The sequence below is a fragment of the Vidua chalybeata genome, chromosome Z (assembly GCF_026979565.1).
Source record: "Vidua chalybeata isolate OUT-0048 chromosome Z, bVidCha1 merged haplotype, whole genome shotgun sequence".
NCBI lineage: Eukaryota > Metazoa > Chordata > Aves > Passeriformes > Viduidae > Vidua > Vidua chalybeata.
In genome coordinates, this window is record NC_071570.1 from 15,351,693 (window position 1) to 15,423,781 (window position 72,089).

Sequence of the window (72,089 nt, forward strand, 5' to 3'; positions counted from 1 at the left end):
TTGCCCTTTAAAGCAGCACCTCTCCAAGAGCATTGTACTTGAGAGGACCTGGCTGAACAATCAGCTGCAGGAATGGCATTTGCTAACACTGGACCCAAGCCATGAATTCTCACCTGCTCCACTCATTCCATCTCTTTTGCACTTCTTCAGTCTCCGTGTTCCCACAGTGCAGCCACCTAGCCTTGTATCTCCGACACCATTTTGATCTATCTCCCTGCAAAGGGCAGACCCTCTGGGGACCTAAGCCACCAATGCGATTTCTGAAAAATTCATAGCATGCCCAAGTTTAGGGAAGGAGCTTGAGCACTTCATTGTAAGGACTTTTAAAACTCCTGCACCGGTATATGGGAACTTGCCAGTTAAGTAAATACTGGGCATCTCTTCTTCCTTACTGCCAACAGATCTACTGTCTTTCTGGAATTCAGAAACAGCTGAACAATTTCTCTCATCTTTGCTACTATTTCCAACTCAGTTTCTGAGTCCCTTATCTTCTCTTGCTCAAAATGTTGTCTCAAGTGTCTTAAGTGAAACCTAAGTACCTCTGTCTTAAATATCTGTTATTGAATAATGTTTTTGTAATAGGATAATAAAATTCTGCACCATATTTTGTCATAGGTTGCACAAATGTAATTTATAGTGTGTTTTATGCTTATTGTCCCTCAACCAATGGAAATTGCTTTTCCTTCTCCTTTACCCTAGCATGTATTCCACTCAGTAGAACCAAAAGTAGCAGCAGCAGTGTTGAGAGCAGTTGCAAGGTTTCTGGGATCATTGTTATTGCTGCGATGAACTGCAAAGTATCCTGCAATATACTGTAATTAGTTGCACATCACCTTCAGCCAGCTAACCTGCCTGACTGAAGGTGTGAATGGGGAGATGCAAGAAGTGCCATGACTCAGAATATGCCTGCAGCCTGATACCAAGGCTCACTGCTAGTGAGGTTTCTGCCTTCTCCTCTAGAACTTCACATCTTCTTTCTAAAATTAATAATCTGGTATCAGTTCTCTTTAATAGCATTGTAAAACAGAAGTAATCCAAATTATTTAAATGAGCATAAGTAATGGAATGAGGGTCATAAAATTCTCTTTTATCCTACATTTTAACAGTAATTATATTCTTTTCAGAGAACATTCACCACTTTCTAGACCTGAGCTTTTAATTGTATTGCAGTAACTTAATATAGGGACTGGAATTTTTGAGACTTCATTTTAGAAAATATAATACCCCTTTCAGATTTTAAAAAAAAATGGAAGGTAAGCATCACTCTAAGAATAAACTCAAAGCAACCCCCACACTCAGCAGCTGTGTTTTTTCAGCTCCTAAGCTTCCTTATATCACAGGTTTTTGAGATGGGTTGCTAGATGAATATATTCTGTAAAACAGCCTAAAGATGATGCAAACATAATCAGTCAGACATGTAACAACCAATTCACTGCCCTTTAAATACTTAAATGAAATTAATTTCTCTTTCACAGTTCCACACTGCATTACCAGGAGCTCATGATTTCTCAGGGATGTACAGCAACTTGTCTGCTAATTGCCCGTGGCAATTGGAATCTTTCCCATTTGTGAGCCACACTGGTGAGCTGAGGCAAGAGATTTAGGCCTTGCAAGTCACATCAGAGCTGTGGCCATCTCTGGTGATGCCCTGATTCAAGTAAAGCACTGCTTATCTGGACCTTCACTCGTGTGCAACTTATGAACTCTCGTCTGTATTCTTGGACCTCTGCTCCACACAGAGCTGAGTTGGGCTAAGCTATTAATTGTCCGCAAAAGAAGATTTCTTCCCAAACTGAACTACAATTTGCTCTGCAGTGTGTAAGTTTGTTAAGCCTTGAAACATGCATTTTCTGACCTTTTATGACCTTGCTTAGAATTGAACTTTCCAAATTCACTCACACTTAAACACTGATCATCTGTTTTACACTGAGTAGGGCTCCATCCCAATGTCTTTTGCACACTCAGGTACACAAAGCGTTTGCAAGCACTTCAGCAGAGAGCAAGGAGAAGCATGACACTGTAAATCACTGACTGCCGTCCACTCTTGTGGATCTTTCCCATCAGTATCCCCTGAGACAGAGAACTTCCCAGCCTTTCACAAATTTCTTTCACAATTTTCTAAATGGTTAGCCTGTAATCTGACTGAGATCAGATTGATACACAAGGTTATTCTTTGTGTGTAAAAGACATTACAAGGAGCCTTTCACATTCTCTGGGGGTTGACACAGAGGATAATGGGTATCAACACTCCAGATTGTTTATGCCATCTTTCTAGCATCTTCCTCTGTGAATACAGTTTTATTATTCTACAGACATATACTTCCTATCTACTTCTGTCTCAGTCTTATTCCAGAGCAAAACTGCTTTAAAAGATGACTTTTTGCAAAATATCCTTCCTTTCACAGACATGGTGAGAGTCACACAAAGTGTGTGCTGCTTCATATTGCATCCACAGACATCTAATTCTTTAAGTAAATTCCTCAATGCTTTTTATTCTGTATGACCATTCTTGATATAATAAGTTCTGAATTTTCTACAATCAGGAATGAGAATCTAAAGTCTAAACAAAGTTTTTAGGGAAGTGATAACTGGAAGCAACTATACTGAGCACAACAGTCTTCCATTGCTGTTCGTTTTCTTTCAGTAAGGATTTAGCAATGCTCAACAGCATTTTTTCTCAATATTTAAAGGTATTTAAAGTATTTTCAGTAGTGCAAAGCTGTGGCAATTCTGTGCTGAGAACTTTCTGTATTATTAATTTCTCCCATTCTGAACATCAATTGTCACACAAATATCTAGCATTTTGCCAGGTGTCACACTGATTGTGGTACAAATCTTGAACTAAGATTTATACTAACATTTCTCCAAAGTAAAATGTTTGCTTCATCACAGAGTGGTTTGTGTTGTAAAGATAATCTTTGAAGATAATCCCTACCCCCTGCTGTGGGTAGGGACTCCTTCCACTAGAACAGGTTGTTCAGAGCTCCATCCAACCTTGAAAACTTGAACACTTCCAGGGATGGGACATCCACAGCTTCTCTGAGCAGCCTAGTGCCTCACCACCCTCACCATAAAAAAATTCTTCTTTATGTCCCATCTAAACCTGACATTTTCAGTTTAAAGTTTAAAACAGTTATCCCTTTGTCCTCTAAGTACAGGTCCTTATAAAAAAGTCTTACTCTGTATTTCTTATAAGCTCCCTTTGCATACTGAAAGACCACAGTAAGGTCTCCCCAAAGCAGTGTCAATGGAATGAATAACTGTGGAACTATTTCCATATTGGATAAACAAGTCATGTTTAAGGGTATATATAAAATCAGCACAATCAGAACACAAACTAAAACTTCATAAAACAAGGGTATCTAATATTCACCTATACATGGTATCTTTAAAAATATAAAGGATCTGTAGTTGATTTTTGGAATGCATTCCCTTACATGTGTATCACTGAATGGGTATGACTGGAAGGCATTATGGTAGATCATCTGCTTCAACCTTCCTGCTCAAACAGGGTCATCCTAGAGTACAAAGCACAGAATTGTGTCCAGATAATTCTTGAATTTTCCCAGTGGAGGAGACCCCACACACCCACCTCTGTGCACAACCTGTTCCAGGGTTCAGTCCAGTTCTTTATAATCAAAGGAAAGATCCTGTGCATCCATTGTGCCCATTGCATCTTGTCCTATTGCTCAGCACCACCAAGCAGAGCCTGGATCCATCCTCTTGATGCCCTCCCTTCAGGTATATATTGACATTGATCAGGTCCCTTCCCAGTCATCTCCTCTCTGGGCTGAACAGGCCTCCCTCCCTCAGCCTTTCCTTGGAAGAGAGATGCTCCAGTCCCTTTGTCAGCTTTGTTGCCATCCACTGAACTTGACCCAGCAGCTCCATGTCCTTGTTGTGCTGAGAAGCTCAGAAGTGGACATAGCACACCAAACATGTTTCACCAGGGCTAATCAGAAGAGCAGGATTATCTCCCTTGACCTGCTGGCACTGCTCTTCCTTGTGCAAGCCGGGACACCACTGGCCTTCTTGGCCACAAGGGCAAAATGTTGGGGTTTTTTTTCCATTCAGATGCAGTTCAGAGCATCTACTAACCAGCAGTGAGATGTCAAACCAATCAAAACTTGGCAGAGAGCTACCATCAGAATTCTGGATATGGTTGTCTTCTCTGTGTCAAGTGTAGTAGGGACAGAAGTAATATTCTGGCTTTACACATACAAATGTGTGAACTTTGCATGAAAAAGCTAAAGGTTTGATGTTAATACAGTGGATTATTTTTCACTTACTGAAATGTACACTCTATTGCCAGTTAAAGATTCTGACTAATGCTGTCAAACAAGCAATTTGGTTTCAAAGTAATGCTGTAATTAAAACTACTGATGGTGGCCATCTGGAACACAATGGGACTGCTTCTCTGATCATAACAGAGATGTAAAGAAGGAATTTAATAGAAAATTTTGTTCATCTGCAGCTATCGCTACAATACGGATCAAGTAAATGATACATTGGGGTACATTGTGTGGTTGTGCAGGGAAAGTGAGAGTGTAGTTCAACCCTGTCATTTAACTGACATACAGAAGTGTGTTCTGCCGTGCTTCCCAATCTAGCCAGGTTTTTGCTACAGCCCTTATGGCCAAAGAGCCACAAAATCAACAGTATTTCTCCTGAGTGAAGAGGGTAGGGAAGCAAGGCAGAGGGCCACCTCTTCAAAGTGGTACACCAATAGGTGACAAAATAACAACTTAATGTTGTACTATATTCTTAATGTTTTTCTTCTGTTTCTATTCCTCTCCTTTAAATTTACACAAACTAACTCTAAAGCTTGCAATATATCCTCCTATTCACCAGCTGTCACCCAGATATAACCTGCTCACTAACTTGGTCCAATACTTCCTTCAGAAGTCACAGCACATAGCTCTAGTGTCAGTGTCTATCACCCTTTTTCTTGCCACACCTGAGGACCCTTCACAGCACCAGAGCAATGTCCTGTCTTGCACCAAATGACTTCACATCACCAGATAGGTTTAGGAAACTGAAGGCAAGCTTCCATGATGTATCAAACAGGAAGAGGTACAGTTTAGGTGGCTTAGTGAAATACCTCCACAGACAAAACCTTCTATTTCAGTACTGAGAGACTAGAGCTGACAATATAACTCATTATTGTGACATCAAGCAAAGCACAATCACAACTGAGTCAAGCATGAACATGTCTAACGCTAAGGACAAAGGTGTCTCTTCACAATAAAAATGTGCCCAAAAGCAGCATGATTGGGGCTGCCCTGGAAAGAAAGAAAAGCTTATGGCAGGGCCCTACCAGCTCAGAAGTTTTCCAACTTTTATAATTCTTTAGGTCTGGTTTGCCAAGCTTCAAAAGTACCAGAGTTTGAAATTCCCACACAGTTGTTTCAATTCCAAAGATTACTGCCTGCCTGGGACAGAATATTTACTAAGTTTTACAGTAGAGAGTTTATTACTACCATCCCTAGTTTTAGCAATACATATCTCAAATCTCTTCAGATTACATCATGGAACTACAATATAGAATCATACCCAGATTGCTTTGTTACATTAAAAATTCTAAGCCATTTAATGGCAATTTCTCTTATAATAATTTAGCAAATTTCTACTTTCTCACATGATTTCTTTACATCTCTTTTGTAATTAATCCATTTACCAAAATATACTATTTTTTCTTTTTATGCATAGTGTAAAGGTAGGAGATATAATTCCAATTTTCTCAGATTTCAGAAAATGCACAGCTTTTGGTTTCTTTACATCAAATACACATTTAATCTTCAGCTACTTAGGAAAAAGTATCTAAATCTAAATCTATCCTTGCATCTCTTTGATCACTGTCCTCCAACCATTCAGTAATCCATCAGTAATTATAACTTCTTAGTTTCTTTTGCCTAAAAGGGTGTTATTTATCACAGATAGTCATGAATGATGGTTATAAATTATCAAGAGTCCAATGGCTGACTGGAATGGGGAATCTTCTTTCTAATTAAATGGACTGATTTAATGTAAAAACTTTCAACATTTCACTTTTTAATTAGGTATATCATTATTAAGTACAAAAAGGATCATCCTCATTTTATTTTCTACCCAGAGAATGAAATACAGTGAAAATTAAACATATACCAATATAGTACCAGACCTAGTAACACTTTCAGCATACCTTTGCAACTACTAATACATCAGTATATGATGTCTTTTATTCCTGTTTCATTCCAAACACTTACTTGAATGTCAGGAATGGACTTAAGCTTTTTACATCCAAACATCCCTGGGTGTATTGAAAAAATTAAGTTACAAGTTGAAAAGAAAAAAAATGGGATTAATTTAAACAGAAACAGGAAAACAGGAAAATATAGAGCATCAGCTTACAGAAGAGCAGGACTCCTCACACTGTTGCCTCTATGAATCATTTCTCTCCACTAGAATTACTAGTTAAATAAGGATGTGGCAGTCCAGACTTCCAATTCTTATTTAATTCTTGCTTGGCTTACAGATATTAACTACCATAGGAAGTTTTTATCATAGACAACTGACAGGAATCTCTGAGACATGGTACCTTTCTGAAGGACAGTTGACACCTGGGCTAAAGCATCCCTCACTGAACACAGCAGATACAGAGGGAGCCTGCAGCTTTCTCTTTTTAGGCCAGGTCAGGGAAAGACAGTGATCAGAGACTTTTTTACTACAAAGGAGAATGCTAGAACGTGCTTTTGTAATATCAAACACAAGAGCTAGGAGATAGAGATGATTTGCTAGAAAAGGAATTCAAATAATTGTTCATTGAAAAGAGCTTGTCTTATGATTACCTCTCCATATGGGCTAACTCAGGTGAGATCAGTATTTTCTTTATTTTTAACACCTTTTAATATCACCAGAGTATTCATGTTACACGAAAAAAGGCCTACTTCTTAGCACTGAAATTACTAACCCTGTTTGTAAGTGCTGATGAGAAAAAAAGACCAGGAATCTCAGCAACAGGTTGCTGAAATTCCTCCTACCAATCTGATGTGGGAGAATCAGGATTTAGCTGTCCATAAGGGCTCAAAACCCCAAATACAGACAAACAGCTTGGAAGGCTAAAATTGCTTTATGGATTAGTCTGAAACAAACCTCAAGTAAATTATTCATTCAGGACATGCTTCTGTATTCCCAGTACTCCTGTATACTCCTCACTTGATATTCAGTCTACCATTGTCTGCTTAATGCAGCCTTCACTCTGTATTTTATTTCTACATTATTTTTGCTTTAATTTGCCTTGATCTTTGGGTTTAAAAAATTAACAAGATGCTAGGCACAATTCAGAAGCAGCAAGAGGTTCCTCGTCAGACTCGTGAATCAGTTGCACAAATCAGCACAAGCGTTTTTGTAAACACATATAAAAGCATGCTTGCTAAGAGGAATGCAAGGCTATTATTGTTTTTTGGAAAGAGATAAACCAGAGCTACAGTTGAAAGCAAGTACAAAAAACTCAGAAAAAGAAATTTATGAAGTTAAAAAGCTTAATATGGAATTGAAATTAAATATTCGTAATTGGCAGGGCAAAAAGGGTTCTTTAATCATTCATAATAATACTTTTGTTTCCATGGCTCTTATAGGAAAGACTCTTCTTGCAAAGAAATAAAACATATGTGAGAGAAACTTGCTTTTTAGGGAAAAGGAGTATACCAGAATTTAAAATTCTAACACATATTAGTCTTGATTTTCATCCTGAAAATGACAAAAATCAAAAAGTTTCAAACACAATGGTACTTCACATCATGACATGATTCGATTTTATTTTTTTCACATAATTTACTTGAATAACACTAAGTTGACAGAAATCTCCAAATAATAGTCTTAAAATTACAACTTTTCAGATAGGAATGTAACTCAACCCCAGCACATTCCACTGACTTGCTCTGAGGTTCCATCAACAAAAGGATAGTGCATCATTATCATTAATAAATTGTTACCACTGTACTGACGTTACACAAAAATTAAAAAAAAAAAAAAAGAAATCCCCATTGTGTGTCAAAGAGTTTAGTCTGAAGCCAGCTGTAGTAATGCTAAACACTTTGACAGTAGCAGATAGCTTCTACACAAGTTAAAATAGGAGATTAAGGTCAATATATGGGCATTGGCAGTAAAGTCACAAGCTGAGAAAAAAAGTAACTCAAGGGTTCCACAACAAGAGAGCCTCTGAAGATCTTTGCATAACCACAGTGACCTCTCTAGCCCAGAGTATCAAAGTGTGCAATAAGCTAGAAGGACCAAGTGAAAAAGTGGAACCAAAAGTACACTGCAGTGTCAGGAAAAGGCAGAGAAGACTATTATTTACTCCAGCTGGACAAAGTTCCACATATAAAAGGCTACACAACTGAAAGAATGAAAAGGTAGAACAAATAATGGAGCAAGTAGAGAGGGAAAACACTTAAGTAACAACCAGACAAAGAAGTCTGCTGCACTTTGGGCTCAAAGTCAGCACAGACAAAGTCACAGGCTCATTGAGTGGAATACAGCAATTCAGTCTGGCACCAGGTTAACAAATGAAAAGCAAATTTTTTGCAGCAGCAAATATGCATGCTCCAAAATAAGAATGTAACATTAATAACCTAGGATTTTAATATACAAAATGCATAGAGAAATAAAATACATCTTAGAAATTTATTTAATCAGACTCATGAATCTTAGCTTTAAACTAATAAATGTTAATAGGGAGAAAGGCCCAGTCCTGCAGACTTGCAATGGTTATGACAGTACTTTTAGCACTGGAGCAGTAGCCCGAAGGCCATATTCTCAAGTTAGGAACGCTGGTGTTAACTTCTAAATACTACTGGTGGTACACTGTTGGAATATACCCCATAAATCAACTAGATTTCCCCAGAGACCACGTCAGTTTACCTTCATTATGTGCTCAGAGAGTATTTGTAAAGCATTACAGAGAGCTTATGTCAAATTTTGCTTCCTGAATTTTACTAAAAAGAAGGCATTGCTGAAGTCACTTGTAACTAGAAATGAGAAACAGACTCAGATCCACAGCATCTTACAATGTTATTCATGTTTTAACCACACATTTTCAAATTTACCAATCGATCACAATCAGTCTGGGGATCGTCACCTTCAGCAAAGCCAAAGTTGCCACATCACTGCAAGACTGGGCCTCTATTCCATTCAGTTAATTAAAATTGCTACAGGAACTAAAAGAAAATAAAACTTGTGCACTACAGCTGTGTAGTACCACAGTAATGTTAAAACCCTCTAGCTTTTATTTCGTAGATGTGCAGGATGGCTCTAACCCGTAGGCATTTATGACTGATGCATCTGCATGAAGCTTCTCATGAATGTTGCAAGCTTCTGAACATCTTCTACAGTCACTGCATTATATAAAGAGGCACGGATTCCTCCCACAGACCTGAATTGAAAATAGGAGAAAAAAAAAGAACCAGAAAAGTTTTGTATATTCTAAATAAAGACACTAGTAGTAGTCACAGACATCTAAATCTATTCCTACCCTAAAATTATAAAATTCACATTTATGTGCATGGGAAGCAATATTTAATTCTTCAAGGCAGGCTTGCAATCTGCAGAAGCTTAGTATTTATTAGTTGTTACAGCTCCAAAGCTGTAGCCCAATGACATCAAAAAACTAATCCCACAAACACTACTGAACATGGGAAAGAACTCTTGCAACCAGGTAGACAAGTCATCTGAGAGATTTTATACACTGATACAATCTGACCTCAAAAGATATCTGGCATATGCACAGAGACAGATTTGCAGAAGAAAGCAGAATTAAGGATAAAGCTCTCTGAAGCCCACCTCTTCACCTAAGCAGTAGCTGAGCCACCAGCAATCTCTGATTACAATCTCTAGACCACTATCCTCAAGTGTTGCCAAACCAGTATGAGAAACAGCTTATGCGCGAGAAAGGCTGGTAAGTCAATGTGCAATGCCTGATGCTGTACCACTGTAGTAATAGTTTATTCTGCACAGGACAGAGATTCACTTGACTAATACTTACCGATGTCCTTTCAGAGATATCATGTTAAGTTCCACAGCCTTCTCAAGAAATTTCTTTTCCAGGGCTTCATCGCCCTTGACACTGCCAATGCGGAAAGGTACATTCATTCTGCTTCGGTTCTTTCTCTCCACTGGACATCTAGAGAGGTTGCAGAATGTAATGCTTAACCCACTTTGTGCTAAATTTGTATTTCAGCTAGATGCAGTTTGAGAAATTAATAATCACACCTGTTTGGAACCAAAATCAATCCTTCATAATCAAAACTGTCATTATTTTCTGTGAAAGAAAGCAACCTTCCTTTTTTAACCAATAATGGAAGTGGTAAAGTAGATGGCTTATTAACCCTTCCTGACATACTCAGAATTGTGCCAGAGAAACGGACACGAGGCTTGTATACAGACCAAATTAAATTAAAAAAAAAAAAAAAGAAAGAAAGAAAAATAAATAAAGTTACTTTGGATAGGTAAGGTAATTACAGGGAATTTTGACTAAGTCTAAAGCAGTTTCTTCTCTTCCTCTTCAAAGATTGACACTTCTCAACTAGTCAAAAGTGCTACCAGAATCACACTCAGCTAAACAGAACTAAAGGAAGTATAAGAACACAGCATAAGTAAATTTTCATAGACATTAGAAACATCTGTTAGTGATTTCAGTCCATCTTCTAAATTAGCATTTCTCAGAATCATGAAGTAGAGAAGAGGTATCTCTAGAACAAATCTTGCACTGCATACATGGCCACAACATTACATAAATTGCATCACAACTCCTTAATTTCTTAAAATCCCATTTAATCTAAGTGGATATGTGTAATTTCTCTTCAAATATTTTGTGAAGCTAAGAAATTACGGGGGAAGAAGAGAATATTTAAATATGTTTTTTAGTGTTTCTACTTATAAAGGAGATCTGAAGCCTTCATATTTATTTTTTTCTAAGGCTGTGATGTAGATTCTTGCAGGCATTCAATATAAATGAGTTTTCATAAACTGCATGTGGATTTCATACCTATTATTATGCTATTTGGAAAAGAATAAGCGTTTCATTCTTTTTATTTCCTCTCTTGTTCCTTTGTCCAGATGTCTTCATGATGAAAAGAAAAAAGATCCATCATAACACCTGCCTGTGCAAATCTTCTACTGCAGGTTCAACTAGGAAAATAATGTTCAAAAAGGCCTATGCTTCTAAGCACTCCCAAATCTGAATTACTGCAGCCATGCTTTAGTTTTTAGAATATCCTGTTGCTACTAGGCAACCTGATGTAACTCAGTGCATAGACATTGAAAAACAAACTACAAATGGCAAAGAGCACTTCATGGAAGAAAGGCTCCATTTGCTAAATGGCTTGTCACATGGCTTACTCAGGGAAGTGTGCCACAGATTAACTGCCATGTTACAGCTGGGAAGGCAGCTTCAAATTAAGTCTTCCTTTTAGTTATAGATACAATTTAAAATTCACAGTCTTAACTATATTGCTTAGGAAGTTGCATATAGCTCACTTAGAAGCTTGTTCTGCTTTCCCAGCTGACTATTTACTATCCATTTTGCATTTCCCACTCATTGCCTTACAGACCAACTTGCCAGATATAGATTTCTGTTTGTCACAAAATGTTTTTTCCAAGGCTTCATTTGCTTTCTGACGTTTATGAAAAACCCCCAGGATTTCCCTGGAGTAGAATCACAATCCTGATCATGGTGATGCTAAAGGCAAAGCTGTTTTCATTAACTAAATGGATAAGAAGAATGTATTAAATATTATGATGAAACTTTATCCCTGACAATTATGACTACAGACAGCTTTCATTTAAAATCCAAATTTAATTTGCTCTATCCTAACTTGGACTTGAAAGTAAATTAGGTCCCCACACTGTTGCTTTTACACTGAAGGTGAAAGAAAATATTTTGCAGTTGCATGGTCAATTAGTAGTCTGAGCTTGGCAAATATTAAAATTATATACATCAAATATTACATTATTTTGTGAGCTCAAAATACCTTGCAACTCTATGTAAAAGTCAAGAGAGTTAAATCTGCTTTAGAAAGCCAGCAAAAATAACTGAAGAAATTCAACTGTGCATAAAGTACATAAAGAAAATGTATTCCATTTTGAGGACTGATTTTTCTATTTTATTTCAGGAAGTGTTTCAGAACTTAGCATAATTTGCTAATAAAAATGCTCTGTTTGACAGAGAAAAAGCAGAGTCTTTGACTCCTGGAAGGTGTTAGGCAAAATACAATGCAAAGGGGTCTCTACCATTTCTTACAGGCAATTTTCTCTGTTTTGGCCTATGTGTTACCAAGAGTGTCCGTAAACATACAAACCAGAATCTGCATATCTGTTCTTTGTATACTCTTCTCCCACACTCCTGTTTTATTAAATTTAGAATTTGTTTTTAGTAGGGTTCACTACTGATCTATACATGATAAGTTGAAATAGAAATAACTTCTTTCTGGAATGAGACTTATCCGTGGATAGTTACCAGAAGAATGTTTGCACAAATAGTATCTCTAGGAGTCCTCAAAAAAGGTGACTTCAAAAATAGAATTAAACTCTCGAAAGTTATGAATATTTGGTTATGTAGCAAATATTGAAGCAAAGGGGAAAAGCATAGCAACTTACACATAAAATCCATTAGATTTGTCTATAATATCATAGATCATCCGTGACTTGATTAAACTGAGTTTATCCATAGCTGCAGCTCCACCATTATTCTTTATCCATTCCAGTACCAATCCCATGATATAAATACTGCCAAGGGAAAGAACATTTTTCAGTGAAATTATTCAAACAGGAAAAAAAAAAAGTCTTGCCTAATAGTTCACAAAATGTTTCAGTAACAAAATGCCATGTTTGATTTAAGGGCACTTAAGATTAACAAATCAAAATCTAGACTATTTTACAAGTTATGACAACTCTAAACAGACAATGTTTTCTGGACACAGGATGAAATATCCTGAAATGCCACACATATCTGTTGGACCCATTTTAATCCTTTGTACCACAGAAGGACATGTCCTGCAGGCTTCCTGCAGCCCAGCAGGGCTCCCAAAGACATCCCCAGACATGCTGCATGCACTGCTAATTCATTGCCTACACAACTGCCTGTCAGGTCCTGCCTAGAAGGACTACACAGCTGCCTACAAGGAGCCAGATTTAGCAAAATGCTAATAGCATTTGCTCTGTGCAGCTGCTCTAGCTGTGCTCCTGAAAAATACAGGAGTAAATCTCGAATACATGTACATTAATATGCCAGAAATGTAACCATATTTTCACAAATGTTAAAAATAAGAACTCTAATCCCATTTCTGTCTACAAAGACCTTTTGCTCACATGAATAGTGAAGTTTGGTGAAACAAATTATGATGCATCACACTTGACTGTTACCAGTCAAGTTCTTAGTAGAGATCTGGAAGCCTACTGGCATCACATGGCTTGAGACCAAGAATTTCAATGCTAGTCACTAAGCGCAACATAAAAAAATCCTTGACGCCTTTTGCCTTTGTGCTTTTGCTACAAAACTCAGCTTGTTCAAGTTCAGACATTTCCCACGACTACAACAATTTACATAAAAACCTGCTCACAAGTTTTTATGGCCTATATATAACAAGTTCATTCTTATGAATCCCTTCATTATTGATTCCAAGGGAGTGCTCAGAGAACATTACCATACAAGTTTCCCCTAACACATATCTAGTAGGAGGCTGTTTTAAATTTTGCTGCTTTTTATTTCTAAAGGGATGCCAGTACCAAATCCTTGAACACTTCCAAAAGGCTGCAGAATAACCAAGGTTACAGACTGCCATTTATAGGAAGTACCTTACTGCTCTGAGAGCACAATCTTGCCACATTTATGACAGCACACTATCAACTACTCCAGTGTAAATTATTTAAGTGAAGTATAGACTATACCCTTGGCAAATATACAGGGCCACATTCACATCTTGCCCTCACTTCCTTAAGCAAAACTTTTTGGACACGTGTACTCTTAGAAGTCAGCCTTAGAGTCATTCACAAAAACCCAGACAGCTGAAACTTTTTATCCTTCTTTTACGTCAATCAAAATAATGTTTCTGGAACAATTTTAAGTGTAAAATGCATTTCAGAGCTTGCAAATGAGATTTTTTTATAGCAAATTCATTGTTAATTTTGGCTAAACAGATTAGGGTCAAAGAGTCAACTATGTAGTGCCATGAGGTTAAAGCCATTAGCATCACCTTAATTTAATTTAACATCTTACTGAAGTAGTTTTTGCAATTTTACTTAATAATTCCTGCCTGTTTGCCAGCAAACCATTAACAAGTGCAAGGAAAAGAGCAGAGAAAAAGAGAACTAAGAAGCTTTGCCAGTTCGTTAAACTTCAACAGGCAGTTAGGGCCAAGCCAACCAGATGTGCATCCTGCCAACATTTCAGTCTGTTACATTCTGGATTCTGGAGCATACTCCAACGTGAGTCTGTAGCATGAAATGAAATCTGGCAAGACAGTGATGAGAAAGGAGAAACTGTTAGTTCAACTTTATTTTCAGTTCCCTTAACCACCCACTACTCTGTTAAGGCTACTGTCAGATACTGAGTAACAGCTAAAGCAGCACTTTCTTTTCAGAAGTTCTTTGCAATGGCTAAAATAAGGCTGCAGAATTTGATTTGTTTTGCTTTTCAAATCAGAGGAACAAGACTGTGTCCAAGTACTGAGATTAAGTAGAACTTCAGTTTTTCAAATGGAAATAGCTTTGTACTTGGAAAACATGAATGGCTGGATTTAAAACCTGGCATATTCAAGTACACAGTGTCCAAAAACAGTATGTGTGACTTGGCAGTCAGGCAAATAATCGATCATCAAACAGAGGTTTCATCAAGCACTGGAAAAGACATACATCCTGCCTATATTACAAAGCTACATTGAGCAGACCAAAATCTGGAAACATTGAATAGCTAATTCTTACTGGGTGTACCCAGCCAACAGGGCAGACAGGCTGCCAGTAAGAATGTGTAATTACAGCACTACATACTGTACAGTATGCACACAACTTGGGGGAACAAGTTCTGCACTGTAAAATGCAGCATAAACCAATGTTCATAAGATTTACTGTTTTGTTGACAAAGATAGCTGCTCCTATGTCATGGCAATAGTACACTGCAGTGACAATCAGCAGATTCAGAGATACTTAAATTCAGTAAAATTTGAAGTGATACTAATTGTAATGATGGAATTAAGTTATAGGGTTTATACTAAATCACTGAACTTTGGGCCTGTACAGTTCATTTAATGTGTGTTGGAGATCATTAGGCAACCTAACTTTGCAATCCTGGAACATACAAACAAGCTATAGGAGTTGAGACTAAATATCAGTATAAAATTCCATTATGAAATTATTCTGAAAAGGAAATCTTTATTTTTCAAAGTAATTTTAAAAGCTTCTCAGAAGAAATGATAACTAGATTGAAGATTTTTTTTTTTATTAATAATCATTTCAGTGGATGCTGGTATAAAAATTCTTCAGGATAAGAATGAGTAGATACTACTAGCTCAACAGCTAAATATGCTAGTGGTAAAGCACCATTTCACTAATTATCAGAAGCTACAAGATAGCAATTTTTAAAAAGTAAGCTGTAGTCTGATCTGCTTCTTGCATAATAAAATCATCAGGAACATGGCAATGTTATGATTTTGATTGCTAGCAATGTTTATAAAGCTAGATCAATTTTATCTTTGGATTCCAAACACTGTGGCAGTCAAAGAATTATGCAAAACTCTGTAAGAGAGTAAAAGCAAAGCAACTACTAAAATGCCTTTTAAAAAATTCTTCTACAGTTTCATTTCAAAACCAACAGTAGTGAAAGATGTAGAAAGAACAATAAATATTTTTAAAGATTAAAAGAATACATATTCTTGTAATATATTATTTAAAACTTTAATCACAATATTATTTACCATTTTCTAATAAAGAAAGTCAGTGAGGATCTGGAGGTTCAAATGCTGAGAACAACGTCAGGAAGAAATTAAACTTAGTATTTAAACTCAAGAAGCAAGTCTTAGTGCCAGATTACATCCTTACAGTAAGAGAAGCATCACCACTGAATTGACTAGAGCTGTGCTCATGTAAATCAGAACTGCATCCTGAAACTTCTACAATGGAGCTATGACATGTAATATTTACTCTGAAAAAGGCTACATCCTCTATGGGTGAGTCACACCAGGCAATGCAATGCCTACTAGTCACACGGCTGGAACACTTCCCATGTTCTCACAGGAATCACGTGAAACACTCCAAGGTGTCAGTGGCTTGAGGGCAAATACACAACTTTGGAAGCTTTTCTAGATAAGAGCAGCAGATGGCAGTGCGGCAGCTTTCTGAGTAAGGGATATCACATAGCAGGGTGAGTTACCTGTAGCATGGTGGAGTGTTATACAATGAGCTATTTGCTGCCTGTGTTTTGTAATCCAGTACAACAGGGCATTCCTTCACTGCAAATCCCAGCAAGTCCTCACGTACTATTACAACAGTAACTCCAGCACAGCCAACATTCTTCTGAGCACCAGCAAAAATCACACCAAACTTTAAAAGGAAGAAGAAAAGAACTTGGTACATGCATTCACTTGTAGATCTTATTACTGAGTAATATCCCAGGCATACTAATCAGCTGAACAGAACAGAGAATGTGTTGAAAATTAGCAAGTTGTAGGTTAAAAGAAGAGTTAGCAGAAGTTCTGATTTCAAAGTGCACCTACGGCTACTTAGCTGAAGAAGATAATCACAACAAATTTTACAAGTTTGCTAAATGTATATTTAATAGCTGCAAAAAATTCTCAAGACAGCCTGTTGCAATTTCACACTACTCCAGGCAATTTTACTAAAAACAAATTCCTACACAATTCACAGTATTTTCAACTCATCTAGCATTTCAGAACAATCATCATAAAATCCACCTGTAAAAAGAGGCAGATAGGAAAGGCGAAGTTGAATGCATTAACAACTACTCCATTTTGCTACACACAGGTAAGAAAGGTGACACACACTATTTCACTAGTCAGTAACACTTCTTTTCACAGTATACTTTACAAACATAGTAACTGCCTATGTTCTGCCTTTGTACTATCTGTGAAACAGACACCATAATCGTGAGGCAGAGGAAGCTTTAGGAGCTTAAAAGAGATTACAGATTTTTCATGTAAGAGGCAGGATTAAAAAAACTTATTAACAGTACTCTGCTGTAGCCGTACACTATCTACAGACTAAATATTATTTAGAAGACATTTATCTGTTATTTTCTCTTAGCAGGTATTTTCTTAATCAGTGAAGACCAGACAATAATAATCTTGGGCAGCTATTAACACGAACAATTTCAGCATAGTTCAGTATGTTTGTACAAGAAAAAGGAAAAGAGACATTGAAATCGCAAACCTGAAATTTCAACACTTCTATCTATCATCAGATATTCAATTAACAAAACACAACTTTCTTAATTTCACTGCTCAACATCTCTAGCTATCCAGACATTTCAAAGTGCTTCACTATATGCATTAAATTTTGAAAATGCTTTGTGCGGTTCACTGTGTCCAATTGTTTACCTTGGAAACATCCACAGGTTTGGACAGGAAGTTTGACGACATATCACAAACCAAGACTGCTCCTTTGACATCAGGTACAAAGTCAAACTCCACACCATGAACAGTTTCATTAGCACAGTAATACACATAAGATGCATCCGGATTAAGATTCCAAGTGCTTGGGTCAGGAATGCCTAAGAGCCAAAAAAGAAACCCAGAGGTCACTGGAGACAAGTAATTTTCTTGGCATGCAGTTTTACCTGAACATGAAACTTAAGCGCAAACCAAGAATAATTTTGCCATATAGACTATTAATCATGTTGTTATCAGGAAGATAATGTATCTACAAAGCCAATACACCAGTGCATTCTGAAAATTCTCGGGTGAGCCATCATTAAGTTTGCAAAACCTTTTGATTTTCACCCCTTATTCTTCAAATTATTTTCCTCCTATTTGCAATAGCAGACTACAAACTACTGTCCTAGGGGTTCATAACAGCATTTCAGAGGAATTCAGACACTGAGTCCAAGAATCTTCCTGCTGCCTTTGGAACCACTGAAACATCCAAATTCTCACTGGCAAAGTTCTCTAAAACTCTGTTTCTGTGCAATCCCAGAGGCATTTAAGTCTTGCCCAAGCTGAACAAACACAAGGTCACCCACCTTTCTCCCATTTTAAGCTTTGCAACTGATTTACAAAACTAAGATCTCCTCTGTCAACAGGCAATATACAGGCATGTCCTGACAGCACAGAACAGGTTTGGCATAGAACAAATTGTTGCTCTCCCTTTCTTTTCTCCTCCAGGACCTGACAGGAGGTGGAGGGAAGGGTGGGAGATGGTACCATTGACTCCATCATTATTTACTGGCTCTCCTCTTATCTACAGCTATGAAATGGTGAATTACACTCCCCCAGACTGGGAAGCTGTAGGTTCAATTCCTTCCTGTGCCTTACAGAATATAAACTTACTTTCCAAGTTAGTGCCTTAATTGCCAGTTAATACGCTAACTTGTATGGGGATATTCTTTGTCTTGTTGCCACTCTTTTTAGTTCAAGTGTTGTAATTTGGACCAGAGGGAAGAAAAGCAAGCAAAAGCAGCAAGAATAGAAACTAGATCTCATGTATTCCTGCTCCAAGAATTATTTATGTATATTCTGTGACACATTGGTGGGAAAGAATGATTTAGGAATCCTTAAAAGCAGGTAACAGAATTCAGGTCTCCCATATCCTGGGTCAACAAGGTTAAAATCTCAGACCTGCTTCTGAATTTTAGAGCAATCTTATTACCGAGTGTACATTAAATCAAAATATATCACTATATCCCTCAATATCCCTGTGAATAGCTTAAGAACTCAGTTAAATATTAAAAATACCTGAGAGAGTCCAGACAATTTCCCTACATAGACACTTTTGTCTTGCCACTTATTTTCTGGCATCTGTTCAGCCCCATTTCAGCATTTTTTTCTGGTGGAAACTGTTAAGCCATTTAATATATCTCCCAGTGCTGAACAAGGAGGAGCGTGGCAAACATTCTTTCAAGTGCTGGGCAGTCAACTCTAGTTAACATTCAACAGCCCAATAGCTACATTGGATCCATTTTTAGAGCAAGTTAAAAAGCTAAGCATTCACAGGGAGAGATGCAATCATCAACTTACTTGTATAGCTTCCTAGTTTGGGATGAACAATATTTACTTTGGCATACTTCTCTGCTTCTTTAGCTGCTTTTGCCGACCAGCCTCCAGTAACGACATAATCTGCCTGTCTTCCCTCCTTTAAACCAATAAGGTTAAGCGGGACTGCACTGAACTGAGCAGATCCACCTCCTTGAAGGAAAATAACTTTGTAGTTGTCTGGTATATTTCTGCATAAAAGAAATAACCATTTATGTTATTCCCAGGTGACACAGGATGCATACATCTTGATATTATGCATTTAACTGTGACTGAGGAAGAATGCTGTCATTTTAGAAGACTCTTTGCCTAGAGGTTAGATCAAGTCCCACTAACTTACCTCAGCACTGGTCTTGAGAAACAGCTTAAATATTTAAGAGTAACTGCTATGAATTTTAGGGATAAAAATTTGCTGGAAAAAAGCTTCTTCTCCCCAACCCTGACACTGCATGAAACAAACTCACTCCTGAGTAAGTGTACACAAAGACTTGAGAGACAATTAATACTGACTTTTAATTTTATGTATTGGTAGCTTCATGACTCTTCTGTCATGAAGTTACCAAAGTGCTTACAGTAGCACTCAGCTTTGAGACCCTTAAATTTGAAAGTGCAACAGTACAGTAAAGTATACACGCAAAGCAAGTGCAATAAGAAGCGTCTCATACAATCACAAAAGTTACATATTCAAATTATTCACTGAAATCCCTTTGTCAATGATTCTGGTTGGACTGAGGGTCAAGCATTTGTGTTAAATGGCCAACATTAGTACATGAGAACAGTAATTCTAATCCATTATATATTTATTTCAGTTTTTTTAAAATGTGTCATTCTACAAATAGGAAAAGGGCTCTTGCTCGGTGATTCTAACATTGATCCACAGAGATTTTGTTAATAAAATAGAACTTAAGGACAATGTGTAGATCTCCCCCATAGAGAACTGATTTTTATTGTTTGCATTTATTTATTTTAGTTCATGTCCTTCATTAATTCTATGAAGGCGACACAAATCAAAATTTCAAAAAAACTCAGCTAGACATATAAAAATCATCTTAACCTAATAAGAATCCATTGCCACATTCAAAAATACAAGCATCAAACTTACACATAAGAAGATCAGTGTCTTTCTCAAGGTTATTACTCTACAATACACAATACCTATGCATGAAAAACACCACCAAAGAGGTCCTTTCAAGAAAAAGTCTCCACATTAGACATTACTGATGCAATTAGCACACGCATAACATAAAAATAAGCAGAAAGTAATTCACTTACAGCAATTCACGCATGAGATTTTCAGTTGTATTTAGAATTTTTGTGAAATCTGAAGACCGATGGCTCATTTCTTAGGTGGAACAGAGAGAAGAAATAATATGAAACAAGATGGTCATACATGAATTTGGCTTTAAAATTGTGTTAAACTTTAAACCTTTTACAGTACAGACCCAAAATGCCTGAAGGTTGTCATTCCCAGTTTAAGTACATAAATACTCCTAAATACCCACGGAAGACTTATACCTGCAATCTTGTCCAGATACAGGCAAATACTGTTCATTGACATTTGGCACCCACATGGCCTTATTACCACTAGGAACAACCACATTTGTGGGTAAAAAAAATATTCTCTAGAAAGGTTTCATTCTTCCCCATGCCAAGAACCTTCTCTGCTGCTAATGCTGTAATAAGTATATAACAAAGTACAGGAAAAGTACAGGTTTTGTTCTCTTACCTTTAGCAAGGCTTCTTCACACAGTAAAGCTAATTAAACATTAAGGACAATTACACAGTAATTCCTTTAAAATCCATAGGCTGTCTTCCATGTGTAAGTGTACAGTTTAAACATTAATCTGAATTGTGCGGAGACAGCTGCATATTCTACTTTTAGCAACTAATAAAATGCTCACTGTCTTGATGCATAAGTCTTTTGTGCAACTGGGGCTGAAAAGCCAGCCAGCAGGAGAGCACTGCCTTCCTAATGGGAAGGATGCTATACATCTATATGGTATCCATACACATCTGTACAGACACACAGGTATTAGAAATGGAGCCAAAATACAAAGATCAGAAAGTCTTATTAAACAATTCAGTTAAACAACAAAATAATGAAAAATGTAGATTTTTTAAGTCTTACCAAGGACACTTATACCAAGTCCTTTGTAGTCTACCAATTCTTTCTGTGCTTCTAATAATACCTATCAGAAGAAAAAAAATCCAGAAATAAATTAAGGGAATTTTCCACTATCTGGAGTCTCTGATACATCATGCCTATGCCAGCTGCCCCATATTGCAATAAGTTGACACTTGTCAAGTGAGATTAACAGAACTACAGTTATCAATACAATTTTTCTGTACCTAGAAACTTAAGACTTTTCATAAGATAGTAAACTTAAATAATATGCTTGTTGTGGAGACCATGTTATAAGTTATTATTTCAAATGCTACATTTCCAGATTTCTGAATGATTTCTAGGAGTTGAATGGAACTCTTAACCTTTACAGAACATCTAATGTTTGCACATATACTCTTTCTAAGCAAGCATCCTAAATACCCACTCCCACCACTCCATCCTGTGTCCTTTCACTTGACTTGTGCAAATAGGACAACCAAAGTATTGAAGAAAATATAACCAGAAAGATCAGCTTGGGGAATCGGATATCTTGAATTGAGCCAACATGACAATGACTGGTTTCACAAAATGAAGTTCCACACCTTTTGAAGATGAGCCTCTATCTTATTGAGAGTTAAGAAAGAAATTAAGCAAAATTTTGAGACAACCAAAAAAACAGGTCACCAGCCAAGTAGTGCTTCAACCATCTTTTTTTTTTTTTTTTTTTTTTTGCCTTCTCCCCTAAGTATGAACGAAGTAGCATGAGATTCTAACCACTGGATCTGCAGCTTCTGATTTTGGTAAATTCTTGTCTGAGAGCCAAAACAGTGTTGACTGCTCCTAAAGGAAGCAGGAGAAGAGGGTGCCCCACTAGAACCAAACAAATGCTGCACACGTGCACCCTAGCATCTGACAAGGAACTGCACACTCTAGGCAGTTTCAGGAATAAGAAATCTACCTTGCTGGCCGGGTATCTGCATGGCCTGTCAACTGTAACAGCTGGCTACCAAAAGGTCAACTAAAAGATTGTGAAATTCTAACCACCACATTTTACAAGCAAACTTATCCATGACAGAGAAGGAGGCAAATAAAGTAAGGGAGAACACACAGACTGTTAGAGTAGTGCTTGTTAAACTGCTTCATAAAATCCAATTCTTTCAGTAACATTCTTTATCTGAAAATCTGCACATGCCTCAACAGACATCTATGACACACATTATAATCTATTAATTGCTCCATCTTCTTGCTTTACTGAGTCTGTGTGCTTCATGGGCAGCATCACCCCACAATCAAGAGAAACAAACCATCAAGGTGATACAGCAGTCTACATAAGAGCACTGCATTCTCAAGAGGGCAAACAGATTAATAATAGAAAGCTCAGCTGTGCTCACCTGCACTCCTCAAAACTTAAATCCAGTTTTTAACCATCTCTGTCAGAGAACTGGGAGTGAAGGCAGTGCCTATGAGAGCCCCTTTGGAATCTAGAGCTCGACACAGAACAAATTTCTTTGCAACAAATTCTTTTGCAACCTTGCCCACAAAGGACATTTCCTCGAGAAAAGAGATGGGAGGGGAAAGAAACCCAAACAAATAAAAACAAGAAAGTTGCTCTGCAGCAAATCTGTTTATCTAAAGAATTTTTTTAAGAAGTAACACAAAATAACGAAGAATACTATGAATACCACAAACTATGAAGGATACTAAGAAAAGAAGAACAACAACAAAAATTCCACAGTAGATAGCCCTTAAACAGAAAGTCAGGCACATACAGTTCGGCAGAAGCCACCCCTCTCCATATGTAACTGGATAATCCACGGCTGCTGATGCAACTTTCCAGAGGGTTGAGTGTACACCACATTCACTGTAACTTCTTATAAAAAGGCGTCTCAGGGAATTACCATGCTATTTATCAACTGACAAATCTCACACTCCACAGAGCTATCTTTGTGCGCTTAGGTCCTACTTCCCATCCCAAAACTAACGATATAGGTGCTGGTACCACTAGTGCATCAAGCACCAAAAAAAAAAAAAAAAAAAAAAAAAAAAAAAAAAAAAAAAAAATCCTAGAGTGTATTCGAAGAACCACACTCGAGCTCCTTTGCAAAAATCTGCAAAAATCCGAGCTTATCAGGGCAGTTCGTCGGAGAAGGGGGGAAGAGGGGAAGACAAGAGGTTTCGGCGCTGTGCGGGTAAACTCCTGTAATTACGATTTATTAGAGTTTCCCTATCCCTCGCTTCTACAGCCGGAGCCCCGCGGGGAGGCGGGGGGACGAGGACACCCAGCCCCACCGTGCCCCGGCCCGGCCCCTACTCACGGAGCGCGGCAGCTTCGCCGGCCCGGCGCCGAAGTTCGCAACCTGCCGCCCGCCCTCCGTCGCTGCCATGCTGCCTACTCCTGCTCCTCCGGCGGCGGCCGCGCCGCCAACCCCTCCGCTATAAACCCGCGGCCGCCGGGGCCCGGCACTTTCCACCCCTGTCCCGGCCACCCATTGGCAGCGCTGCCGCGGGGAGGCGGTGTGAGGGGCGGGCGGTGTGAGGGGAGGGCCGGGCGGCCGCGGCGCTCCGCGGGGTCCCCACAGTGGCGCGCCCCGCGCGGGCAGCGCAGCGAGCCCTGGCGGGTGCAGCGCGCACGAGCCGCCCGCGCTGGATGGGCGTGAGGGCACACAGACACACAGCCACAGAGAAACACAGCCACTGAGAAACACAGCCACTGAGAAACACAGCCACTGAGAAACACAGCCACAGAGAAACACAGCCACGGAGAAACACAGCCACAGAGAAACACAGCCACTGAGAAACACAGCCACAGAGAAACACAGCCACTGAGAAACACAGCCACGGAGAAACACAGCCACGGAGAAACACAGCCACAGAGAAACACAGCCACGGAGAAACACAGCCACAGAGAAACACAGCCACTGAGAAACACAGCCACTGAGAAACACAGCCACTGAGAAACACAGCCACTGAGAAACACAGCCACTGAGAAACACAGCCACAGAGAAACACAGCCACTGAGAAACACAGCCACGGAGAAACACAGCCACGGAGAAACACAGCCACTGAGAAACACAGCCACGGAGAAACACGTACACGCACGCGCGCGCACACATACACACACACACACACACACACACACACACACACACACACGGTGAATGCACGTCATACTGTAACTTCCTGCCTGTGCTTTCCCCCCACACGGTTGCTGCAGCAGCGCTGGGATGCTTGTTCCAAAAGCAGTCTGCGTGAATGCGTAAGAACTTAAAAGCAGCGACGACCCACAGTTACAGTGAATTTTGAACACGTTGCCCAGAGAGGTTGTGGAGTCTCCCTTGCTGGAGACACTTAAGAACCACCCAGGTACAATCCTGTGCAATGTATTCTAGTACATCCCTGATAAAGCTGTGAAGCTGGAGATAACCCACTGTATCCAACCAGACCGTTTCTGTGAGTCTGTGATTCATCTTGATAGAGATGGGTTTACAGTACACAGATCTTCTAATATTTTGTGTGAAATACTTACCTTGTAGAGGAGGAGGATTCCTGCCTTCTGTAAGCCAACAAGTGTCTGTATGTTGTGCAGTTTCCCCAAAAAGTCTGTTGCAGGCAAATTGCTATTTGAATTTCATCAAAGAGAGTAAAAACAGGAGAGCTGTGAAACTTTATCACCTTTACGTAATGGACAGCGTAGCTTGGACTTGCCTTGAGGTTTGCCAAATCCTAGGCTAATATCCCTGTATACTAAACATTCCTCCCACAGGTATCTATGGAAGGTATCTTGGTTCATTGAAAACACAAAGGTAGTACAACTGAACTGTTGTAACTGAAAGAGACTTTAGCTCATTCCATTTTCTGATTGTTGATTCTGCCCAAGTCAGTTTTCAAAGTTATTTTAAAGGCAGTAGCAGTAAACCAATTTTGACAAAGCAAGCCATGAAGTGTGATTGAAAACAGATGGGCATCACAGAGTCCCGTATTTTCCAAGTATCTTTGGCAAGATTGATTCACAATTCTCATATGCAGCTGTATAAAGCACAGCTCTTGAACACATTAGATTACCCAGTCTTTCCTGTAACTCTGGCCCTATTTTAATCTCATGGGTGTTCCCCAAGCTAATCATCAATATTAACCATCTGTAGAGAAAACTGCAAGCATCAATGTCTGTTATTTTCTGAATTCTGAGATGTTTATAAAATACATCATTACCAATTATTTCACTGAAGAAATACTGACTACATGAATTTGTTCCTTTTCCTGTCAAGCCAGGTGATACCTGGAACCACAAAAAGAATTTACATCTGGTAAATGATCTTGTATTTAGTTGAAAGAGTTTCATCTTAAGGAAGTTATTTTGTTTAAAAAATTGTAAACAGAAACATTGGTGTTAAAGCAAAGATAACTTTCATTTCAATGAGAGCTACAGCTTCAGAAAAATCTATCAAAATTGCTTTCAGACACCAGAAACCTCCACAGTTTTTAAGGGATAATAAATAGCAAACTTCAAAGACAACACAGGCTGGATACATTATATTCAAAACACCAAAGTACTTTTAAAGTATGTCTCACACTACAATACCCAGAACAACTATGTTACTTCTCAGTTATAATTAAATGGAAACCGCTACTGAAATGCTTAGTAACAACACAGATGTGACTAAAAATGTAATTATTTTTACTAGTGTCTCAAGTAGAAATAAGATCAAAAGATACAGGCTTCTCATATGGGCTTTTTCCAGTATTAAATCTAAAGCACCTGTGTAGGCCCAGAGAGGCAACTTAAAACTCCAGTCTGGCTAGGAAAATGGTCTCCAAGATAGTAAGGGGTAGCATAAGCAGTCAGAAATAGTGTAGGTTAGGGATTCAGATCAGGAAGCCTGCCCACTACTACAAAAAGTGCTTCAACATCCCGCCAGGATCAGTCTTGAATCCTAATTAGTGTGGCACAAACCATAAGGGAAATTAAAACTTCAAATGCTGGCACAAAGAGCTAAAACACGAAAATAGAAACAAGGCAAGAGTTAGTGCTGCTATCAGCTCAGAGCACTGGTGGAAATACCAGGTATTGGAGCTTTCAGTTCACAGAAGTCTCATCCTGACCAGAAGGGTCAAAAATAGCAGCTCCCACAAGATCCGAGGACAACTCCACTAGAAGCCTTGTCACCCAGAAGCTTTAGAAAACTCTCTTCATGCTGTGCATTGATGAGAAATATATAAAATTGGAAAGAATGTATAAATGTGAAATTTTTGCTGCGGACAAGGGATCATATGCTTTTGCAGACAGAAAGAATAAAGAGAAATAGTAAAGGTCACATTATAGTTTTGTTTGTATTGGATTAAGATTTCTCCTATTTTAGTATTTTACTAGCAGCTATTATGATTTCATGTTTTAATTACATCAAAGACCATGCATTCCATCATGGAGTCATACCAATATTCATAGTTCACCCAATATAAGCTTTCAAAACCGTGATTTCCAGGAATGCTCCTAACTTATACCATTTGACAGAGAATTTGACCCTTCATGTGCCACAAATCAGTCTCTGCAGATGAACCTGGATTTGCATAATTAACACAAAAGCAAAAGAGCTATTACTATATATTTACTACATATTTACTATGATGCATAACTGAAAAAACAAGACAGATTAAAAGAAAAAGTGTAAATAATTTTTCATAGTTTTCAGTGAACTTTTATTAGGTTCATTGTGACTTCATGTTATGCTGGGCAGCAAAACCTTGATCAACTATTCTGGAAAAGAACCAGCTCACTCAAGGAAAGCACGTGTACATGAGTTAGCTGTCTGGTACCACAAATGGACGTCATTATTTTAAGACAAATAATGCTGACTACATAGCAACCTGGCAAGCGTTTCAGGAGGCAGCTGGGGTGTCTGGTCCAGCAAACTAGTGAGATGAGCAAATTTTGGTGAAACCTTACACTTCAGTGGTTCAAACGACGTTTTGGGGCTATTTTGTTTTTCAGAGATCAAAGTCCTGAACAGTGAAGAGTAGGTCTTGGGAAGACTAAGTGAAAAGAGAAAAAATTACTGAGCTTTATGAGTAACCAGTAACATGTTCTCTAGCAAATAGCTGGCCTATTGATTTCAGGCCTTTAGGTCAAACAAGAACACAGACAATTATGTAAAGCATTAACTAATAGCAAGAGAATGAAACTTTCTATTCAAACTCAGGGTAGAAAATGGTTTCCCAATAATTTAAAATAAAAATATTTTTACTTTTTATTAGAATACTTTACTGTTAAATATATATAAAATATATATGTTTATATGTGTAAAATACTTTTTGTAAACAAGTTTTTAATTGTTAGAAAAAACCTTGGAAGTTCTGATGTATTCATGATAGCCTCAAAAAGAATACTTGTCCCCTAGTAGCTTCAATCTAGTGTCTTTGCCAATTTCAGATCCAACTATACATAAAGTATGCACCACAGTAAGAGTGCAATACCATAGCGCCAGTAACATAAATCAGAAACATGAAGGATTCTTCAACAGGAAAAAAAAGGTTAAGTAGTAATCCACTGAAAAAAAGTATGTCCATTTAAATTGCAAACTGCCTGGTCAATTCTGCTTTAAAAGACTATTTTAATTCATACTCTAAATGCAAATTCTGAAAAGCAAGTATTTAACATGAAAGGTATTAAATATCACCTGCTTTTGGGCATGTAATATATAAATTGCTCTAAGTTCTTCATGGTACTTTTAGGGACAAGTAACAGATTCCTAACTCCTAACCTTAGAAATAAAACACTTCTGAATTTATAGTTTTATCCAGCATTTCTCAGTGATTAGAATTTTAGATTTAAAAAAGGGAATAGGTAGCTTTTTACTGCTGAATATATAGATTGCACATAATCGTTTAGTCAGACCAAAATCACAAAGAATAACTGAAAAATTAGACAAGCAGTTGGGAAAATATGTAAAAAATAACAGATTAATATATTACCTTCTAATATTCTGAAGTGACAAAGTCTGTACAAAGAACATACTTTCATTGTGCAATTACTTGTGCAATATTGCAATAGCTAGGGCAATCTTGTGCTATTTGCTCTGTAGGATTGAATTTGAAGATTCATGAGTTTTTTCATATTTGGCAAGCAACTGGAGTCAGGAATTTCTACAGATCCTATGTGTTCCAGAAATCACATAGCAGATGACTGAGTAAAAAATAGTTACGGGCTGTTTTTTCTCCCAGTTCAGGCTAAATCATTCTGCCTAGTTCCTGTACATAATTAGTATATTCTAGTTCAGAAGCTGCAAACCAGCTGCCTGTGCACAAGGACAAGAATAAGATGCCAGGGCTAAAGCGCAGGAGTTTTAAAACAATGGTAATTTCCTTAGTTTTACATTCTCACATTTCTCTAGGTCCTGAGAGCAATCTGAGTTAGACTATACATCCTCCAGAGGCCCCTTCCAACATGTGCTATTCTATAATCTGCAGTCATAGCAGTAATGATGGTTGTACTTAAAGGTTTCCTATAGCAATATTTCTAAGCTCATTTTTGACTCTGAAACTTCCACTAATTTTCAGAATGTCATAGCCACACACTGTTATGCAGGAATTGATGTTTGCCCCAAAACCACTTCTGCACTCCCACTGGAATACACTGAAAATAAACACTAGGAAAAAACTGTAATCAAATTAACTTTATTAGCTCAAAAATCTGTGATAATGAAATCTGTATGTCGAGTCCCTCATGTGTAGTACAAACTCATGGGTACCATTTTAGGTGTATCACATGTTTTCAAAACTAAAAATCTAGTGACAAAGAATGCAAACACAAAACAGGAATACTGAGCAGTATGCAATGCTCTAAAAAGTCAAAGTCTACAAAACTTTACAAAAATTCACTAATTATACTGAGACATCCAAGACATAATCTTGCAAGTCTAAAGAACAGTGCAAACATTTTAGAACAACTTCAAATGCTGGTAACACTTGGTATACTTTCCTGTATTTCAGAGACAGATCCTACAGTATCAGTTCCAGAGCTAACATGTACTACCTGCAGTCTACTTTTGTCTCCTCTCACTCCGTTACTTGGAGTTGCAGTTTCATTTGCTACAAGGATGTGTTTCTTAGAGGAGGAATTATTTTTGCTTTTTTCACCAGGAATACCATTGGATATTCTGCTATCATCACTTTTGCTTTGTACACTGGAATCAGCAAATGAATGCAGACTGGTAGCCAACTGCCTTGCTGAGTGATGTCCTTTTGCTTGTTCATTTTGTTTGACTCTCCACTCAGATAATACTGGAGTACTACTTCGAGTCTTATTCTCTTTATTTTGGTGAATTATTTGAGCTTCATTTTCCTTCCACAAACCTGGCTGATGCTGCTGTCCAGCAGCCTGAAGTTCGCTTATTTCTCTAAGTGATGAAAAGGCATTATTCACAACCATCTGGGATTGAAATGTGCCAGGAAGAGGAAGTTGGATGTCCCCAGCTCTGCTCTGAAACAAAAGATTCCAATGAAAAAAAAGCAACTAGAGGAAAAAAAAAAAAAAGAAAAGCCAGTTTTGCAACTGCCATATATACTGGAGTCTGCAGAGCAAAATACAGACTTTACCTAATGTAGGTAAGATGCAGAGTAATAGCAATTGAACAATCTTTATAACCTTTCAAAACAGATTTCTGAAGATTGCTAGGTTGATAATGACACAGAGTAGGCACATGACAGTTTCACATCTAGCTTGACATTTATACCAGAGATGTGCTAGTTACACAAAGCAGACAAAACTTAAACACATCTATCATCCCAAAACACCTGCAATTCCTTATGTTTACTAGCAATTCACAGAAGTGTAGTCTCAACAGTCTATACCACAACACCTAGCTGCTACAAGAACCCAAACTGATCACCGATATTGGGAGGTAAGAATGAGAGTTTTCAAACTGCAAAACTGGAAATTCTCTCCACACTGTTAAAACAACCCCCAGATTTTTAACATTATATTTAAGGACCTCATGTGTTCTTGAGGAAATTAAAGCAGTTAAGAGTGAAAGACTTTGGATATAAGAAACACACTGGAATGCAGACTGATTCTTGGTATGACCATTTTATTCAACTTAGACATAGCTACAGGCCTCCAGTATCTAAATTTTTAACGGCCTTTAAAAAAGCCTTGGTTTTTCTTCTTTGTTACAGGAATTTTAATATCTTCTTTGAAAAATCCTCAAGGTTTACTATTAATTCACAGAGTAGGACATAAAACCTTATGCAATATTTACAAATACTACAAATTTGTATTTGCCTGAAGCTCATGTTATGGCCACAGAGAAATCTATCAGGACTGGACATATACACTATAATTACTTACCAGATAATTCACAATTTTCAGAAGGTACATTGTATAGCCTCTCCTGTAAGACCAGTGTTCTTAAAAACACTATACTTCATTATTAAATGTTTCTAAAAAACCTTATAATGGTATTTTCCAATTTGAATGGATGCATTCCACTACTGGAACTTCCTATTTCAGACTAGGAAACAACAGAATTACCACCAAAGTTTAATAGGTTACAAAATACTGCAGTTTGTGCTCTGAGTGCTAAACACTTTAAAAGCTTACATTATTATGATATGTATAAATGCAGCTACAGCAAAGGGTTGCAGTAATAACTTCATGAATCAGAGGGGGATTAACAGCTGAAAAGTACATTAAAGAGTATAAAGTAGAATTGCCTCTAGCATTCCTTATAAAGACTTACTTTGTTGTTCTCAGTATGTTCCTGTCTTTCTTCTTCAAAAGACTTCTCCTTTACCATGTTCACAGGCTTACTGAGAGTAGCATTAATTTGTGGATGCCCCAAAATACCAAAATCTGATTGGTCTATCCCAGCTAATACAGCAAGTTGTCCAAGCCTGTAAAATATACATTTAGTAGAAAATCACACAAACTATTCTTACTCTTTGAAAGACTAAACATTCAAAAACAGAAGTAGAATCTGTTAAAGCTTTGAACATAGCTTTCTATTACTTTATGTGAAGCTCAGAGTATCTTAACTAAGAAAAAAAAAAAAAGGAACTGAAGGTATTTTCTTGTCTTTGCACAAATTAGCCCGCAAATTCAAAACAAGTGTTACAAGGCTGAGAATGAAGCTCTCCTAGTCAGCACTGAACTCAAAGCAGAATACTGGCAATGAGATTCCATGTCAGGCAGAACAAAGATTAAAACTGTGTCATTCAAAAAGGAATTGGTGCACAAATAGCATAATCTCTTAACATTTCAATGACAAGCTCCACAAATACAATTATGTTGGGTCACCTGACAGCTTGTAAGATGGCCCAACCAATCACATGTGGGTTTTAAGCCTCAGTAAAAAGTGGAAAGTTGCAGTCATTAACTGATACCATGGCATATGATATATAGAAGCTTACTGAGAAGAGCATTCTTCATGATTTGGATTCTGTAATGTTCAGTACAGCTCCTTATTACTATGAACAGGCACAGGGCCCATATAAAGAAATTTTTTTCATGTGGTGAAAATGCATTTTTCCCTTCCTGAGAAGTTTGAAATTCCTGTAGTAATGGCAACTCTACAAACCAATTGTCGCAAAAATTAAAATACAGCCTCAGGGTGAACTTTACAGTTAAGTTAGAATCATTGAATCATGGAATCATTAAGGTTGAAAAAGACCTCTTAATATAATCAAGTCCGGCCATTAATCTAACACTGCTAGGTTCATCCCTAAACCATGTCCCTAAGTGTCCAGATGTTTTCTGGACAGGGTGGCCATTTCACCATGCTCCTGGGCAGCCTGTTCCAATGTCTGACCATGCTTTCAGAGAAGACATTTTTTCTAATGTCCTTTCTAAACTTCACCTGGCACAACTTGAGGCCATTGTCACTTACGTCCTAAGTTATATCACTACAATTTGGAAGTGAGAGATAGGGAGGGCAAATAAAATCTTCTGTGATCTTCTCTGAATACACAGAGTAGACTAAAACACATATTCATATAATTCCCTTCTTGTGGATGAGACTGCTGTGCTTGGTCATACAAGCTTTACAAATTGGGTTTGAGCCAAAATTCTTTGAAAAATGGGAAGGATGAACCATCCTCTGACAAATTGCAGGTACAGTAGTAATACAAACTTTAATCAATAGTCTCTGAAATAACTTTGGTAGTAGTAGTAGTAGTACTGCTACTACTAGTAACAATAAATACAGACTTAAAATAAAAAGGCTGGAGATACAAATCCTATGTAGATTTCCATACTTCAATTAGTGAATGGAGAGCACAAGGTAACAGGACACTTTCTGAAGATAGTTCAACTGCATTTTGAGCCTTTCATATTGTGGGAATGCTAAGAGCCAAAGGTGATTCACTAAAGACCTGTAAACATGCTTTAATAGAAGCTTTCTACTCTTTTGGAATAGGCTTCTTGAAAGCCTTTCCCAAAGACAGATGAATGAACTCAGCTGAATGAACAGCACTTAGATCATGCTTTTGCCACTAGGAAAAGCCTAAATAATAGGTACATGGCTAATTTATTTTCCTTTGCTCTCTGAGAGTACAGACCTAGAAATCTGGCAGGGTAGCAGGCAGCATACTTCATTGTGAGAATAATTTTGGAAAGATCTCAGGAAAAACAGCAAGACTTAAAGTGACAACCTACCCAGCACCTTTAAGGAGGTCTAAAAAAGCATGAAACTTTTGAAAAGAGTTCTCAATGCTGCCTAGAACACCTTCATCTTCCAAAATCATGCTGGTTACTGACTGGGCATGAAGAACCTCGGAGAGGGAGATATTTAGACTCCTTAATCTTGCATTTTCAATTTCCAGCTATGCAGGGAAAAAAAAAAAAAAGAAATTTCTTTCATTTTCAGTTTAAAAGACCCAAAATATCAAACCTCACCTGTGTGCCTAAACAGCAGCATCATAACTGATGTAACAAGATGCAGAGTTGGCTGTACCACACACTTTCAGGGCACAGTTACATGAGGTCTGTGCAGGTCTGCTTATCCACAGCTGCAGTTCCATGCTACTATAGATATTCCTGCAGGCACTCAAGACCACTGGCTTAGCACTGTCTTCAGTATGTACAGGATGTTACAGATCAAGTACAAGCAGAAAAATTTAGCTTTCATATCATTTTACCTTGCATGTATTATATGACATGTTAACACCAAAGAATTTATTTTACTAGTAAAAAAACTTTAATGAAGGCAAATGTCCTCCTTATATTTACCCCTCTATATCGAGGGAATGCATACTACTATTATCTCTGCCCTGCATTGTGCATCCCAAAACTGAAAGTTTAAGATGATTCCATTTTTCTCCACATCGACCATTAATCAAATTGATGATGAAACTGAAAACTGCATGATAACTGCAAGATATACAAGGTTTTGTGTTCGAGGGAAGCATTAACTCAGTCATTTAAGACTACAGCTATGCAATCAAGTACTACCACAGGCTTTCTGTCTTGTATTTTTTTTTTTTTGAGAGGACAAAAAAATTATAGATTGTGTAGTGCACTGCAGGCAATAAATAAGCAACAAAATAAACACTTTTAGAGATTAATGCTACTTGTTTTATTCCATCTCGTGGTACAAGCCTCATCAGAGGAAGATTTCTTATAAAGGGTGTTTAGCCTAAAAAGCATTTAAGATCTAAACAACAGACAGGCAGCAGAGCCCACTGGTGCACATCACATTACAGGAAGATGGGGATAGTCACACAAGAGGGCAACAATCTGTCTTTGAGAAGTGCTGAGTTCTTGGTGGATATCTGCTCCCTGTACTGTGGGGTATCACTTGTTGCTCATATTTCAAAGGATATCACCACTTTCACTCCCCTCCAAATCGCATGTAAGGACCAAATCCAGTTGCTTACACTACCTTACACTCAACTATATTACAACAAATTCTGCTTATTCGTGCAGAAGAATATTTTTAGGTCAGTAACAGCAGAGGGAAACAGACCTCGCAATTCAACTGTGGTAAGTTATTCAGTTTTGTCAAAGCTGAACTGTACTTCACAACAACGGACATGCAGAAAACCATCCAATATGGTTAATGCCTGCAGAAAAAAAACTTAAAAACCAAAGCTACAGAATAAACCAAATTGAACAACAGTTGTGACACACAGCTTTCAGCACAAGTCATGGCAAGTGAGTTGGGAGACAAAGAACTATCCATGTGTACATACTGCAAATAGATTTAATCACTTTCTTGAGAAAAGCAAGTATTAGGATGCCCCAGATCATAAGTGTTTCAGAAAACGAATAAAACACATTGAAAGAGTAGCTTCAGTTGGAGTTCAAGGCTCTGGAACAGAATCAGTAGAACAAACATTACTAAATACAGATTTCATCACTGCCCTTAAGACCAGTAAACGATCCACGTGACTTTGAACTGAAACTCTGGAAGCTAGTACATTAGTGGTCATTGATAATTACCCCCAAGCAAGTGCATTCTCTGAGCAGTGCCTCCTTTAAAAGTAAAGATCGTTAATAGTTAAGTATCTTTACCTCTAGTAATCGTTCCTCAGCCTTTACTCTAGCTTTCTGTTCTTCCTTTAGTTTTTCCATGCATTCTTCCAGTTCCAACTACCAAAACACAGATAAACTATCATGAAATTTATCTCAAAATGCCAGACCAACATGCAACAAAAAAAACCCCTCAACAACTTAACAGCTAGCAAATGACATTCTAAACATACCTTCTTCAAAAATACAAGACAGAGGTCTACCAGTAGGTGGTAGGATAATATTTTGCATCTACGATGCATCTACGATGCAAAATATTAAGACAGAGAGGTAGAATTAAGTGTGATTCACTTAACAGATTTGTAAGACTGCAACAGATCACATGAAATTACAGTCCAAGTTTCTTTGGTCTATGACATAACCATCAAGAATGTATGTTATTCTCTATTTCCCCTTCACTTTTTCAAGCATGATTTTTAACTAAATATATCTACATCATCAAAAGCTCATATTGGGCTCTACTAAGAAAACTTTAACAGTCATATCTAGATTTTCCAACTATACTCTTTATCCAGGATTTTATTCCTTCTTTTATTCCTTATTATAGATGTAAGAATACAAAATTCTGAAGAACTGCACTCTCAGTAGTCAGAATACAAAATTCTGAAGTGTAAGAATTGTACTCTTTATAATTGGTTTCACTTAGTTTTTCAATAACAAGTTTTTCACAATTCCAAGTTTAGTGTTGCATTAACAACAATAAAAACAAATCCAAAACACCAAATAAATATATTCTAGTCTTACTCATAGGATGCCTAAACTTGTATTTTAATTAAAATCTCTGTTTCAGTAAGAGTAGTCAGGATTTGCAATACCACATTTTCTTGCATCCCAGCAGAGCATTATTGTCTTTAATTACAGCATCTGAACTAGGAAGAATTTTTGTTCTTGTACACCTTAACAATCTTCTGGTTCCAAAGGTAAAAACTGCTCAAATTATCAAGCTATTCTATTTTTCAGAGGTTAGACTATACAAATTAACAGTACACAAAACTTCTCCCTTTCACTTTGTATACAAGCACATATATGTAAAAGGACACTGCATTTTGTACACACTGTATCAACTAGTTCTAAAAAGAATCAAAGATTTGGGTAGTATTGAAATAGTTTGTTTACTAATAAAAGCTTATTCAAGTGCATACTACTGCATTACACATAAGCAATCAACTGAGAAGACTAGTGTGCAACAGAATGCATAGTAAAAATAAACCTTCTACAAATGCAAAGATGTTGTAAGCTGCAAGGTACTTTCGCAATTCATTCCAAGATGGAGGTTCTAGAAAACTCTCTCTATGTAGACCTCCTAGTGACAACCACTCAAAGTGATGATTATGGGTCTGTCACTATTCCAGTGAAGCACACTCCTAAAATCCCTAGACTAGTATCAACCAAGCAAACGCTCCAAGTAGAAAGCTAGTAATATCTTTATCATACTCATATTTGAGCATCAAAACAGATTTAGCACTATCTCTAACCTGCAGGCATAGGGTGGGGGGCAAATATCTAAGGAGAACCACCCACAAATATCACAATTTTACTGCCATCTACCTTTGAACATGTGGAAATAATGGGAGCTATAAAACCTCTACATACATAGAAGCACAGCACAGCAAATAGAAACCATAATGTTCTGCACTGACAACTTGACAGGTAACCTGGAATCCCCCAACCCAGCTTTGAAGATCAGTATTAGCTATCACAGACTGAAGAATTCTTACCCTTCCATTTATAGTGCAGATGCATACGTATAATTATTTGTATTTTGAAGTTTCTAGGATGTAGGCTAGGAACTCCACTTTAGAAACCATAGCTCTCTAGTATTTATATTTTGGACATATTTTAAATAATTTTAAAGATGAAAGCACTGACCTTTTTCTTCAAATAGCTGGTTTGTAGTGTTAAGAGTCAATGGCTTAGACAGTAATCAAATTATTATGATTTTTTGAACAGAAATGTAGATGTTTTGCAGTAATGTTTAAACTTGATTTATCACACTCTAGATGTACATAGTATTTCACGGTTATGGGCTGAGTTCATAACAAAACTGAACACTGCAGTTGCATCTCCTCATAAGCAATATCAAAGCCAGTGTTTAAAGAAACTAATTCTCACCATTATATTACAAGTATATGTACATTTTAATCTTTGATTTGCTTTTAAGAAATTCACTAGTTGACACAACGCCCTAGTCTCTGTGCCGAAAAAAACCTCCAAAATTTATGTCAGAGAGTTAAATGTATATCCAAGCTAGCTACAAGACTAAATCTTCAAATATTACAGCCTAGAAAGACAGCACTGATAGACTTTAAAATGAAACTGAATACCAAAAATATAGGTAGCCCTCAGAATTACCATAAGTAGTATGTCTGTTCAACACAAGACAGAGGTATAAAACTGAAGTTTAAAAAATTGTATTTTAAAAAATTTAGTAACTGATTAGCCATGTTCTTCTATTTGATTGCATCGTACTTTGAAAGAAAAAACAGTTACAGTGCAATCTCTACTTCTTTGCAATTCACAAAGTAGTGAGATGTAGAAAGAGTTGCCCTGATAACTAGATTAAGGGTGAAGTTCACCATATAAATCCCTAGTTAAAATTTAAAAGTATGGGAGTTACCTCAACTACATACTTCATCAAAACCAGCTGTGACATTTGATTCCCTCTAGCGGAAGGAGAGAGTATTTATCAGTTCTCATTCTTTATTTAAGCAGATATACTAGGCTTTCACTGGCCAAGGCTTTTTTCCATTTTTTTTTATGGAAACACAGCTAAGTACTACTTGTTTCATTAAAAGTAGTATGCTTAAAGCCCCTTTTTCTGCAGAAGGATGTAGAGAAGTTCTCTAACCCTTGCATACTTAAGTGAAAGTCTGGTCATTCAATCACATCAAGAGATGTTTGGAGAGCTTTTTTTTTGGACAAAGCAGCAGTTTAAGAAACTCCCACCACTTACTGTTTATTCCCACTCTGCATTCCCGTCGTTGTTCTAACACAACATGTTGTCCCATTTACTGAAAGGCCTGCTACCACCAAATACACTGGACTACTTTTCCATTAGATCAGTTCCTCAAAGCACCTCCCTTCCCAAGCTGCTGCACAGTAACAGCCATTTAATGACAGTCTTATGATCAGATAAATGTGAAAAGAAGCAGAAGAGAAGAAGATTAAAGCAAGAAAGGAGAAGGCACTAAGTGACAGAGGGAGAAAAGACAATTCAGTGGGGCCAACCTGATAGTTTGATTGTGCCATAATGTGAAGCCTGCTTTGTGTGAAGGTAACATAAACAATGGGTGAGGCACAGAATCAGGTGCAGATTGCTTAACTGGTGCTATCTGATAAGCAACCATGGCCTAAGAAAGTATTTTGGTTTTCAAATTCAGAAAGTCATTAAAATCTGTACCTTTACAAGTACACAAAAATCAAAATTTTGGGGTAGGTTGCCAAAATTTCTGGGTTTCTCCCCAAGAAAGTTCAAATTAATCACAAATTGTCTCTTCCTTATAGCTGCCCTACATGTAGTACTACAGCTAACACCAACGTGTTACCTGTAGTATGGTCAGTATGACATCCTATCAGTCAGTATGACAACCCTTCCCCAAAGCACAAAACACTGCCTGCCTCTGCTGTATGACATGAATATAATGTTCTTCCCTCTCAAAACAGTAAGAATAAATACATCAAAAGCTTTCTGCAAGCACAGTAGTTTCTACATAGAGTCTTTTGGAGCAATTTGCATATCATATTGAATTCTGTGATTTCAGACACAGTGCTCTTGGTAAGAGTGTTGAAGCCACCACACAGCACAACATCGATACATTGGACACTAATAGTAAAAGTTGCTATAAAATTAATTTCAGCAACATGAAAACCCCTTGAAATCTTCCTGAACAAAAGTTCTAGGGAGAAGAATGCCTAAAGAAAAAGTGTACATTGGCTGAAAGGGCTGGTAGCTATTGAAGTACTGCAAATATGCAGTATTTGTACAGTCCTTTTGCTTTCCACAACTCATCCCAGCACTGATAAACCTACAGAAAGTTAAAATTTAACTTCACTCCTCTTACACAAAGACAGGTATACAGTCCAATATTTACACATACAAACAGCATATTCACCCAGTGTGGCGCTCTAACAACCACCAGCAAACCCTGACTGTAGATCTTATTTACAGAAGTAATCATTGGTTTCTCTGAACAGAATTAAAATCTTAACACTTCAGAAACACTTAACTCATTTATTCTGCCTGCAGGTGGTACTTTATAATAGTGTTAGATTACCTCAGCAGCATTACAGAGCCACTGATATATACCTTTTTCCCACCCTGTTCTTTTATGAGAACATTCCCAATCAAGACATTTCCAGAAATAGTCTGTTTCACTACTGCTAAGTTTAAGTATTGAAGTAGAAGGAATAATAAAAAGCAAATGAAAAAAAATTACGAGACTCAATTATAAAATGGAACTCAAACACTTTCAGTTATTTTTGTAATTATTTTTAAACAATAGTAATTTCTATATTTTAGCTCTTAGATACAACGCTAAATTATTTTTATAAAGGAAACAGTTGAAAGAAAATACTACAGGCAATAACACTGATCAAAATATCTGTGCACTATGATGCAAAATTGTAACAGAGAAATTACACATCTGCAGCTGTATGAAGTTATTCTGAAATCCTGCTCCAAAACTAGTTATTTGCTTAATTACAATTATCTGAATAAAACATGGTTTAATTTATATAATTTGCCTTTACAGAGTCTAAGGCACTGAACATGCTTCTTACCTGTAACTGTTGATATTGTGCTACATCAGTCTTATCTAATGATTTTGACAAATCTGTCTGCTGGATAACATCCTCTAAATCTTCTGTGTCTTCAGTTTCGGATGTTGAAGCACGTTCTAGTATCACTTTCACGGGAACACCTGTCTAGTTACACCAGAAAAGAAAAACAGGCCCACTCATAGCATTAACATGTTTAGCAAAAAATCAAAGATTAAATAATATCAAAAGCCTAATTTAAATATAGTTGTTTCCGAGAGTCCTTTATAATATAGACACATTGCCCAGCCATACAACTTTGAAATAAATTTGCATAAAACAATATTAAAAAAACCAACCCTGTGTGTGCCTATGTTGAGTATTTGTGGTGAGGATTTAGTAGCAGAGTCAGCCCCTGCTAGGCACAGCCAGGGCTGCCCCACACAGGACACACCAGTTGAGAAAGAGTAAATTTATCTTTAAATTTAAATTTAAAAATTTAACAAGGTAAAAATCCATTTGGATTTAGGTGAAATGTGCTGCTTTGAGCTTACTAACATAAGTAAAATACCCTGTTTAGTCTGGTAACTGCAGCACTAGCAAAACTAGCTCCCCAGCTAAGGAGAAAGAATGCAGATTTCCAAGCTAAAGAGATAAGAAAGACTCTTCAGACCTTGAAACAGACAGCACACAGTGACCCAGGAGCTCTCTCTGTACTTTCTGACAAAAACTGAGTACAAGTGTAACTAGCTGTAAGTGTAATGTGAAATCAGAAGAATGAATATGCATAAACCTATTGTAAAATTCTATGAATATGTAAATTTGAGTAATAAAAAAGGATCCTACATTTTCAGGGGCACGCATGTCCTTTATAAAAGAAAAAAATCCCCTACATGCGACCAGTGCTGAAATAAACATACCGTCTCTACAAATCTTTATAAGAATTGTAGAGTCTTAATTTTTCACCGCAATTCACAGTCCCAGCTTACCTACTGCAAGGTAAAAAATGCCAGACAGGCACAAGAGGTAGTAACAAAAAGAGTGAGAAAAAGCAGAGAGAACATCAGGCTGGGAGCAGGAAGAGGAGTTCCATGGTGGAGCCAATACCGTCATTCCAGACAGGGAAGACCCATGTCAGAACAGAGGGATCAAAGGAGCTGCTGCCCACAGGCATCCTGTGCCAGCTCATGTCTTCCCAAAGGACTGCAGTCCATGGGAAACCTACAACACAGCAGAGGATAACTGGTGGCTTCTGCAGCCATCAGATCCTTCTGTAATGGAAATGAGATACAAAGGAGAAGGAAGAAAGATGGGGTTTTTCTTCTCCTCCTGGCAGAGCAGCTCAAAGAGAGGTGCAAAAACAAGTATATAATCCAAATCCAAGACAGGAAAGACAGTGCAGAAAGCCTTCTGAGAAAAACGCTGTTGGTTATTCTTATTGCCTATGGAGGGATTGTGCCTATACTCCAACTCAGTTAGCTCATAAGACTAAGAACCCAAAAGATACAGAGATAGAAATGGAAGTAAACTAAGTATCAAAGAAGCTTTAAACAAAGGCTGATGTAAACTACTTTTTTCACTCCTATCAGTGAGAATCTTTAAAAGTACGTTCCAGTCTTAGTTTTCAGACAATGAGATTCTGTTGAGAACATTTTCCCCTTTTTTCAGCCATCTACCCACTAAAAACAAAACCAGAGTGTGAGAAAAACAGTACCTGAATCTTCAACGGCAATTCTCCAGCACAATCCGCTGCCCTGCCTCTGAAGTTTGGAAAAAAAAAAAAAGCCAAAACCATACTTTTAAGGAAAGTAAGTTTATAATGCTCCGAACACAAGATTCTAGCACAGGTGAAGCAGTAAGAGTAAATAAACAGCATCAGACACTGCACTACATCCCTTTAAGCCTCATTACATTCTCATTTTGATTAGTACTCCCTAGTTAATCATGATTTACAGCAACACTACTGGATGCTAACATTAATATCTTCAATAGGCATCTTACTCGGTTAATTATTTTGAACTAAAGTCAACAGGAGAATTTGGTGTTCAGAATTTATGTGCAGCTTAATAACCACAGTTGCAATAGAGCATTAAGGAATTTTTTGTTTAAATAGTTATATAGTCTCAATTTTGAGAGGCCGAGATCTAGGGAATGGATTAAAAAAACAAAAACAAACAAGAACTGTTTCAAAAGACAGCTTTCACATATAAGTGTTTTTCAGTTTTATTTTAATTTACAGTTCTTAGATGATCACAAAAATTATGCTGGTATTGAGTGGCATAAAGCAACAAAAAGAGGTAGGAAAATACCTAAGCACCATGAACTGGATCTCAAACCAACTATACCAGAAGTTTAGATTACTAACTTGCCTCTTCAGCTATGATACATTTGATAAATCATTACTAACGAAAGAACAAGCAGACAAGGCAGGTTTGGTTGTGGTGGGTTTTTTTGCTACATATGAATATTCCTATGGCTATCATGTATTTTTGTGTATTTTAAATCCTTACCAGAGAAGAATTTATGTAAAATCCTTAAAATTTATATAAACAGGAAAAATTATGATGATATTCTGTGTGTAACTTTCAAATCGTATTTTAAAAAGCTACTCTCTACTGTATTTATCATGCAAATTTTATGGGTTAGTATTTTCCCTTGTACTATGAAAACCTCACCTGTATCTCTTTGCACGTTCTGCGGTCCGCCAAGGAAGGAAGCCCTTTGTGCCTGGTGGTAGTGGTTTTGGTGAGTAACTCTCTCTCACAGTGGAATTTTTTTTCCCAGGACTTACAGATTTTTTAGATGATAATCCTGGATTGAAGAGCAAGACCAGAAGAAAAGAGAATTCAATACCTGATTATTCATATACAAATTCACAATTATGAACATATTCATTGTTCATAAAATGTTCTATGTAATAATAAGAACTGTATGAAATCTGCCATTCAGTCTAATTTTGCTAAAGTGTCCAAAAACTTGAGATTATATGGTATACTTAACTGATGTTAGGTTGATGCAAGACAAGCTGGTTTTCAAAAAAGAAGGCAAAGTTTGTAGCAGAAGAGGTTTAGATGGCTTTAGACCATCCACGTAGATAATAAAAGCATCTATGTGTTTGAAATTACCCTATAGTGGCTTTAGAGTGAAGAACATTTTAGAAGAAATATTTGGCCTATAAATAAAATAAATAAAGCTTGTACAGGACACCAGCAATCTCTTCCCTTCACAGGACTAATAAGAAAAAGTAGGGTTCACTGGTCTGATCTTTTGTTGTTGTTTAAGTCATACAGCATCAAAGTAAACTTAGAAAGAAACCTAATGTGGATAATCATTCTACCTCTATGTTCTCTCTAAGCCAGAAACTGGTAAGTCTTGAAAATTAATCATGTTATATTTCCTACAGTTCTAGTGAGAACTCAGGTTATTGTTTCTCTGAGATTAGTAAAATAACTGATTTTTTTAATGGTATAGAAATGCATCCCTTCGTTAATGGGATTCAAAGATTCAAAATATCAATTCATTCTGAACATAATAAACAGGATAGTTTTCACCTTGACTTCCTTCTTCACTTAAAAAAAAAACAACCCCAAAGCACATAAAAACCCCACACACAACAAACAACCCCAAAACAGAAAAAAAGACAAAAAAGCACAAAACTCTCCACAATCACATTTGCCAGACATTTTTTTTTCTCCCACCACCACCCTGATCACTTACCTCTCTGCTTCCAGATAACTAGAGTGAAGACAAGAGACAGTGAAATGTATTACAGTGAAATTTCTAGTAGCTTACTGAAAAATGTTTAGTATCACAGCTATCGGTACTTAATTATAAATATTCAAGATACCTATGTGATTTTAAACATACTATTTATAATAGGTTTACATTAAGTTAAAAAAAAAAATCTTAAAACATTTTGTACCTCAGTTAAAAAATGCATGTTTGTTTGTTCTGGCAGAGGACAGCCTGCTACAGAAAGGTTACAACAGCAAAGAACTAGACAACTTACTACTGCCAAGCTTTGCAGAAGTGAAAGCTTGTGGAGACACAGAGTAAATATGTCCGATGCTTCCACACATTTTAAGGTCAGCATATCCTACCATTTTTCCAGCCATGTATCTAGCAGCACTAGAAACAAAAGCAAGTTTCCTACAGATACCAATGATGATAGAAGATGCATTATAATTAAGAAGAAAAAGAATTTTTTGTTTTTGGAGTAAAACGTTCTGTAAAACACTAAGATTTAGACACATCATATATTTTCTAATTTAAGCTCTTAAGCATTAAGATAAAATTTTTTGGACAAAATGTACTGTAGGCAGAAAACACAAAGAATTACCAATACGAATAGTAGCTTTTCCTTTCCGACCACTTCCTAGGACAATAGTTCTTTTCTTTGGCTTAGTTTTCAAAGCATCTTTGGAAGACGGAGACATCAGCCACTTAAACTGGAATTTGGTTTATTTTTTAAAGAAAAATAAATCTGTTTAGTAACTGACAGTTGAAGAGTAGCTTATTTAAAATTAAAGGTAGTTTGTCAGATATAAAGAACACTGTACTTACAGGAAACTTTACAAGCTGTAAAATCAAGAAAAAACAGAAGTCTAAAGAGGCCCAAATTTAAGCAGATGATAGTCTACATTACCAGAAAATATTCCCAAAACACCACTACAATATCCCATCCAATATTACCCTTTCTCCTGTGGAAACCAGTTCTCCTTCTATAGCAAAAATCTCCCAGCATCAACCTTATAAACAGGCAACCCTGGCTTCTGCACTTCATTCTCAGACAACTGGCTTGATAGGAATGACTGGCACAGACCAAAGTAATAAAATCTTCCCTAATGTGATTTTGTATTACTGATAAAGTCAGTATTTTAAAAAACATGAAGTTTATTTTTATTTACCTGTAATGAAAATTCATCCTTACAAAATAAAAGCCCCGAAATAAAATTAAGAGACAGTGATGATCAAAGGTCACAGCTGTACTTCAAACTTCATTTCCTTACAGCAACAGCTCTATTCCTAAAGCTTCCCCTTGCCCTAAAAAAAGTTTAAATACTCCTGGTAGATATTCTAAAATTACTCTGCACTTACTTTTCAGTGTGCATCTCTAATACAGGGTCTAGTGCTGGAGCAGTCATTGAAGAAAATACAGATGACATTAACACAAACCTTGTCTCACATAGCCCTAAATCCCCCATCAGAGTACTAGGAACAGTATGCCAGAGCTATTCCCATCTAAAGCATCAGAATGATTAAAATGCCATTACTGTGCTCTAACTAACTAAGTTTAATTCAAATTTATCATTGTCAAGGAAATATTTTTCTTTTCACTTTGGATACAATTAATGCTTGTATAAATTTTGCTGTGTCTCCAGATGGATCTGGTCCCTGTGCAAGCAAATTGATCATTTTAAACTAAAACACATCCAGAAAGAGTAAAATTAAATTGCAAGCTTCTAAGAGCAAAAGTAATTTTAATTTTGTTTTGCTAGACACCTAAAAGGGCAGCTTTACTAGGTTAAACTGAAAGTTTATCTAGCACATAGCCTGTCTCATCTCTGCTGTTGTTGTACAACATCTAAACATCTAAGTATAAAGACAGCAAAATATAAAATCAGTGTTTTGAAAGTATCGTGTTTTGTAGACACCTTCAATGGATTTTCCCTTGAGCTAGTCTCCCAGAAACTATACAAATTTTCACCACCTATTACACTTGGTCATACCTATGATTACAGTTCACTATACTGCTACACAGAGCTGCTAGAATATACAGCTTTTGTTTTAGCAAAGGCATCAATTAGCAGTAGACAATTATTCCTGCAAAACCCAAAAAAAAAACCAGTCCAGAAGAGAATCAACTACATGCTACTGAAAAACAAACACCCACTTTTTACACAAAGCAGGATGGAAGGAAAGACAGCTGTGACTAGCAGAAGAAGCAAAGCTATGTAGCAAGTCAGTGGTAAGTATTTCTTCATCCATGTTGTTAATGAAGAACGAAGAATTACTAACACTGCCAATAAAACTTATAATACCACACTAACTGTTTGAATATAAAATTAATATCTTGAGTCAAGTAATCTTTTAGCATATGAGAGACTTCCCAGAGTTGCTTCTTTCCATGGTCTGGCTATCCAATTATCTTTAGCATTTCCAGGCAGATGTTATTTTCATGTGATCCCTGTGATATTTTGTAAGTTTTAATTGTATCTGCCAAGCAGAAAAAGTACTTCTTCACAACCAACTTCAACTTCTCAAAAAAAGGTTTTCTAGAGATTGAAGTGGGGAACTGTATTAATCCTCCAGAAATTCTACACACAAATTTTTAGTTTATTAGACAGTCCCTACACATCCACAGCTCTGTCTTTATTTAGTCTTTTCAAAAACCAAAAGACATTAAATTCCAACACAAGAACTGGGAGTGTTTGGACTCCTTTGAGAACTGAATCAGATTTCTGTATATTTCAACAGTATACCTAATCATAAATGGTCTAGATATTCAGTTTATACACATTACTGTGAACTCTGTGTGGACAGTTAGACAAAGATGAATGGGCGTAATGAACTGTTTTCATAGGTGGTCTGCATTGAAAGGACAGTCCTGAGCAACTTTAAAAAAATTTGGTTACAGAAGTTAGAGACAAGAAATAAGTTCTAAAATAAATTAAGTGCTAAATTTCAAATTGTGGTTTCCTTTCCTTTTAATTAGAAGTTATTATTACCATGTTGACAAGGATATATGTAGTAGAAAGCCCTCTGGCAGTCCTGGAGTAATATTTAGTTAATATTCTATGGTAATGCCCAAATACACACACATTTCCACGTTTCTTTCCATTAAATGTATATCCAGGTTTTATGACACGTGATACCTTTAACTCCATAAGAAATCATACAGAAAGCCCAATATAGTAACATGTTCATCATAATGTTTTTAGGTTTCCCCGTAGATAGTTTTTTTTTTTTGTACTGAGTCAAACTTCTGTTTAGAATTAGAATACTTGTTTTAGATTAATTTTGAAAAAAGTCATCCTTAAAAAATTAAATGCAATGTAAGCTACAAAGAAAATCCCAAACTCATTCAAAATGTGTAAAACATACCTCTGAGTCAGCAGTGCTTCCATTCTTGAGAACTCTTTCAATAATCTTTTTCATTAGAATATGACCTAGAATGAATTAGAACACCTTTTTAAGAATTTTCTGTAAGAGACAATTCTTTTTGTGAACAAAGAGATCACTGAATAATAAGTACATATTACCTATCCTGGTTGTTTTCCCATTTTAAAAATGTTTAGCAAATTATTGTGGCATGTTTTTTTTCTTAAAAGCAGTTTACCTTTCCCCATATAGTTACTGAAGAAGAAAAAAAAAAACCCAACAACCAAACAAAGAGAATAAATGCAGACACAGACACATACCAATTAATGGATTTTTTCTTACGTCAAGTACCACTAATGTTGTATTAGTTTGAAGAGCATCTAATAATGACCTTGCTCCTTCATTGGATATTCCACATTGCTGCAAATCAAGCGCTAAAATGTTTAAGGAGGGGGAAAAAAAAATCAGTGAAAGCAGTATTGCATTTAATTAGTAATTTAATTTAATAGTTAATATCTAAAAAAAAATCAATCCTGCTGAAAACCTCTATTTCATAGAACACGAAGCATGAGAACTGAGGACATGATGATAAGAGTCCTCTGTAAAAACAGCAGTATTGCTTTCAAAGAAGACAACTAGAACTTTTCAACATTAAGAAATAACTATTAACATCTGCAGAGAAGGTAATATGAATCACCCTACCTACCACCATATTACAGTGGTAATATGAACCACTGTGGGCAGCCTGTGGCAGTGTTCAGTCACCCTCAAAGTAAGAGGGTGTCATCGTATTGAGGAAAAACCTCCAGTGTTTTAATCTCTAACCACTCCATCTTGCCTTGTCCCCAGGTACCACTGGAAAGAGTCTCTCTCCATCTCCTTTACATCCTCCTTTCAGATATTTGTACACCTTGATCCCACTCTGAGCCTTCTCTTCTCCAAGCCAAAGAGTCCTAGCTTCCTCAGCCATTTTGAAATCAGAGCTGGTTTAGTCCCTTCATCTTAGAGGCAATTCACTGGACTCTCTCTGGTAGCTCCAGTTCCCTCCTGTACTGCAGATTCCATGACCTCACTTGTGCTGCATAAAGAGGAAGAATCATCTCCCTCAACCTGCTCACAAAGTGCCTGCCTAATGCACCCCAAACACCACTTTGCCACAAAGGCACTTCACTGTTTCATGGGAAGCTTACTGTCCACCAGGATCTGCAGCACCCGTTATGCAAAGCTGCTTTTCAGTCACACAGCCCCTGCATGTTCTAGTGCACAGATTATTCCTGTCCAAGTGCAGGACTTTGCACTTCCTTTTCTTTAAACTCCATTAAGTTCCCATCAGCTCATTTATCCAGCCTGCTGAGGTCCCTCTAGATGGCAGCACATCCTTGCCTTTCTAGGGATCCAAGACAGTAGTTTCCTGCATCCTTCTTCCCAGACTTCCTGAAAATAGGCACGACATTAGCTATCCTCCTCCAGTCCTCATGCACCACCTCCCAATCACCATGATCTTTCAAAGACTACTGAGAGTGGCCTCAAAATTACATCCGTCAGCTCCCTCAGCACTTGTGAACACATCCCATTAGGGCCTATGGACTGCTGTTTGTCCAGTTTGTTTAAGTATTCTCTAATCTGATTCTCAATATGGATGTTATCTGTAACCCTGCCTCAAACTAGAAAACAAAACTATAAAACAGGTATTTTATTCTGGTTATACACACAGAATGCTATGATTTACAAAAGCACAATTAGTAATTTTGTATAATTACTAGATATAGTAATAGATATACTGTAGAACAAATTAATTCTCAAAGATACTGAAGGACAATACTAGATAACACAACAGTATTCAGATACTTCAAAAAAGGAAGAGAGATTTCTTTGGAAAAAAAGAGTACTCTTCCCAAGCTACACAGGAAGTTGTTCCTCTGGCTGCAACTGTTGTAACTGATAATTTTAATTGCCTGCCACTACTATATTTTAAGAGATGCAGTAGTGAGACATAGAGATAATAGAAAAGACAGTAGTAGAGATATGGAGATATTGCTGAAATCCTTACAGCAACTAGTAATAAGCAGATATGAGGTATATCAGGAATTTGTTGTGTAGGCTAAGTTCTATATTGTATGGAACATCTCAATACCTCTATATTAGTATGTCTATAGTTACTATATAAGGAAACTCCTGAATTACTCTGCTGTTCATCAGTAAAAGACTTAGTAGTACCTTTTAGCCAAAGGTCCTCTCCTAGACATTCTGCAAAGGCACTTGCTCCTCTATCTCCAACAAGCATGTTGCAGTTCAAAGTAATCCGCCTCAAACCTGTCATATATTCAAGGTCAGGTCTCCTGTAACGTAGGCTTTCAGCCCAAGCTTGATCATGTCTTCTTATTGCCTGGTGCTTTGCAAACAAAGAAGCTGTTACCAAGTGAAATGGCAAAGCCATAATTGATGACATGATCACAAGATTTTTTTTTTTTTTTTGTAAACCATATTCAACAGCTTGAAAGCTGGTATAAGAAATATATGCTGGTATAAGGACACCATTCCCGAGTTCAAGAAACGTAACTAATTTTTAAACCTTACCAATAACTCCTACTTGTTGTGACTGCCCAGTTTGCAACGCAAATTATTAAACTTGGCTACAAAGTATTTTATCACCTTCTTTTGACAGATGCTTTCAAGGCACATTGAATAGGAAGTAAACACATACTATAAATAAGTAAATACACAATTTTGTGCTTTCACAAAAATCACAACTAACACTAATTAAAACACAGTACTAGGCAGAAGCCTCCTGATCAATAAATCAGCAGCTTCTAAACTGCAAATTTGATTATTCTTACCCAGTGCTTCAGAATACTTGAGACATTTTTCAAAATAACTGACAATGAAAGAAGCACCCTGATAACAGGTGTCAGACATTTACAGGCCTACTCCTCATTTAAAGAAAATACTTTATTATTTATGTTTTTTTCTAAGAAATAGTGAATTTAAATTCCACACCAATAAACTAAACTACTTTTGTCATACGAAGTCACAGCTTTCATATGAACATACACTTAATTTTGGTATTCACACAAGTTCCTCATGAAGTGCCTTAATGGATTTTGGGCTTTAAAACAAAAGTAAAAAATTAAATTTATTAAATTCTTACAAACATTCCATTCTAAGAAAGTTGATTAAATTACCTTTAATAAATTTGCTATATGTTCTGCCCCTCGCCACGTGAGGCTACATGCTGTGAAGTTTACAAATCTGATAGTAGCTGTATTCTTTATACTCTGACAAATTGCTGAAGAAAACAAAAGCACACATGTTATCTATACACAGTATTTCCATGTTATCAGAACACGCTTTTTCAGTAGTTTATTAAGAAGCAGCTTGAACAACCAAAAGCTTTGACAAAGAACTAGTGCTGAAATACAGAGTATATTTTAAATACAATTAATGTGTTCTAAGTTTATACATTTCTAGTGCAAATGTTCAGCAAAGGATATCTGAACAAGCTAGAAAATATTTGATTTCAGTTTACTTATAGAAACTTAAACAAATCAGGAAATGGTAAAGAAATATGAATGCTGTTTCAGAAAAAAGTATAAACATCACTATAAAGTAGTATAGATATTTACTAGCCTGAAGTGAAGAAATTCAAGTCTTTAAATGCTACTGAGTTATGAAGAATAAAGTGAAGATTGTTCTTATAATCTCCATAGACAATTTTAAAACAGAAATGGAAATACTGAAAAATTTGCTTACCTATTCGGAAACTTAAAAGAGAAAAGTTTTGATTCTAAACTTACTTTCCAACCCTCCATCTCCAATTGGACAGTGGGCTAAAGAGACACTCTCCAGAGATGAAGCCGTAGCCAAGCCCTAAAGAATAAAACAACATTGTTATCTGGCTTGAAAAGCAAAAAAAAAAAAAACAAGACCAAGTCACCCAAACTGCTCATCCTCTTATTTCCTTATAAGAAACTCTAGGGGAGTCAAACAAAGGTCAAAACCAGCAAACCTTCACCTTCAGTTTAAGCGGGTTCATTTCTTTAGCACAGAGGAAGCTTGACTGTGGGCAACCAGGAGCAACCTCCCTCCCTAGAAGCCAGCAAACTGGAGCTTTTCAGTAACACATCTGAAGATCAGTTTTTATCTCTTTAGTGTCCCACAACTTCCCTTCTCTTCCCTTCTATTACATACACAGTGGTTTCAGTCATGAGCCTATGTCATATGCCTCAAGCACATCGCAGAGATGTTGCTAAGATCTTTCTAGTAAGCCTTATGTTTCTGTGACATTCAGTTAAGACCAGGTTATACTTATTCTCAGCAGAATCATTCTATATGTATATATAATGTACACATATAATGTATATGTAATAATTCCATATGTATATATGTATAGACTACATAAAGATATCTTAGAAGAGAAATATCATTGTCTGCAACAAATACATGCAAAGATGAAAGCTACTATTCTCTGTTCTGGGCATATTTCCCATTTATTTGTACTATTTGTATATTTTGTACTATTGCACTATGTATTTGTACATACTATTATATTCTCACCTTTGTTAAAAGTGCTAGGTCTCTTTCCCTCAGAAGCAAACCCTGCAGTTCTAAATGTTTTAGTACATCTGATACACTGAGGCAGCCTTTCACAGCTTTGCATAGTTGGCCAGTCAAGTCTTTTGATAGAGTTGCTGGAATTCTCCTTCTAAAGTAAGTTTTGTATCTTTCAACACCTAGTGAAAAATAAAAATTACACATCAGTAAAATCCAGTCCCTGTTGGCTAAAAAGCAAGTATAATCATACCTTCCTTTTTTGTGTACTTTCTTAAATTGTAATTCCTCAGGCATAACAATTCCTCCCCTCATGTATTCAATCACATAGAAGTTTTATGCAAAGTTTTAACATGCATACATCAACATATTTATCTTTTATACAGACCTGATTCTTCAAGACCATGTTGGTGTAAACTTCTTATTCCAATAGAAGTCAGAGTCTTGTTATGCCTGAGAGCATTCAGAAGTGGTGTCCAATCAGTAGCTTTGATGCGATCTACAATTAGATCAATAGCATCACGAGTCACGTTAGCCTTCACAGCTTTCAGTGGGAGAGAGCCTTGAAGTTCACAAAGATGTTCATAATGTGAATAGAAATCCAGCATGCACCGTCTTCTTGATTTGACTGATTCAATCATTTCTTTTATGTGATAAACTTCTCTCTAAAATAAGAAAGGGGAAAAAAGACAAACCTTTTTTTAAATATGTAACTATCTTGCATCGCAGTGCCAATTCAACACACATAACCAAAACATGAAAATGTTCCTGGATATTGTATAGCATCTACACATCTTTAATGTGTAGCTAAAAACCTTATGTGTTATGATGCTTATTATCCGTGCAAGTAAAGTTGAATGAGTAAAGGGCTGGGGGAAAAAAAAAACCCAAACACCAAAAAACAACTCATCTCCTCACTCTAATAGGTATATCCAGAACACAAACGCCCTGATCTATAAGCACTGACTCTTGTAGAGATCTTGTTTTTCTCTTAAGATTTAACTTTGTAGCATCAAGGTCTGCCCAAAAGCTTTGGACACTCCCTGACCCACCATCAAGGGAAATACACAGAACTAGTTAACTTCTCTGCTACTTCAGTTAAAAGTCTAAATTATCATCATACATAATAAAATTTGATTATCTAAATATTTTTGTTATTTCCCTACCAGATATATATATACCAGTAAAATTCACTAAGCACTTTTCAGGCATAAGGTTTTGTTATACTTTAGTACCCACAGAGCATAACACTAGTAATTTCCAAACAGAATCTCTAAATACTGCTATGACATAGCTATTAACTACTGTCTCAATAGGGACATTTCTCAGGATATTTAGAAGATAGATTGATTGTTTTATTGATTTATACTCAGGACGGCATTAAGTATTTCACACAGGATATCAAACATTGTTTACATTGCAAACGTTTTTTCTTATTTGCACAGACTAGAAAGCTTTAACCAATCTTCTCAAATATTCTGAATGTCAAATTAAGACAAGTTACAATGGACAGATAAAAGCATGTGAGGACAGCCAAAAGCATAATTTCAAAAAGTAATATATTGTTAGCATCTAAATGACTGGAAATATAATAAGATATAAACTCTAATTTATATCTAATATAATAAGATATAAACTCAGTTCCTCCACACCCTTTTACTTTTTTTAGCTCTGATTTACTAGCATTTAATGACCACACTGTGGCCACAGGAACAGAAATGACTGAATTAAAATCCAACACTTCAGGTTCAGAAAATGACCATCAGTTTTAAGGCACCAATGGCTTCTGGTAATGTATCAATGTGCAAAATACTAGCCTTTTTTCTCCAGAGCTTAAGCAATTGTCTTTTCACGGGGGCTTTCACTCTAACACCTTAACACCACACCTGTAATTGAACAAAGTTTAACCCACTTGTAGGAAGAGACTAAAAGGGACAAACTAATCAGACCCACAATGCTTTTCAAATGGAAAACTATATAAACTTGAGCACTTCTGCACTGAAGGTAGTGATACCACCAACCTGACACTACCTTTGACTTGACTGGCTCCGAGAATGTATGGAGACGATAATTATCTACTCAATACGGATCCCAGAAATCACAGTAACTGGCAACAAATTACAAGAAATATACAGCACACAGTAAAACTGAAAAATTCAGCTCCATGCTACGAGTTTTCAGGAAGTTATGAGTTTGTAGCGATTCAAATAACCAGCTGGGTAAATGTATATAGTGTGGGCCAACAGATGGCACCTAAAAGCACTTTCAGCAGCAGCCACGGCCACATGCCGACCTGCGGGGCACACGGGGAACCCGAGCCGCTCTCACTCTGGCTGGGCGCGCCTTGCTAAGCGCGGCCCAGGGATCTGTCGGGGCCAGGCACCCTTTACTGGACCTGCTGCACAACTGCGTTTAAGGATGTAACACAGCACCCAACTACAGACAGCTCCAGTTAGCACCGGGGTAAAAATAGCGGAGCTTTCATGCTGCACCCACTCATGACCGACACCGACTCAGGGAATCACTTCAGATCGCACACCCCGGAGCGGGCATCAACAGGGGACTGTGCTGTTCGCCACCACCCCGCGGGCTCGCCAGAAGCGGTCCGGAACAAGCATCAGCCGGTCGCTCCCGCGCCCACAACGGCCCCGCCGTCCCCGGCCCTGACGGCTTCATCTTCCCGGAACCGACTACGGCCCACTCCGCGGGCATCCCGCTCTCCCTCCGCGCCGCGGGCCCGCTGTTACCGCTGTTAGGCGCCGCTAACCGGCATTACCCAGCGTTACCCACCGTCACCGGTTGTAACTCGGCGTTACCCGCTGTACCCGCCGTTACCCGCAACTGCCCAGCGTTGCGTTACTGCCCAGCGCCGCTCCCGCACCCCCGCTCCTGGCCCGGCGCCGTTGGCGCGGCCGCCGCGTGGCTCGCGGGGCTGTTCCCCGATTGGCTGCCGCCCCGCCGCCCTGCCGCCCGCGTTCAAAATGGCCGCGCCCGGCCGTCGCGACAGCGGGGGCGTTACATAGCAACAGTACCGCTCAAGAGAGTACCGCTTCCCTTTCCTGAAGAAAAAAACAAACAAAAAAACAAGCAAGAAAAAAAGTAAAAAATTCCACCCCCAAACATACATACAAAAAATTCCAAAACAAACAAAACCAAAAAAAAAAAAAAACAACCCCACAAAAATAAAAGAAACAAAAAACAGAAACAACAACAATAAAAAAAAAAGCCCAAACCACAAAAAAACCCCAAACCCATAAAACAAACCAAAAGCCAACAACGCAGTGCTAGAAGAAAGCAGCTTTCCGTCAGCAAAGCATGCGGGTAAGGAGCTCCACGGGTAGCGAAAGGTTTTGATATACAGCAGTAGCCACAGCCAGGTGGCCTGAGTCGTCCAACAGGGTAACGAACTCATATTTCACAGCTATGATTCCCATTAGGTTGCTAGGTTACATACACGGGATTACAGAGTTTTCATTAACATTCAGTACAGTGCATTATACGGTGTGACATTTAGGGCAGAATAACTCAAAATGGAGTCCAGATGCTGCTCCTAGAACTTGAAGTCCATTCATGGATAGGGACGCCAGCTAATTAGGAAAAATTATTACTGTAGGTTGATGACTAAGAGCAATTTGGTTATTTAAAAAATTATGCTTCTAATCTGTTCATAGGCAGCAGGATTTAATCTCTAAATATGAGCAAACTTCAGAGAGGTTTTCACAGAAACTAGATAGGCCTCTAGAACATTCTGAGGACACTGTGTTTATGCAGATGCAATGTTACTTGCTGTCTTTGACTGACATCAGAAGCAACTGAAGCACCTTAAAGAGCTATCAAGTGTACCAGAACAAGACTTATATCAGTAAGTCTGACATCACCATCTGTACAAAATGTTTCACTGTGACATTTGGGGAATTCAATGTAAAAGACAAGAAACACAGGAGCATTATCAGTGAAATGGCAAAACCAATGTTTCCGTAACTGTATGACAAAATATTTCCTGTGCTTGCCATAACTCTCAGTGTCACAGACTAAACTCAAGCAAAATAAAATTTATATATTTTCAAGAATCTTTACTTTTAAAGGTTTCTTGTTCATGCTACTTAGTTACACAGACATCTCCAAAACTGAAATTCAAAATCTTGCTGAGAAACTGCTTTGAGTTACTCCCTACCAACCTTGGTTTTCTTAATAAAATAATGTTAAGTGTCCCTTTCCTCTGCATTTGATTCAGTGCTTTAGATTTGCTTTTTATTTGCAACTCTCAATTTTTTGGTTTGGTTTGGTTTGATTTTGGTTTGGGTGGGGCTTTTTTGGGGGATTGGTTCTTTTTTGGTTTGGTTTGTTTTGTTTTTGTTTTTGTTTGTTTGTTTGTTTTTATTGGGTTAGGTACACAGAATTTTGGTACATTTGACACAGAGCTTTTGGTACACCTTTCAAAAGAGAGGATTACTGAGGAAGTGTCAAAAGTGTTCTGTGTATATCAATCATTGAGTAGGCCCTAAGCACAGGCTTTATGTGGTACTTGTGATGATGTCTCGTTCTGCATTCTGTTGTCTCATGTGTAGGCCTTTTGCAGCCCACAGACTTTTTGCAGAACACATGTAGTGCAGGTAGCTTGGAGTGCAAGCTGCAGGTTGTGCTCTGGCTGGTGGGAAACAGCTGCAGCCCCAAACAATGAGCTGTGTAGGGGCAGCTCTTTTCTGCCTAACAAAGAGCACAGTCCTGGAATGCCAGCCATCACCCAGAGCCTCTGCAGGGCCCAGTGAACAGTGAGAAGAGCCTAGCTGCCACATAATTTTTACTGCTTTATGTTTTCTCTGGTTAAAGATCTCATTCATTTTGTAATATATCCTATATATTCCATTTGCCACTATAATCTCTACTTTCTTTTGTAGTCAAAGGCAGTTCCCTTTACTGTTTAAAAGCTTCAAAAGCATAAAGTAATTTGGTGAGATGTCTCTGTAGAGAACAGTCCCAAACACACCCAAATCTGTCACTTTGGCAAATTATGTCTTCTTCACCAGTCATCATTTTGCTGAATTTGTTGAAGCGCTTTTTGTTCTCACTGTTTTCTTCCTGTATTTTTCTAGGCCATATGGTCTTGTGAGTTTTTTTGTTAATGTATAATTTAATTTTTTTATCTGATTCAACAGTACTAGCATTTCTCAGTCTCACACCATAACCAATGTTAGCTTTCTTAGAGACATCAGGAGATGAAAAAAGGGCTGTGCAATCTACCCTGTTAGTGGGTGGGCAGCAGATGTTTTCTCTTGACTTTATGAGTGTGTCTGGAAGGTATCTTACTTGATTGGTGTTCTTCCACATTATCACTTACTGCCTAGTAAGGATGTGTTAAAGGAACCGCTTCACATTTTGTCCTTTTCTTTTTTTTTTTTTTTTTTTTTAACTCCTCTATCTAGCCTTTTAAAGCCTGCTTCCAAGCTGGCTTTAAATAGCTGTCTGATTCCAAAACTAAATAGCTAAAAAATTTTTTCCTCTGTTCTGCAGAATGCCAGTGGGGTTGAATGCTAAGTGCAAAAAAGGAAAAAAACAAAACCTCTCAGAACTATTTGAGAGGTTTCAAGAGCTGCTGACAAGGCAGCTCTGTATAGCTTTTGTCCAGAAGCCTGAGAGGGTCTTGCTAGGTGGCAAGGTTCATCAAGCAAAGCTGTATTGGAAGAACCCATAAATCTGCTTAAGGCATGGAGGAAATAGTTATTTCATTCTACCATTATTAGATAGCTTCATCATATTTTTTTTTTGGAAGCTCATAGTTTCATAATGACAAGTGCCCAGTGTTCCTTATTATTTGCATTATACTGTAAAAAGACTTGACCCTTCAACACACACTAAATGTGACAAACTACAGAATCTCAATGTCTACTTCAGGGCAACCTAAAAGCACATCAAGTTAAAAAGAAAAAAGAGTCATTGTTTTCACACCAAGAGATCCAAAAAGGTATGAAACTTGGTCTGAAGACAAGTTTTTCTGGTAATCCTCAATTGTACAAAACCTCTTGCAACATGGGCTGGGCAGTGGAAACAGAAGCAATGGTAAGAAAATATGCTTCAAAAAACCTGAAAGGAAAGAGGAAACTTGGCCAAGATGGAAGTAGAAAATACTTTATGGACTAAGGAGGAAAAAAAGTGCTGAATGTTCCTTGTTTTAGAAATCTTGGGTTGGACATGGGGCAGAAGATTTAGTTCTTTATTTCTTGCAATATCTGGCCATTCCCTCCATTCCATGGATTAGCACTCCTTTTTGTAGCCTTGGAAGCTCCATATCCATGTAACAATGACTGAATGCAAAGCAGGACTTGTTCAGTGAAAATATAATTTTTTTTCATTTATCTACCACTGGTTTAGTTTTTGCTCTCAAAAGATTCTTGTTTCTTTCACTGTCAGATATGTACAGAAAATCTTTGCTCTCCTTTTGTCTCTTCTTGTTATTCACTTTTTCCTACTTTAAATTTATTTTCTCTTTTTGAAAATTGCTGTTTAACCATATCAACCATCTAGATACAAAAGATGGTTAGATACAAAAGATGTATCTAGATACACCTAGATACAAAAGTCTTTGAAAATAAATTATTACTCCTCCAAAAGCTGCAATGAAAATTATCTAGATGAATTCTGAAAGTCATAACTGTAACAAGATGCAACACTGAAAAACTCACCCAGAAAATTTAATCCCCTAAAGTTAGGAGATAAGTAAGTACTGAGTGTGGAGGATATGGAAAGGCAGCATGAACAAAAATGGCAACATTATGTACTATTGCTATAACATATTAAATAAGATATCATATATACAATATATATAATTGCATAGAGAAGAAAATAGATAACATGTATAATTATATATAATTGTGTACATAAGCATGAAAATTAAATATGTAAAATAACATATGTGAAATAACATCTTTTTTCATTCTGAAATTAAGCTGAATAGGTTTATGTACAGGAAAATAGCACACTTTTAGCTAACCATTCTTGATCTTAAATTGGGAACAAGAACAAGAATTCCTATATTGGGAACAATTTCAGCGGTTTCATTGCACAAAGTTTGTCATTTGTTTCTGATTCACTACACAGATCTGCACAGCCTCAAACTGCCAGTTATAGTTACAGTAGTAATTACTATACACTAATTTTGAAATAGATACTAGCTTTCAGAAACAATGCTGAGAAAGGATAGAAAGCATGGGTTTTCATTAAGGTAGCTGTCAGATATTATAAAATCATAGTATGGTCTGGGTCGGAAGGAACCTTAAAGATGATCAAGTTCCAGCTCCCCTGCCATGGACAAGGACATCTTTCACTAGATTGGCTTGCTCAGAGCTCCATCCAGCCTGGCCTTGAAAACTTCCATGGTGATGGGGCATTTGCAAATTCTCTGGGCAACCTGTTCCAGTGCTTCACCACCCTCACAGTAAAGGATTTTTTATTAATATCCAATCTAAACCTGTTCTCTTTGAAGCCATACAGCTCTTGTCCTGTCATTACATGCTCTTGTAAATAATCTCTCTCAGTTTTTCTTGTAGGCTCCTTTCAGGTACTGGAAGGCTGCAATTAGGTCACCCCAAAGCCTTCCTTCTCCAGAATGAACAGTTGCAATTCTCTCAGCCTTTCCTCACAGGAGAAGTGTTCCATCCCTCTGATCAATTTGGTGGCTTCCCGTGGGCTCTCTCCAACAGATCCATGTCCTTCCTGTGCTGGGACCCCAGAGCTGATGCAGCCCTGCAGGTGCAGAGCAGAACAGAGGGGCAGAATCCCCTCCCTGGCCCTGCTGGTCCTGCTGCTTTGGATGCAGCCCAGGACACGTTTGGCTTTCTGAGCTGTGAGTGCTCATTGCTTATGGGAGGCTGGGTCACATCCAGCCTCCCATCCACCAGCACCCCGAAGTCCTTCTCCCCAGAGCTGCTCTCTATCTGTTCATCCCACAGCCTGTGTTGGAACCAGGGGCTGCTCCAACACAGGTGCAGCACTTTGCACTTCGTCTTGTTAAACCTCATGGGATTGCCATAGGTCCAACCCTCCAGCTTCTCCAGGTCCTTCTGGATGGTATCTTGTCTTTTAGATGTAGCAACAGGACCACTCGGCTTGGCGTCATCAGCAGATTTGCTGAGGTAATACACAATCCTCTTGTCTGTGTCATTAATGAAGATTTTAAATAATGCTGCTCCAATAAAGACCCGTGAGGGACACCACTTGTCACTGATGTCCATCAGGACTCTGAGCCATTGAGCACTACCCTTTGGATGTGACCATATGTCCCAGATTGAAAAGCAAGATGTATTCTATTTGCCATCTGTATGGCATTGTCTTGTGTTAAGTGGGCAGTTGTTCCTTATCTCTTCCACAATCAGTCCTCCCTCCGGGGAGACATCTGCTGATAGTGGGCCATTGAGTGTCACTGCATGACTGATAAGAACTATAACATCCCATTGTGAGATGCTCTGCCCAGAGGGAGGAGCCAAGCATTCCTACCTGCATATAGCCTTGAGATTCTGGCCCACCAGCACAGCTTTTTTTGCGCTGGATTTTCCCAGAGAAACAGCCACTTCTTCCACTGCTTCTTCAGAGGAAGACTATACAGGAAGACCTGTTTTTCTACAGGATCACTGCTCCAACAGAACCACACCTGACACTCCAGGAGGGCTACAGCCACAGTTCCAACTGGACTGCTACCAACACCCTGTTCAACAGGGTGTCAGGTTGTATTCTGAGACTCTGTCAGTGTTGTTTTGGTTCACTGCATTGTTTATTTTATCTTTCTATTTTCTTCCCTAATAATGAACTGTTATTCCTGCTCCTATATTTTTGCCTGAGAGGGCCCCCTTGATTTCAAATTTATAACAATTCCGAAGGAAGGGGTCTACATTTTTCCATTTCAGGGGAGGCTCCTGCCTTCCTTAGCAGACACCTGTCTTTCCAAACCAAGACAGATTTGGGCGCCCAATGTGAGGCTCGAGGGCATAGAAACAAAAAAGGGAATAACAGTTCTTGAATAATCTAATATTTGTGTGCTGCTATAAGTGACACCATGTGGTCAAGCTTGCCCTGGCTTGGGTGGCACGTAATCATGGCTATATTTCTCCCATTTGCAGGCCCTTATCTAAACATGGGTCCTATAACTGTGTCTTTTATCTGGTTTGTTTTATGGGTGAATAAGGTGAGGAATTCATGGATTTTTAGCTTCCTCTAGAAAGCAGGCACATAGATTCACAGCTACCACACTCTACTTTAATAATGGCACCTACTGTAAGGAAATGATGCCAGGGGAAATTTTCTCCCAACCCTTTAACCATCTCTTTGGGTCTGCCCCACCAGTTTTTGAAGGGTTCAGATCCACTCTAAATACTAATGATATCATACAGTGGCTAGTGTTGCTGTTAGGCCTGTTCTATTTAGCATTTAGAGATAAGAGAAGATTAACTTAGATAACCACCCTAACACCTTCCCTGGAACCTGACATGGCATCAGCGACTAGGGATGCTGCTGCCCCAGAACCTGACCCTGCCCCACAGCCCACCCCAAATATGAACTACCCAGATTGGATGGGGGGTTTGGTGAAGGAGATGCACAAGATGCTGAAGGAATACATTTCCCCCGCTGGTGAAAAGCCCTCCCCCTGCCTCGAAGAGGGAGAGTCTAATAGTGCAGCAGTGGAACCCACAGATGTTACAGCTGTCCAGGTTCCAGCTGAACTGCAAAGGCAGTCACAGCCAGCAGCAGTTGCCCCTGTAGAAACAAGGAGATCTAAGATGAAACCAGAGCACCCAGATAGGGGAGGGCCCTCACAACCCACAGGGGAGATAGAGGTTGCAATTATCACCGAGTCCCTGACATACAAAAGTCTCCGTAATCTGCACAATGACATTGTATGATGGGGATGTGAGGCTTATACAACCTGGCTACTTTGGGCCTGGGACCTTATAGGTACAGGTGTCCAGCTGAATGGTAGTGAGGTAAGGAATCTGGGACCCTTGACCCAGGACTCAGGTATAAATCAGATTTGTGTAAGGGAGCCAGGGGAGAGCAGCTTTTAATAAGTGTCAGAGAAAGGTTTGTCCACAGGGAGAGAATGCAGGAGCACCATCACAGAATGCACTGGAGGACCCTTGAGGAAGGGATCCAACAGCTGAGGGAAGTGGCAGTATTGGAGGTACTCTTTGGGAAGGATGGACAGCATGATAATGACCCTGACATGGTCAGGTGCAGAGGGCAAATGTTGTGGAATCTGGCAAATCTAGGGCCATCTCAATACACCACCTTCATTGTAACGATTAATGCCGACACCAAGCGAGAGACAGTGGGTTCTATTGCTAACAAGCTTAGAAATTATGAAAGTATGATCAATGGCCCAATACAGGCTCATGTTTCTGCTGTAATCAAGGAACTCAAAGAGGAGATGAGGGAGGACGTGAGGAGAAACAGTTCCCACATTGCACCAGTGCGAGTCACAGGCCCCAAAGTCAGAGCCCAATGTTCCCCAGCTAGAGAGAGAGGGTACATCCCATGGGCTGACCTACGGTTCTTTCTGTGTGACCATGGGGAAGACATGGGAAGGTGAGATGGGAAACCTGCTACTCTCCTGGCAACGTGGGTGTGTCAACTCAAGGAGGGAAACATTGCCTGAGGGAATTCCAGTCAAGTGAAGCCTCAACCTCCTGTGACCAAGCTGCCAGATCCCCTTGAAGGTACCTCTATCATGTATGCCCAGGAAAGAAATAATAACCAGGGTTAGAGGGGTCCTGCCTCTAGCCAGGGAGAAGCACGGGAAAACTGGATCTTCTGGATGGTGTAGATCCGATGGCCTGGCACATCAGAACCACAAAAATACAATGCCTTAGTTGATACTGGTGCGCATTGTACCCTGATACCATTGGGACATGTAGGGGCGAAACCTGTTTCCATTGCTGGGGTGATGGGGGGATCACAGCAATTGACCCTATTGGAAGCTGAAGCGAGCTTGACTGGGAAAGAGTGGAAGAAGCATCCTATAGTGACTGGCCCAGAGGCCCCGTGTATTCTAGGCATAGACTTCCTCCAGAATGGCTATTACAAGGACCCAAAGGGACTCAGATGGGCTTTTGGCATAGCTGCTATAGAGGCAGAGAACATTAAGCAACTGAACACTTTGCCTGGACTATCAAAAAACCCATCTGCAGTAGGACTCCTGAAGGTGGAAGAGCAACGAGTCAACTGCCACCTCGACAGTGCACTGCCAGCAGTATCGGACGGATCGAGATGCCGTGACCCCCATCCACAAAATGATCCATGAAATAGAGAGCCAAGGGCTGGTCAGGAAAATCCACTCACCCTTCAGTCCCATCTGACCTGTGCGCAAGTCTGACAGGGAATGGAGATTGACTGTGGATTATCGTGGCTTGAATTAAGTGACTCCACCACTGAGCGCTGCTGTACCAGACATGTTAGAACTCCAGTACGAGCTGGAGTCTGAGGCAGCAAAGTAGTACGCCGCTGTTGACATTGCTAATGTGTTTTTCTCCATTCCTCTGGAAACAGAATGCAGGCCTCAGTTAGCTTTCACCTGGAGAGGTGTGCAGTACACCTGAAATCTACTGCCTCAGGGGTGGAAGCACAGCCCCACCATCTGCCATGGACTGATCCAGGCTGCACTGGAAAGGGTGAAGTTCCAGAACACCTGCAGTACATCAATGACATCACTGTGTGGGGGAACACAGCAATGGAAATATTTGAGAAAGAAGAGACGATCATCCAGATTCTGCTAGAAGCCGGGTTCACCATCAAGAAGAGCAAAGTCAAGAGACCTGCCCGAGAGATCCAGTTCCTGGGAGTAAAGTAGCAAGATGAACGGCATCAAATTCCAACTGAGGTCATCAACAAGATCACCACAATGTCTCCACCAATCAGCAAGAAGGAAACACAGGCTTTCCTAGGCGCCATTAGTTTTTAGAGAATGCACATTCCCAAGTACAGTCAGATCATGAGCGCTCTTTACCTGGTCACCTGGAAGAAGAACAAGTTCCACTAGGGGCCTGAGCAGCATCAAGCTTTTGCCCAGATTAAGCGGGAAGTTGCTCATGCAGTAGCCCTTGGCCCAGTCAGGATGGGACCAGGGGCGAAGAATGTGCTGTACTCTGCAACCAGGAACAATGGCTTGTCTTGGAGCTTTTGGCGGAAGGTGCCTGGGGAGACCCAAGGCCAACAACTAAGATTTTGGAGTCAAAGCTACAGAGGATCTGAAGCCAACTACACTCCACAGAAAAGGAAATCTTGGCTGCCTGTGAAGGAGTTCAAGCCGCCTCGGAGGTGATTGGCGTGGAAGCATTACTCCTCCTGGGACCCCAGCTACCAGTGCTGGGGTGGATATTTAAAGGAAAGGTTCCCACTACCCACTACGCCACTGATGCTACATGGAGCAAGTGGATTGCTCTTGTCACACAGCACACCCATATTAGAAACCTGAACCGCTCTGAGATTTTGGAGATAATTACAAACTGGCCAGAAGGTGAAAACTTTGGTCTCACTGATGAAGAGGAACAAGACCAAGTCACACATGCTGAAGCAGCTCCACCATACAACCATCTACCAGCAGAGGAAACACGCTACGCTCTTTTCACTGACGGTTCCTGTCGCATCGTAGGGATGAACTGAAAGTAGAAAGCAGCCGTATGGAGCCCCACACAACAGGTTACACAAGCTACCACTGGAGAAAGTGGATCAAGTCAACTTGCTGAACTCAAAGCTGTTCAACTAGCCCTGGACATTGCTGAGAGAGAAATGGCCAAAGCTCTATCTTTATACTAATTCTTGGATGGTAGCCAATGCTTTGTGGGGCTGGCTGGAAAGGTGGAAAAAGGCCAACTGGCAGCATAGAGGAAAGCCAATCTAGGCTGGTGATGAATGGAAAGACATTGTCACTTGGGTAGAGAAGCAACCTGTGAAAGCCCATCCTGTAGATGCCCATGTCCCTAAGAGTTGGGCTAATAGCGGCGTCATGCTGGTTCTCCCAGCTCCAGGCAGCTCTGGCGCCTTTTGGCCCCGCCTCCCTCTGGAGCTCAGGCTTGCTGCTTCTCTCCCGCGTGCCGCTGCAGCTGGCATGCTGGTCAGGCTCTGCCAGGTTCTGTCACCCGTGCAAGGGTCCGAGGCAAAAAGGGAAGGAATTTGTCCAAATCACCCATGAAGGAAAGCGGGAAGGCTTTATTGTCACGGAGAGCTGCAGTGGGGGGTTGCAACCCGTGCTTCCCATGCCACGTGCCACGTGGGGGAAATGGCACTGGCACTGGGGGGGAGCAGGATGATATAGGGAGTGTTACAGGGAGGGCAGACGCTGCCCCGCCCAATGAATACAGATACCGTGGTGCTGGCGTGTACTACAGCGAGCAATAGCAGCACAGCAGGGGCGGACACGGGGCCCCGTGGTGAACGGGGTTGCAGGATCGGGGTGACAGACACAGAACTCCTCAGGACTGGACAGGGGAGTGGTCACAGGAGTGACAGGGGAACACTCCAATGGCAGGCAGCCTGTGGCTAACAACCGTGGGGGGTGGAGAACATGAGGATACACAGGACTCGGCTAGCATAACATAAATAAAAACCCCTAATCTAAACCCAAGCCCAGGATGCAACAGTTAATGAAGAACACCAAAACATGAGCAGGTAGATCAGGCAGCAAAAAGAGAGGTGTCAAAGATAGACTTAGATTGGCAACATAAGGGGGAGTTGTTCCTAGCTCGATGGGCTCATGATGCCTCAGGTCATCAGGGCAGAGATGCCATCTACAAGTGGGCACAAGACCGAGGGGTGGATTTAACCATAGACAGTATTTTGCAGGTTATCCATGACTGTGAGACGTGTGCTGCCATCAAACAGGCCAAGCGAGGGAAGCCCCTATGGTATGATGGGCGGTGGTCCAAGTACAGGTATGGGGAGGCCTGGCAGATTGACTACATCACACTGCCTCAGACACGCCAAGGCAAGCACTACGTGCTGACCATGGTGGAAGCCACCACTGGATGGTTAGAGACCTACCCTGTGTCTCATGCTATTGCCTGGAACACCATCCTAGGACTGGAAAAGCAAGTCCTGTGGAGACATGGCACCCCTGAGAGAATTGAGTTGGAGAATAGGACCCATTTCAAGAACAGCCTTATCAACACCTGGGCCAGGGAACATGGTATTGAATAGGTATATCTCCTATCATGCAACAGCTGCCAGGAAAGCTGAACAGTGCAACGGACTGCTTAAGACTACCCTGAAGGTACTTGGCAGGGGAACTTTTAGAAATTGGAAAATGAACTTAGTAAAAGCCACCTGGATGGTCAACACCCGAGGATCCATCAGTCAAGCTGGTTCTGCCCAGTCTAAACCCCTGCACACAGTAGACAAAGTCCCTGTAGTACATATGAAAGGTATTTTATGAAAGACTGTTTGGATTAATCCCACCTCAAGCAAAGACAAACCCATCCATAGGGTTGTTTTTGCTCAAGGACCTGGTTACACTTAGTAGGTAATGCAGAAAGATGGAGAAAGCTGTTGTGTACTACAGAGAAACCCAGTCTTAAGTGAAAACAGTGTTTAAGGTTTCACTGTGATGCAGATGGAAAGTAGAATAAGGGGTGGATAATGTCCCAGATTGAAAAGCAAGATGTATTCTATTTGCCATCTGTATGGCATTGTCTTGTGTTAAGTGGGCAGTTGTTCCTTATCTCTTCCACAATCAGTCCTCCCTCCGGGGAGACATCTGCTGATAGTGGGCCATTGAGTGTCACTGCATGACTGATAAGAACTATAACATCCCATTGTGAGATGCTCTGCCCAGAGGGAGGAGCCAAGCATTCCTACCTGCATATAGCCTTGAGTTTTTGGCCCACCAGCACAGCTTTTTTTGCGCTGGATTTTCCCAGAGAAACAGCTACTTCTTCCACTGCTTCTTCAGAGGAAGACTATACAGGAAGACCTGTTTTTCTACAGGATCACTGCTCCAACAGAACCACACCTGACACTCCAGGAGGGCTACAGCCACAGTTCCAACTGGACTGCTACCAACACCCTGTTCAACAGGGTGTCAGGTTGTATTCTGAGACTCTGTCAGTGTTGTTTTGGTTCACTGCATTGTTTATTTTATCTTTCTATTTTCTTCCCTAATAATGAACTGTTATTCCTGCTCCTATATTTTTGACTGAGAGGCCCCCTTAATTTCAAATTTATAACAATTCTGAAGGAAGGGGTCTACATTTTTCCATTTCAGGGGAGGCTCCTGCCTTCCTTAGCAGACACCTGTCTTTCCAAAACAAGACACCATCCAACCCTAAAAGGCTGCCCTCAGGGACAAAGACATAGAATAGAGCTGTCAGATCATTAAGGCATTAATCCATGGAGCACAAAAACTAATAATGATAATGATGCAAGGAAGGCAGGAGACTGGCATGGTTGAGTAGGAAGCTGCTGGTCAAAGTATAGGGAATGAAGTGGAAACAAATGTAGGTGACCTTGGAAGTGTATAAAGTTCAGTTGTGTAGGGATGGAATGAGGAAGGCCAAGGCAAAGCTGGAACTGAACCTATCAAGGGATGAAAAGAATAACAAGAGGTCTTCTACAGATACATTAAACAAAACACAAAGGTCAGAGAAGGAGTACCCCCCTGATAAACAACATTGGAAAACTAGTAACAAGGGATGAGAAGACTGAAGTAATCTGAAATAATCAACAATATTTTTGCTTCAGTCCTCAATGGCAACCTCTCCTCTCACATCTCTCAAGTGGATATACTGCAGGATGAGGACTGAAGGAGTGAAGTTCCTCCCACTGTAGGTAAAAATCAGGTTTGTGACCATCTGAAGAACCTGAATGTATATAAATCCATGGAACCTGATGAGATACGTTCCAGAGTCCTGAGCAATTTCGTTGATGTAGTTGCCAAGCCATTCTCCATGATATTTGAAAAGTCATGACAGTCTTGTGAGGTCCCAGGGGACTGGAAAAGGGGAAACATTGTATCCATCTTTATAAGGGGTAGAAATGAGGACCCTGGTAATTACCACCCTGCCAGCCTCCCCTCTGTGCTTGGGAAGATCCTGGAACAGATCCTCCTAGAAGCTGTGCTAAGGCACAGGGAGAACAGGGAGATGACTCAGTATGACTTCATCAAAGACAAGTCTTCCTGACCAAGCTAGTGGTCTGTGATGGAGTGATTACATCAGTGGACAGGGGAAAGGCTACAGATGCCATTTATCTGGACTTCTGTTAAGCTTTTGACACAGTCCTGCCAACATCCTTCTCTCTAAATGGAAGAGAGATGGATTTGGTGACTGGACTGTTAAATGGATAAGTGGTTGGATGGTCACATCCAGAAAGTAGTGGTCAACAGCTCTATCAAGAGATAGGTATACCAATGGCTTATGTAAAGAAATATGCCTTTTATCTGCTGGTTAAATTATGTAACAACATATTCAATCACATAGAATAAAATAGGTATATATAAAAATATATACTTTCAAATAGAATTTGAAAGGAGGAATATTGTCTGTCCTCTTTCAATATTTGTTATATTAACATAAGATTATGTTGCAAAGGGATTCTAAAGCCTGAAGAACACATTTTCAAGATAAAACATCTCCCAGATGCTTTAAGGAAGCAAGACATCCAGAAAGCTACTGTAATTGGCACTGCTGCTGAACAGCCAGGTATCCCCTCTGAATGCCTGTGCACTTTGACCAGAAGAAGACCAACCAGAGGCAACTACCAGTACAGGCAGAAAATGTTCTCATATGACTTTCATTGCCAGACCTGTTCCAGAGCTATGTTGGGTAAGTTTGGACCAAGTCAAGAAATTGAATTAATTCATTAACTATTTAGTGCATAATTACAAAAATACTTTTAGTTCTTCTGTTCACCATTCCATCATTACTAGTTTAATAACTTTTGACATTTCTACACAATATTTGTCATGGTTTAGGAATGGTATTCCCCTATTTAGTGTTCCCACTGAAGCAGTCAAAACCATGCCCTGCTTGCTCACTACCCTTCTCCTCCACCTCCCTGGGTGGATGGCTGGAGAGGAGAATTGGAGGTACAAAGGGTAAAGATCACAGGTTGAGATAAGCACTATTTACTGGAAACAGCAAATGAAATAGGATAACAAACAAACAATATTAATAACAGTGCATGAGAGACAAACCTTTCAAACATGATTGCTCACCACACAGAGACCACCCGATAATACCCCACTACCACCCAGCCATCCAAACCAGAAGGACCCCTACCCTTCCATCCCAGAAAATTATGTGAGGTGGTATAGAATAACTTTCATGTCCTAGCCATGCCTCCTCCTGGCTATTGCAAAAATTAACCCTGTGCTGGACAGAACCAGGACAATATTGAATTCTTATTTTCTGCTAATAGCAAGTGCCCGTGTGACATTAAATGCCCTTGCTCTGACTCAGAATTTTTTTAATACTTTCTGAGATTACCTGTCAGGGTAATCCATTGACTATTTTAGACTTCTAGACACAATTTCCTATCAAAAAGAGAACCAAAAAAATCATCAAATTGAGCTGGTCCTTCTGTTTTTTTCTTGCAGAGTAGCTGCTCCACCACATGACTGTTTCTCTGAGTTTTCCCTAGCACCATAGATACTTCTTGCAATGGAGAAAATTACAATGGAAACTATACCTTCAGCCCACAGGTTCTTTTAGATTTAGAACCAATCAGATGAGTTCTGACTTGTTTTCAGCACCCTTTTGGTGATTGTCAATATCTGACTGTATTTTCAGCTGCTAAAGCACAACTGGCTGATAGAGTGACAACTCCTAGAACTCCCTTTTGAGATGTAAGTTTGAGTTAAGCATTATAAAAACATCTAAATGTGTCTTAGTGTATTTTGCATTCTGAGTAGAATAATTTTTTTTGTGCCAAGTTTTCCTATGCTTCCTCAGTCAAAATTAATAAGCTCCCATGAACACCTATTTTATTGAAAGAAATACCTCTTCTGTGGCAGTCTTCATCTTTGGTCTATACTTCATGAAAAGCCATTTGTTTGAGTTCCGTGGTAGTGGTTTTCCAGAAAGAAAAAAAAAGACCAAAATGACAACAAAAACCCTTTTTAATATGGAATCACTTTTCTTCATATAATACACATAATAACAAATTTTCTTGTTATTAGCTGTCTTCCAGGGAAGATTTACATTCTTTTTATTTACAGGGGATTTTAATACTGTGCTGGATGCTCTTCTAGAGGTCATACAACATTCATCTAACACATCTTAACTATTAAAAAGAGCTTGAAATAACATTGTTTTGGCAAGATGAGGCAGTTGGGATGAAGTAAAAAAAACTATAGCAAAATTTTAATATTATTGTTTAAAAGCCTTGCAGGAGTGAAGTTTTTTCAGAAGTAAGAGCTGGCATTATTCTATAGAATCCAAACTAAAACCTGAACAGAAACTAGATAAGGAGACTTTGTATATTACAGTAAGAAAACTCACTTGATTCACTAAAGGTTCTGCACTACCGCTTGAAATTTCTCAAGATGATAGTCTTATAGAAAATTGGAAGACTGGGAATTCAGCAATTAACTGAAATGTATATATGGTTGATAGTATTTAGAAAAGTCCAAGAAAAACATCCAATTTTCCCAGAAAAGTAATATTTTTCAGAATTGTAGGCTAGGACAAACCCATTTTCACAGCAGTGATATATTAAATTACCAATATATTTGCCCAACTCAGAAAAAAAAAGTACTCTGACACCCAGCCAATCTTAGGTTCATTGAAAAATGATAAAGGACAAAATCCAGCATCACATTCAGTTCATGTGGAGGTAGGAGGAGACATGGAATGAAGGAGTGGGAGTATAGAAATAGAAGACTAGGAGTATAGAAATATAGGAGTAGGAGTAAATAGAGTAAAGTGTCCTTCCTTATTTTAAGCTGGTGTTTATTTGATGGTCCTTAAGAATTGCCTAAACAGATTTTTTTGATCAGCAAGTAAGGGTTTTGTTTTTTTTTCCTTGGATTTGACTGCCAATAATGTCACAATTGTTCTTTTCTCACTCATTTTCCCCCTGTTCTGCTCAACATCATTTCATTATCTTTTTTCCCTGCTTTCAGCTTATTCAGCTTGAACACCCAGTTTCAGTTTTGTCTAGAGAACTAATAAATAAATCTTTGTACTGGCAGAGAAAAATATCAAAGAGGAGTCCAAACCAGTTCAATCCCTAGTACAAATACAAGCTGGGCAGACAATGGATCAAGACTAGCCCTGCCAAGAAGGACTTGGGGCGCTGGTGAATGAGGAGCTGGACATGACGCAGCAATGTGCACTTGCAGCCCAGAGCAAGCAGCTGTGTCCATCCCTTCCAACACAAACCATTTTATGATTCTGTAATTCTAGGAATGGCATTTCTGTGTGTTGTCCAACATGTGTTAACTGCTGAATATAAATCCACTGTATAAAAAAAATTTTGGTGCATTTTATGTGACATTATTAATAGATCACTTTCTTTACATTATTGAGCACTGATATTTTGCAAAATCAGATCTCCAACTTGCAAGGAGAACCAGCACAACACTACAGGTACAAACCATACTGACATTGTTTCTAATGCAGTTTAAAGGTTTAATGACATGGTGATGGTGGAATTTTTAGTCATTATTTAAATTATTTAGTTGTTGGATATAGTGCCTGCTCATTTTACACTACCACATGAAAAGTCTAACAAAGGCTCGAGTTTTACTGTGGCACGTGAACTAATGCACCTATGTTGTACGTGCTGTGTACACGCACCTTGGCTGACTGCTGGACATCCACCCAACCCAGGTGCTCTTTCACTAGTCTTACACACAACAAGGGAAGATAAAATAAGATTGAAAAGCTCATAGGCTGAGATAAAGACAAAGTGAAAGCTTACTAATTATTATTATAGGTAAAACAGACTTGTCTTGGGAAAGATTAATTTTCTTGGTGGTAATAATCAAAGACTCTTACCTACTCCTTTTCTTCCCAGCCTCAACTTCCTTCCTTCATCCCCAGCTCCCCTTCCTCCTTCCGTGTCAAGCTGCATGAGGTACTACCAGTGCCTGTATGATTATTGGGAAAATGTAAGTTACACAGGACTCTCAGTCTTGAAAGATTTTGAAGTTTCTGAAAACTAAGAAGAAATTTTAAAATATTGTTTCTAATTGGCCATTGTTCTGGTTCTGGCCAGGACAGGATTAAATTAGGAGGAGCATGACTAGGACACAGAGATTATTCTGTGTGACCTGATACCATTGACGGGGCAGGGTGAAGGTCAGGGTGACCTCTCTTCTGGCAAGATGGGGTTTCTTCCAGTAGAGAAAATGTAGCAGAAGCCACCTTGTGTTGTTTATTGTCACCGGGTCTGCAGTGAGCATTTCTGCACATGAATCACACTCTTTTGTACACTTCTATTATTAATATTGTTGCTGTTACTGTTTGTTCTCTTATTTCATTGCTGTAAGTTGTTCTTAACCCATGATCTTTGCCTTTTGTGCCTCCAGTTGAATGGAAGGGAAGGGGAGAAGCATAAGTTTTTCTTTTTTTTAGTGGGAGTACTAAATTGAGGAATACCACCTTCTAAGCCAGGACTGCTATATATCTTTAAAGATAACTTATTATCTGTATAGCAGAGGCAAATGGATATCTGCTGGAACAGCATCCCCAGAGACAGTAAAGTGCAATTGGTAATGAAAGTCAATACTGCCCACTCTATTTCTAGCCAGGTCAGAGGAGCAAAACAAACTTAGAAATAGAGTGAATGAAACATATACAAAGTAAACAGCAGTAGCAGGCTGATTTTTTATAGAAATTTTTTTTGGACA

The 72,089-nt window shown here is 38.6% G+C and overlaps 2 protein-coding genes across 9 annotated transcripts; both read right to left on the reverse strand.

The window, feature by feature from the left end:
* Positions 1-7,767: 7,767 nt before the first annotated feature.
* PSAT1 (phosphoserine aminotransferase 1) lies at positions 7,768-23,845 on the reverse strand. Its single transcript, XM_053932294.1, has 9 exons — positions 23,652-23,845; positions 21,361-21,421; positions 20,505-20,574; positions 19,218-19,423; positions 17,583-17,755; positions 16,400-16,569; positions 12,634-12,762; positions 10,022-10,159; positions 7,768-9,412 (listed from the first exon to the last, which is right to left on the reverse strand). The coding sequence occupies exons 1-9, from the start codon at positions 23,718-23,720 to the stop codon at positions 9,307-9,309; spliced, it is 1,122 nt and encodes a 373-aa protein (XP_053788269.1). The 5' UTR covers positions 23,721-23,845; the 3' UTR covers positions 7,768-9,306.
* A 5,143-nt stretch (positions 23,846-28,988) lies between these two features.
* CEP78 (centrosomal protein 78) lies at positions 28,989-54,144 on the reverse strand. 8 transcript variants are annotated; one of them, XM_053932145.1, is made up of 18 exons: positions 53,797-53,948; positions 53,077-53,145; positions 51,648-51,924; positions 51,266-51,441; positions 50,506-50,578; positions 49,894-49,997; positions 48,929-49,103; positions 47,032-47,145; positions 46,715-46,779; positions 43,950-44,058; positions 43,328-43,345; positions 42,286-42,421; positions 41,325-41,370; positions 39,635-39,778; positions 34,838-34,915; positions 32,981-33,147; positions 31,068-31,221; positions 28,989-29,809 (listed from the first exon to the last, which is right to left on the reverse strand). In XM_053932145.1, exons 3-18 carry the CDS (start codon positions 51,898-51,900, stop codon positions 29,279-29,281), a joined length of 2,343 nt encoding a protein of 780 aa, XP_053788120.1. In that variant the 5' UTR covers positions 51,901-51,924; positions 53,077-53,145; positions 53,797-53,948; the 3' UTR covers positions 28,989-29,278. The 8 variants fall into 8 exon arrangements, with proteins under 8 accessions (XP_053788120.1, XP_053788119.1, XP_053788124.1 ...); XM_053932144.1 differs by lacking the exons at positions 53,077-53,145; positions 53,797-53,948 and adding an exon at positions 54,050-54,144; XM_053932149.1 differs by lacking the exons at positions 53,077-53,145; positions 53,797-53,948 and adding an exon at positions 54,007-54,015.
* Positions 54,145-72,089: the final 17,945 nt, after the last annotated feature.

Coding starts and splice junctions, on each gene's coding strand:
- PSAT1 (XM_053932294.1), bottom strand. CDS start 23,720: ATGGCAGCGACGGAGGGCGGGCGGCAGGTTGCGAACTTCGGCGCCGGG. Junction 10,160..12,633: donor AAATCTAATGGATTTTATGT/GTAAGTTGCTAT, acceptor CAACCTCTCTAG/ATGTCCAGTGGAGAGAAAGA. Junction 9,413..10,021: donor ATATCTCTGAAAGGACATCG/GTAAGTATTAGT, acceptor TTTTCAATTCAG/GTCTGTGGGAGGAATCCGTG.
- CEP78 (XM_053932144.1), bottom strand. CDS start 51,900: ATGATTGAATCAGTCAAATCAAGAAGACGGTGCATGCTGGATTTCTAT. Junction 49,998..50,505: donor TGGAGATGGAGGGTTGGAAA/GTAAGTTTAGAA, acceptor TGTTTTCTTCAG/CAATTTGTCAGAGTATAAAG. Junction 29,810..31,067: donor AACATACTGAGAACAACAAA/GTAAGTCTTTAT, acceptor CTTTTGTTTCAG/AGCAGAGCTGGGGACATCCA.